At 39.7% G+C, this 72,089-nt stretch overlaps 3 protein-coding genes across 4 annotated transcripts; 1 reads left to right on the top strand and 2 right to left on the bottom strand.

Annotated features, from left to right (window-relative positions):
- Nucleotides 1-7,073: 7,073 nt before the first annotated feature.
- REXO2 (RNA exonuclease 2) lies at nt 7,074-17,559 on the top strand (the record flags this gene model as incomplete). 2 transcript variants are annotated; one of them, XM_079708910.1, is made up of 7 exons in its annotated part: nt 7,074-7,220; nt 8,180-8,263; nt 11,805-11,882; nt 12,399-12,510; nt 13,842-13,950; nt 15,172-15,225; nt 17,131-17,559. In XM_079708910.1, 7 exons carry the CDS (start codon nt 7,074-7,076, stop codon nt 17,258-17,260), a joined length of 714 nt encoding a protein of 237 aa, XP_079565036.1. In that variant the 3' UTR covers nt 17,261-17,559. The 2 variants fall into 2 exon arrangements, with proteins under 2 accessions (XP_079565036.1, XP_079565035.1); XM_079708909.1 differs by lacking the exon at nt 8,180-8,263.
- A 16,533-nt stretch (nt 17,560-34,092) lies between these two features.
- On the bottom strand, nt 34,093-63,270 carry LOC307055668 (NXPE family member 2-like; the record flags this gene model as incomplete). The annotated part of the gene is made up of 2 exons (XM_079707851.1): nt 34,093-34,457; nt 62,697-63,270. The coding sequence occupies 2 exons, from the start codon at nt 63,268-63,270 to the stop codon at nt 34,093-34,095; spliced, it is 939 nt and encodes a 312-aa protein (XP_079563977.1).
- Nucleotides 63,271-69,241: 5,971 nt separating this feature from the next.
- Nucleotides 69,242-71,693, bottom strand: LOC307055667 (NXPE family member 4-like; the record flags this gene model as incomplete). The annotated part of the gene is made up of 2 exons (XM_079707850.1): nt 69,242-69,848; nt 71,680-71,693. 2 exons carry the CDS (start codon nt 71,691-71,693, stop codon nt 69,242-69,244), a joined length of 621 nt encoding a protein of 206 aa, XP_079563976.1.
- Between the last annotated feature and the right edge of the window lie 396 nt (nt 71,694-72,089).

Raw genomic sequence — 72,089 nt, 5'->3', positions numbered from 1 at the left:
TTCCTCTTATTTTGTCAGCTTTTGTGCTGCACTGTGCTCTTTGTTTCTGGTTGCTTTTTCTGTTAGCTGATTTCTCTCCCAGGATACTCCTTACCCTTCCAAGAAACAAACTTCTGGTAGGTTTGCTTCACCAGTTTATTCAATAGGTGCCAACATATACAAATCAAGCTGAGGATCCTCTTTACATGTTAATTAGATTTTTAAATTTGTAAAAACTTAAAATCCTCAAGGTTGGCATGGACCTAAGGTATTTTGCAGACAACTTGCCGTCTCCTCTCCCCTAGCCTTCAGCTACTCCCTCTATGTAGATGACCTCCAAGTGCATGTCTCTATCACTGCCCTTGTCCCAGCAGCCTACTAGATATCTCAACTTAGTTGTGCCCCTTGAATCGCAACTTGAACCTGTCCAAGGTGAAACTTCAACCTTTCCAAAATGGGACTCATCAACTCTTACTTGTTCTTTCTGTAATTTGTTCTCTTCAACTGGTTTCTCTCTCACTATAAAGGCTAACCATTCTAGTTGCTTAGATCCAAGATGTTCTATCTCTCTGGGATTTTCTTACCCATAATATGTGTTGTCAAAATTCTCTTCTTTCAGGATCTAATCCAATTTCCATCCTGCACCTCCTTGGTCAAAATGAATCATTTCCCCCTATATTCCAGTATGACTCTCTAATTCTTTAAAGCATTGGCGGGCTTCCCTGGTGGCGCAGTGGTTGAGAGTCCGCCTGCCGATGCAGGGGACACGGGTTCGTGCTCCGGTCCGGGAAGATCCCACATGCCGCGGAGCGGCTGGGCCCGTGAGCCATGGCCGTTGAGCCTGCGCATCCGGAGCCTGTGCTCCGCAATGGGAGAGGCCACAACAGTGAGAGGCCCACATACCTCAAAAAAAAAAAAAAAAAAAGCATTGGCATGATCTCCCTTGTATTAAATTTTGTATCTCCTGATTTTTGTACAAAAATACATTAAATGAGCACCTACTATATAATGTATTAGATATTCTCTATGTATTTATTTAGTCTTCATACCATCCATTTTACAGATGGAAAAATTAAAGCTGTTTCCTTATCTGCAAAAACAACAACAACAAAAACTAAAAAACAGGGATTTCCTTGGTGGTGCAGTGGTTAAGAATCCACCTGCCAATGCAGGGGACATGGGATCGAGCCCTGGTCCAGGAAGATCCCACATGCTGCGGAGCAACTAAGCCCGTGCACCACAACTACTGAGCCTGTGCTCTAAAGCCCGCAAGCCGCAACTACTGAGCCTGCGTGCCACGACTACTGAAGCCCGCTCACCTGGAGCCCATGCTCCACAACAAGAGAAGCCACCGCAATGAGAAGCCTGCGCACCACAATGAAGAGTAACCCCCGCTCGCTGCAACTAGAGAAAGCCCGTGCACAGGAACGAAGACCCAATGCAGCCAACAATAAATAAATAAATAAATAAATTTATTAAAACAACAACAACAAAAATACAACTCTAAACCTAAAATGAACCATTAATATTTTAAATACTTCTAGTGTCTGGTATAATATCAGCTTAATAAATGTATTTTTCCTTTGGCATTCTAGCACAGTGTTTGATACATACTAAGTAGTCAGTATTAAATATCATGTATCATACAAAATGTTTATTAGGCTACATTGAGATAAGATGAACATCCAAGTTCATGAAAACCTATAGAGTGTCCATTTTGTACAAGGTGTATTTTTTTATTAATTTATTTTTGGCTGCGTTGGGTCTTTGTTGCTGTGCGCGGGCTTTCTCTAGTTGCGGCGAGCGGAGGCTACTCTTCGTTGCGGTGCTTGGGCTTCTCATTGCGGTGGCTTCTCTTGTTGCGGAGCATGGGTTCTAGGCACGCGGGCTTCAGTAGCTGTGGCTAGCGGGCTCTAGAGCACAGGCTCAGTAGTTGTGACGCATGGGCTTAGTTGCTCCGCGGCATGTGGGATCTTCCCGGACTAGGGCTTGAACCCGTGTCCCCTGCATTGGCAGGCGGATTCTTAACCACTGCGCCACCAGGGAAGACCTACAAGGCATATTTTATATTTGGCTTGAACTTTTTACAGTGATAGAGTGTAAAAGGCCAAAGATTTGTCATCCTTTATTCCTCCCCAATATCACTAGAAGGAAGTAAACAACAGTTATCAGTTATCAGCAGTGAACCTGATGTCAACATTTCTCAAGACAAAGTATCACAAAGCAGGAAAAGAAGAGATACTATCACCAAACAGGTATTCATGAGGTATTTACTGCCTATTTAAAAATGCTTTATAGGACATTTAAAAGCTGTAGGACAGTTTACAGGTTTGTTCTTTTTTTTTTTTTTTTAGAGTTCAAGATATCTATGAAAAATCTATTAACTTTTATGGCACTTGGGAGGATGAGGCCAAAACCTCTCAGAAGGTACTTTTCAGGGAGTGTGAGGAAACCCTAGATAACCAGCAAGGATCAGATTACTCATGCTAATCAGGAAGGGCTGGCTCAGGAGCAGGGTAAGGAGACTGGCCTTGGTGGGGGGACCACAGAGCACCCTCTTCGGTACCCAGTTGCACTGCTGCTGGGCAACCAGCCAGGGCTGCCCCAAAGGATACCAGACCTTCCCTCACCAAAGAGTCTCTGTTGTCCAATAGCCTCCAGGACCCACTGCCTACAAAGCTCATGGAGAAAACCAACCCCAAACCTGGAGAAACTGATAACATGAAATAGGAAGGGAGAAAGGCAAAAAGAAATAATGGTGGTGATGGTGGGTTTTGTTTAACCTTTGCTTAGATGCAAAGAGAAACAGTCAGAATGACTACTAACTAGTATTACTACCATTACTATATGGCTCTGTGCTAGTCCTCTACAAGTATAAAAATTATTGTATTCTGGAGATTAAAGTCAAGTTTAATAGGATGGTGATAAAGCATATCAGATAAAGCTCACTGGGGACATGGTTGTAACAACGTTAGGTTTATGAACTTGCTGTAACAATTAACATGAGGAACCAGGGGTCTCTCCTAAGAGGGAGTAGGGAAGGACTTTTAAAAATAGGGCTTGGGGGGCTTCCCTGGTGGTGCAGTGGTTGAGAGTCCGCCTGCCGATTCAGGGGAAACGGGTTCGTGTCCCGGTCCGGGAAGATCCCACATGCCGCGGAGCAGCTGGGCCCGTGAGCCATGGCCGCTGAGCCTGCGCATCCGGAGTCTGTGCTCCACAACGGGAGAGGCCACAACAGTGAGAGGCCCGCGTACAGCAAAAATAAAAAAATAAAGGGCTTGGGGGCTTCCCTGGTGGCGCAGTGGTTAAGAATCCTCCTGCCAATGCAGGGGACACAGGTTCGAGCCCTGGTCTGGGAAGATCCCACATGCCACAGAGCAACTAAGCCCACGCGCCACAACTACTGAGCCCACCGCCACAGCTACCGAAGCCCATGTGCCTAGAGCCCATGCTCCACAACAAGAGAAGCCACATCAATGAGAAGCCCACGCACTGCAATGAAGAGCAGCCCCCGCTCGCCGCAACTAGGAGAAAGCCCGCGCACAGCAACGAAGACCCAACATAGCCAAAAATAAATAAAATAAAATAAAATAAATAAAACTTTAAAATAAATAAATGAAAATAGGGCTTGGATGATTCTAAGGAAGAACCAGGGGAAGTAGGGGTTACCTCTGGTTTGATTATCACAGTAATCTCTGCTCAGGAGGTGAGAGAATCAAAGCGGGGCTGGGGAAGTCCGGATAAGAAAGCAGCAAGAAAAAAATAAAATTAAAATCCATGTAAATAGTCACAGTAGTCAAAGGGTGGAAGCAACTCAAGTGTCCGTTGAGTGATGAGTGGATAAACAAGATGTGGTAAATATATACAATGGAATATTATTTGACCTTAAAAAGGAAGGACATTCTGATACATGCTACAACTTGGATGAATTTTCAGGACATTATGATAAGTGAAATAAGCCAGACACAAAAGGACAAATACTGTATGATTCCACTTATATGAGGTACCTAGAATAGTCAAATTAACAGAGGGAGAAAGTGAAATGGTGGTGGCCTGTGGCTGAGAGGGGCATGGGTGGAAATAGGGAATTAGTATTTAACGGTATGGAATTTTCAGTTTGGGAAGATGAAAAAGTTCTGGAGAATGATGGTGGTGATGGTTGCCCAACAATATGAATGCATTTAATGCCACTGAACTGCAGACTTAAATATGGTTAAAATGGGAAATTTTATGTATGTATATTTTACCACACACACACACACAAAGTAAAACAAACAAACAAACAAAAAAAACACTTAAAAAAGAAGTAGTGATCTTTAAATAAGGGGAGGGTTTGTGTAGCCTTGGTCATGTCTTGTTACAAACAGATCAGAACTGAGTTGTAGGCCCAACTCAGATCCTTTCTAACAGCATGACCTTGAATGAGCTGAATCCTCTCTCTCCCTGGGCCTCAGTTTTCTTCTTTATGGAATGTGGGGTAAGGCTGAATCATCCCCAGAGTCCCGTCTACCTCTAACAACCTGGGGCCCTTGAGGCTGGGCAAGTGGGGGTCTAGCAGAGCTGCTGTGCTCACCTCCACCCTTGTGACCTTAAGCCCAGAGGGACCAGAAACATCACAGTCTGACTACCAGCAGTGTTGAAAAGCTGACTCAGGTCCTGTTTCCTTAGAAACTATAAATTTAAGATAAATGTGGAATGCTGTGTCTGGAAACCTCTTATCTGAATCTCTGCCCCTGGGTTGGAAATTGAGGTAGCTTCTCTGTGTCAAAGTGACACACATGGCCCAGATTCTTTAAGAGGAGCTGTTCTCTCTGAAATGACTTCAAACAGCAAAGTTTCTCATAGTCTATGATTTTAGAGAACAAGATTTATCGGCATTCTACCCTTGTTAATTAACAAAAGCAGTTTTTATAGGTTCATGACAGAATTGAAAAAGCAAAGTCTCTGAGCAGAGTGGTGTGGCTTTAAGATAAATTCTGTTGTGAAAGGAAAAGGGAACGAAATGAGTCCACCGTGGGACAAGGCTGCTTTCAGATTCTAGAGCCCCATGTTCTTCTGTCTGCCCTCCCTCTTTTCCTTTTGGCCACGCGGCTTGCAGGATCTCAGTTCCCTGCCCAGGGATTGAAACAGGGCCATGGCAGTGAGAGCCCAGAATCCTAACCAGGGAACTCCCTGCCCTCCCTCTTATTTACATGGTTTCGATTTGTGAATTTGATGTGTACATTGCTCTGCTTTGGGACAATAACCTTTAAGATTACCAATCAAATGTTACTATACACAAAATCCAATAAACTATAAATCTCCTTACATTACAATACCATTCATTTAAAGTGTGTCTTTATGTTAAAATGAAAGTACATTACTATGAAAACTTGTTTCAAAGAAGTCCAGACATAATTTTAACTCCCCAATATTTTAAAATTACGATCATAAGTTTTCAGGATACAAGTTCTTTCATGTAAATAGCATTTCCTAAATTGTAATTTGTAATAAAACTGATCAATGTTCCAGTAGTAACTTTGAAAACAAAAGGTGTTCTTTGAAAATTTAAAGAAATAATATCAATGCTTCCAGAGGACAAAAAGCACAATTGATAAAAGTTTATAAACTTCAACTGATTCTACTTTCTATGAATCAAGTTTAAAACAAAGAAAAAACTACAGAAGAAATGTAGACTACTTTATTTTGTATTAATTTTTGTTTTTTTTACTTTTTATAGACTATTTCTTATAAAGTAGGCTACAAGTGAGTAAAAAGCTAAAGCAAAACAATGTGACTCATCAGGCAGTGCAGTTAGAATATATACCATTGTGTGTGTGTGTGTGTGTGTGTGTGTGTGTATACATAAAACTGCATACGATTTGATGACACTTAGAAGACATTTCCTCTGTGACCTGGCAGGTGGTGGGTTGGGTATACCAGAGAAGTTGAAGGTGAAATCCGGGACACTGCATTATTCTTACAGCTCTTACTACTAGGCAACAAAGTTTCTCTCTCACAAAACCAGCTCACCAGGTATGAATGGACCACCAGCTCTGTAATTAGTGGCAATATGGCTTTCAGAAAAATACACAGAGGGTATAATTCCAGGCTAAGACCAAATGTTTGTAACAATGTCGCACTCAGCACCCCGACTTGCCACTGAATAGCCAAAGATTTAAGAGACTCAATGCAATCTGATACTCCAGGGTCGAAAGATCTTGTTGGTGGCCATCTCTACTCGTGGAAATAATGGAAACGATAGCTGTTAGTGGAGGAGATTAAAAATACTTTGATCAAAACCAAAGCAGATTGCAGAGCGAGCAAAGCTGTTTTTAGTTCATTTTAATTTAATTTGCTGCATAGATTCGTTATACACGGACGAGATTTAACCTTGAGAACTTGTAAGGGTGAACTAGGAAGTCATTACCACTGACACCTAACAGCTGAACTGAAACACAGGCCACGGCAAGCCCCTGTATAAGGAATAAGAAGCAACCCTTTGCCTATGAAGGAAAGGGACGTTTAGTCAGCACCTACAGCGTGCTAAGTGATCTCTTGGATAAGATCTCATTTAAGGATTTCTAAAGGACTTGTTGATAGTGGAAATGGTCTTCTGGACTGAAAAAAAGCACACCGCCCTGCAGTTTCATGTAAATGAGAAAAATACCCAGTGTGTGGAATTGCAAGTAAGTAAAAAGAAGGGGGAAAAAAAGAAAAAAAGATACATTAAAAAAAAAAAACGGTAACCAGGTCTTTTTCGACTTAACAAACTAAGAGTGTTCTTCCTCAACTAGACGATTTACAACTAATCCAAATTCAGGAAATAACTCCTGGAAACGAATAAACTTAGTTCTGAAAAACATGCGCGTCCAGTAACATCCGAAAACACGTGGCGGGGGCGGGGATATCGGGCGCAACACCAGACAAGACTCTAACTCCCATCATCCCATTCGACAGCTAAGCCGGACTGTTCAGGGCCAGCCGGCGCACTGGATGCTGGAACTTGCGGTTTTTGTTCCTGCACCTCCCCGCGGGTTAGCGACGTTTAGTGACCATCGCGCCTGCGCCAGCGCCGGCTGAGAGGCTGGGGCCGTGGCGGCTTGTGCCGGGTGATGCTGGGCGGCTCCCTGGGTTCCAGGCTGCTGCGAGGTGTGGGTGGGACTCGAGGGCCGTTCGGGGCTTGGGGTGTCCGTGAAGCTGGCGCAGCCATGGCGGCGGGGGAGAGCATGGCTCAGCGGATGGTCTGGGTAGACCTGGAGGTAAGTCAGGGCGGCGGGGCGTGAGGGGAGGCGAATGAGGTTTCGCGCGTGGGACAGAGTAGCCGAACCTGTCCGGGGAGAGTAGCAGTGTCTGGGTCTCAGGTGTGGCAGGTGAGCGCCTCCCGGCTGTGGACGGCGCGGGGCAGGTCGGGGGGGCAGGAGTCCTGCGGGTGTTGGGGACTGTGCCGGACTGTGGGGTTTCTTTTCCAGAGGGTGGAGTCATCCATATGGCTTGCCCTAGCCCCCAATTCCGCCCAGATGTGGACCTCCCTAACCCTCTGATGGGCTCAGGGTCACGGGGGTAGGGGTGCGCACAGCGGTTGTGCTAGACCCCAGTTCCCCAGTCTCTCAGGACCCTAGGTCGTTAGAGCTAGACGGGACTCCGGGGATGACTCAGCCTTACCCCACGTTCCCTAAAGGAGAAAACTGAGGCCCAGAGAGAGGACTCAGCTCATTCAAGGTCGCGCAGTTAGTGAAGGTCGGGGTTGGGACTACAACCCAGTTCTGATCCCTTTAGGTTTTCCATACTCAGCCAAGGACTCCCCTGTCCCTTGAGCCTCAGTTTTCTCATAGATGAAATGGGGATCGTAACACTAGATTGTGATGAAGATCAAGTGGTGCAATTAACATAAAAACTTTGTAAACTCTGCAGAGATGTAGTAATGTCAGTTATCTAACTCTTCCAAAATTGAATGCTGTCAGCACTCAATTTTGCTTACTTTGCATCGGCCCCAGAGTAGGACTGTGATGCCTGGCATGTAGCAGGCCCTTGGTAAATGTTTATTGAATAAATAACTCATAATGAGTGCCTTGAGGACTTGTTCAAGGAGCATTATTGTCTCTTTTATCCTGGCTGAGGGATATAAATTGAATATGCTTGAGGGATGTCCTGTTAAATAAACTTGGATACAGTAGGCCAGAAAGACGGTTTTGTGTGTGTGATGTCTTTTTTATTGCAGATGACAGGATTGGACATTGAGAAGGACCAGATTATTGAGATGGCCTGTCTGATAACTGACTCTGATCTCAACATTTTGGCTGAAGTAGGTTATGCCTTGTAATACAACCATACTGTTTGGAGTGTACTTTGGAAATCTAAAGATTGGTGCACCCCCCCCATCTCTTTATTTTAAAAATAAGAAAACTGAGGTCCCTGTAGATTAAGGTCCAAAATAATGTTCTAGGTCATGGTGGGCTTGGTACTAGAACCAAAGTAATCCATCTCAGAGCCTAGTACTGCCAAAAATTAGGAACTATAAATGCTATCATTTGCTAAGAGCTTACTGTGTGCCAGGCACAGTTCTAAGTGCTTTACATGTATTCACTGTTAATCCTCACAGCACCTATAAGGTCGGTACTGTTATACTCACTATATAGAGAGAGATGCTTTGGCAGACAGTTGTTGGGTAATTTGCCCAAGGCCACCTGGCTAGTTATTGGGAGAGCCAGGAGTTTGACCCAAGCAGTCTGAGTAAAGTGCTCGACTGTGGTCCCACCAGGATTGGTGACTCATGCCAAAGTTGACTTCTTTATATTATAATCTTAGCTTATATATAGCTTAGCTTATAATTCCATATATCCAGTTTCTACCTTTTCAGCTAAGTCATGTGATTCGTCTAGATCTATATTAAGATTTTAGAATTTCTGTTGATACAGAATCATAAAATATCCTCCTGTTGACATATTGGGCATGATTAAGGTTTTAACATGCTGCTTTTAACTGAAACATTAAGCAAAACAAATAAAACACACCTGTTGCCTTTTGGCCACTCACAAAGCATTTAATAAGCGTGTGAGAACGTCTGATTGGTAGAGGGTGAAATTCTGGGCCCTGAATAACTCTGTCAGCAGTATTCGGAGGTAGTGAGAAACTCTAGAATAGGAACACAGTAGGGATGTTTTGGGGAAAGACAGTTTTGTTAAAATAAGTTTCCAGAGGGTCGGATTGATGTGCTACTGGCACTGGATAAATTTCACAAGTCTACGGTTAAGACTTCTGCTTATTTTCCTGGTTAGGTAAGAGAGGGGAGGAACCATTTTAGATGAATTGCTACTTTCATGGAGTACCAGGCACACATCTTGGAGTACCTCCTGATACATCAGCTGGAGGGGAATCATGAGACTTTGTATCTCACTGTAGCAACTACCTCTTTTTTTTTTTCCAAAACAAAACAAACAAAAAAACTTTTATATAAACCTTGAGTTTTAGGTTTGGTTGTTTTTTCCTGTCACTTGGGATTTCCTAGATATGAATAGTGAAGAGAAGTGTGTTTATTTACCAGCCCTACTTACCCTTGTCTGAAGAAGAGTTTTTCCCTTAGACTGTTGATATAATGTTAAATACTGACAGTTTACTGGACCAGTTAGTTGATATGTACCCTGGAGGAAATTTGGGTCTGTAGTCATACAGCTGCCCATGAGGGTGGCATTTGTAAATAGACCCAGTCTGATGAGGATAAGGATTTTTTTTTAAACATCTTTATTGGAGAATAATTGCTTTACAATGGTGTGTTAGTTTCTGCTTTATAACAAAAGTGAAGCAGCTATACATACACATATATCCCCATATCTCCTCCCTCTTGCGTCTCCCTCCCACCCTCCCTATCCCACCCCTCTAGGTGGTCACAAAGCACCGAGCTGATCTCCCTGTGCTATGCGGCTGCTTCCCACTAGCTATCTGTTTTACATTTGGTAATGTATATATGTCAATGCTGCTCTCTCAGTTCATCCCAGCTTCCCCTTCCCCATGTCCTCAAGTCCATTCTCTATGTCTGCATCTTTATTCTTTTGAGGATAAGGATGTTTTTAAAAAAAAATTGCTTAGGGGCAGTTAGCACTGAAGTGTCAGTTCTGTGGAATATATGTTTTATTCTTGTATACGAGTCTCAGGAAAATGTTTTATGCTAGAAGAACAGACATCCCACCTGGAAATTTTTCTGTAAGTAGCTTAGTGTGCCAAACTGGAATCTAGAGTAAGTTAAATAGCCTTAAGTTGATAGTCGTTGGCTTTTTCCATCATGGTTTGTTAGAATTGTGTTTTGCAACATGAGGTTTTCGGTTTTTTAAAAAACGTTATCAAAACAGCAAGGTCCTACTGTATTGCACAGGGAACTATATTCAATATCCTGAGATCAACCAGAACGGGAAAGAATATAAAAAAGAATGTATATGTATGTAAAACTGAATCACTCTGCTGTACAGCAGAAATTAACACAACATTGGAAATCAACTATACTTCAGTAAAAAAAAAAAAACAAAACATAGGTTATCAGAGCAAATTTTTTGCTTCTTCATGGAGATTGCCGTCACCAGTTTTCTTGTTTGGCTAAAACTCCTTGTTAGTTGTAGCTGTCAGGCATATTTTAGTCAAATTCTTGCCATTCCTCTCACTAATTGCAAAGTACTTTTACCGCTTTAGTAGTAATCATACCTTGGATTTAGAGAATCTTTTTTCCCCAGAGAGTTCAAAGAACTTTCATATCTATAATTTCTTTTATCCTGTTAACATCCCTGTGAGGGAAGGGGTTGGGGGGGCTGTTATCTCCATGGTACAGATGGTAAAACTAAGCCGAAGGTGACTTGCTTTAATGCCACAAGTTGAGCTTCTGCTACTGCTGGGATTCTGTCTGACTCACAGTTGAATGTTCTATTAAGTGGAGCTGAGAATTCCAGCATCACTTTTTTTTTTTATTTAATCTTTCACGTGTCACCAATTACTTTTTGAACTTTTTAATGTGAAAATACTGTTAAAAGTAAACAGTATAGTTTTATGCAAAATATTATGTATAGTAAGTTGTTTTTTTGTGCTGTTCTCCTGTCTCATCCCACTCCCACACTTTTTTTTTTTTTTTTTTTTTGGTGGTACGCGGGCCTCTCACTGTTGTGGTGTCTCCCGTTGCGGAGCACAGGCTCCGGATGCGCAGGCTCAGCGGCCATGGCTCACGGGCCCAGCCGCTCCGCAGCATGTGGGATCTTCCCGGACAGGGGCACGAACCTGTGTCCCCTGCATCGGCAGGCGGACTCTCAACCACTGCGCCACCAGGGAAGCCCAATGTGTGTTTTTTTTTAAAACAAGTATAAGTGAACTCATAAACATGCGTACACTGTTCTGCAGTTTGCTTTTTTCACTTGGCAGTATAGACACTTTTCACAGTCGGGTTGGCAAGCCTTTTCTAAAAAACACCAAATATTAAATATTTTAGGCTTAGAGTGCCACGTACCTCTCTGTCCCATATTTGTTTGTTTTACAACCATTTACAAATGTAAAAATCATTCTTAGCTTGCTGGCAATTAAAAGGAAAAAAAGCCACAGGCTGGGGCTATAGTTTGCTGACCCTTGGTGGATACCTGTGTCCTCTGTTGATAGGCATTTCAGTTTTCGGTTGTGTTATGTGTGTGTTTGTTCATTATTTTTTGTTGTCATAAATAGTGCTGGAATGAATGAGCACCACTTTTAGAGTTAACAAAGTCCCTCATCTTTCTTCCCTTTTCTAGTATATATATGTAATTCTTAAAGCAGTTAAACTCAGAAACCAAGCTTATCCCCATTGATTCTGGATGACTAACAGCTTTTCCTATCCACAGGGTCCTAACCTGATTATAAAACAGCCAGATGAGTTACTGGACAGCATGTCTGATTGGTGTAAGGAGCATCATGGGAAGGTAACATTACCATAAAAGGGGTAGAGGAAGATTGCTTGGCAAGCCTGGGAAACTGCTTGCTTGTTCACTTTTCATCTTTGGGACCTCTCGAGACCATCTTCTCCTGAATGTCCTCTTTTTTCCTCTCCTGCATTCAGTCTGTCGCGAGCACATTGCGGATTATCAAGTATTGCTCAAGTCAGTCTTTTGGATAAGGTTAGACATCAACTTTCAGAGAAGGGAGAATGCCGCTCTCCTGTTAAGTTGTTTCTTCCCAGAGGTTATATCCTTGGACTTTGAGCACCATCTTTTCTGACTGTGTGGAAATGCTATTAACAATCAGGAACATAGCTTATTTGACTTGGATTCTTTAAGAAAAAAATCGGTGCCAAGATGGCAGTTTCATTGTGAACTTGAGCTCTGTAAATGGTCCATCTGTGGTTATATTTGCCCATTTTAGAAGTGAAGTTTCATATCTGGATGCCTTTGAAAACTGACTTCATGTATCTTGGTGGGGCTGGGGATTCTCTCTTGCAGTCTGGTCTAACCAAAGCAGTGAAGGAGAGTACAATGACACTGCAGCAGGCAGAGTATGAATTTCTGTCCTTTGTACGACAGCAGACTCCTCCGGGGCTCTGTCCACTTGCAGGTAAAATCCAGTCCTATGTCTGCCTTGTAGATAGTCTTCCATCGTAGCGGTTCAAGAGACTGCGGTTCCAGAACAATCAGCCAGGATCATCGTGCCTTCCACTTAACCCTGATTTGGATTATCCATCTTACTTTTGTTGCTCAAATTTTCCTTGTATAATTTATACATGAATATCGGGGAAAATGCCCCAAAACCTGACATGAGATCTGGGATACCCAGATTAACTCAATAAAAATTTTCCACCTATTTTTATTATGGAAAAATTTCAAATATACAGAAAAGTTGGATCTAGTAGTTGTTCACCTTGTGCCATGTTTATCTGTCTATTTTTTTGGACATTTGAAAGTAAATTGCAGGCATCATGACACTTCATCCCTAAATAGCTCACCCAGCATTTTCTAAGAATAAGGACATTTTCTTAAGTAACCACAATATCATTGTCACACTTAAGATGATTAAAAACAATTCAGTAACATCATCTGGTATCTACTCCACATCCGAAATGTCTATTTGTTTTTTAACCAGGATTCAGTCAAGACTCACGCATTTCATTTGGTTATTATGTCGCTTTAGTCTCTTAATCTAAAATGTGCACCTATCTTTTTTTCCCCTTGTGACATTGACTTTTTAAAGAAACTAGGCCAGCTCTGCTAGGATTTTGAAAGGACTGCCATTGTCAAAGGGAGGCTAATGTCCTGTGGTGGTGTGTTTGTATTTGTATATGTAAGCTGGTATAGTAACTAACATTTTCCTTAAATAGTCATAAAAAAGTTTTGACTTTAAGTACTATAGCATGTATTGTATAAATTTTCCCCCTAGCCAATGCAGCTGGTGTCTGTTTTAAAGTTCTTATTTAAAATTTAGTGTTTTTAATATAAATTACTGTGTGGAAACATGAATGTGGATATGGTTGATTAAAATTGAAATGTAAATAAATGCTTATCTACTTATGAGTTTATCTCCAGTTAAACTTTTAGTGTTAGTGGTGTAGATTTTGTGATACTGGGAGAAAATTTGTGCATGTGGTATTATCTAAAGAAGTTACAGATTTGAGTGCTATTTTAAGTATGTGGAATGATAGATTCATCCTTTTGTCCATAAAGAGGCCATTTACAAATTTATTATGAGCTAAACTGTCTAAATACTCTGAAATCTGCACTTGTAATCTAATCAGATACACTCAAACCTAATTTCGAAGTTTTGAGATGCTTTGAGGAATTGTTTGAATTCTTTTTAAAAATCACCTCCAATTAAATACAGTTTATGAATTTTTATGTCCTTTTGTATACTACTAGAAATACACAGATGCGGTATGCTTCGTGTCTTTCTAGGAAATTCAGTTCATGCAGATAAGAAGTTTCTTGACAAATACATGCCCCAGTTCATGAAACATCTTCATTATAGAATAATTGATGTGAGCACTGTTAAAGAACTGTGCAGGTAAGGGCTGTATTTAGGATCCATTCAACTGCCTCATTTAGCATGTTTTCCTTGTGAATTTGTAGAGTAATTGAATCAAGGTGTAGAACTGAGGGGGCCAGATGGGTGTATAACTTCCTCATCCCATTGTCTCTTGAACTGGTGAGAATTGGGAGAAAGAACATAAAAAATCTTCTGTATAAATTTCACTAATCTGGAAAATTTATTGAGCACCCATTTTCTGTGCCACATATTGCCCTGCGTGCTGGGAACATACAGATGAAAGGCCCTCAAGTGCTTAGAGTCTAGTGAATTGACAGATGTGGAAAAAAGACACCTGAGAAGCATACTGTGTGATGACGTCTGTTAGGGAAAAGTGCGGGTAGAATATTGCAGGCACGAGAGAAGGAGCACCCGACAGCTGGAGTGAGGGGGATAGGGAGTTAGCAAAAACTTCACGGAGAAAATAGCTTTCAAGTTGAGATTTAAGGAAGAGCGGCCGTTTTCCAGGTATTTAGGGTGAGGAGTGAGCTTTCCAGAGAATGGGCAGAGGTATGAAGATAGGCGGGAGCCGGAATGTAAAGGTGATGTGATTAGACCATTCTGATTAGAAGGTGGTAAGAAAAGAGGTGGGAGATGAGCAAGACTCTGGCACCATCTTGGAGAGAGAAGAAGGAGCTCAGGAAATGGCAGTGGGCGGTAGAGAGCAGGAGGTAGAGCATTTGAGAAGGTCAGTAGCATGGCATGGAGTGCCTGAATGGGGGCGTGAGGAAAAGGAGGAGGTATAAAGTGATTCCTCGCGTTGCTAGTTTGGGTGGTTAGGTGGATGATGGAACTGATCAAAGATAAAGGGGAAAATAAGAGGAAGAGTAGATTTGGCCGATGGGGGAAGGGAGACGTTGAGGACGATGAGTATGACCATATGTGTGTGTGGAATTGGAAGTGTCTGGTGGATTTTAGGTGGAGATGTCCCTTCGGCAGTTGGATATCCATGACAGAAGCGCAGGAGAGGGCTGGGCTGGAGTGCGCAGATTTAGTAATCTTATACATTGTTGATCTTGCCCAAAGAGAACCTATAGTATGAAGAGAGGAAAGGGAGGAAGGTGGAGTCCCAGACAGGGAGGTAACTCGATAGTCACAACCCAAATGCCTTTTACAAAATTATTAAACTACTTGAAGGACGTAATTATTCAGTGTATTTGAGACGGTTTCCTTTGAGAGTTCCATTTTTGCTGTATGTAGACGCTGGTATCCAGAAGAATATGAATTTGCACCAAAGAAGGCTGCTTCTCACAGGTAAGCTTGGGTCCTTCCAAGTGCTTGCCCATCTGACACACGCACATAACTCCCGAATTCCTGACTGCTTGAAATAATGTCTCTGTTCCCTTGGGGGAAAAGTAAAGGACAACTACATAAAGATAACCTTCTTTTGCTAAGATTGTCAGGAATTCTGGTCAGTGTTCTAACATTCCATTGTGAGATATGTATGGTCTTAATGTCTTTATTGCTGTTTTGAAACTTGTAGATAACTTAGTTTGTAGGTATGTGAAGTGGTCTAATTTTTCTAGTAATGAGCAGTATAATTTTCTTCCCATAAAGTGTATGGATTTGTAGTCATTTAAAATTAGAACACTTTGTGTACAGTTGTGCAACACAGTTAGCCTAACTTAGACACATTGTAGTTTTTCAGATTGTTTCTTTTTATGTCTGCAACCTTAGGCTGAAGTACACAAGGAATTTAAAGAACTTGTGTATCTAGAGTCCTCTTTTACTTTTTGGTGTTGTCGTCTCTGAGGAAGAACATAAAACCTAGTGGGAGATGTAGCAGCTGGCATTTGTTTCATCCATGTACTGAGCCCCTACCGTGTACCGTGTACAGTTCTAGCCAAACAGGAAGACCAAGTACCTGCTCTAAAGAGCCTGGCATTAATGTTTTTTATTGGGCTTTCATGGCCTACAGCACAATAACACAGGTCTGGGATACCTCTTGTGAAACAGTTGGGGCTTGATGTGTTTTGGATTTCAGGATTTTTCAGGGTTTAGAAAGGTAGTAATACCCCTAACAAGGCCTGAGGAAGCACCTCATAATCGAACACATTGCTGTTTCTACAGTGAAATGTACAGATATTCACACCAAATGGCATAACTAATGACTATAAATAGCCTCACATCAAGATGGGTCAGGTTTTGCCACATAGTGGGCTATAGAAGAACTTTGGGTTTTCAGATCTCTTTTTGGATTTCAGTATTGTGGCTAAGATGTGGTGTACCTTGGTTTAGCCAGAGGCTGTATTTTTGACAGCTTCAGCTCTCCACTGGTTATCCAAGACCTGGGAAGAAAGCAAAATTGTTGCCTTAACCACAGAAATAACTGTCTTAAAGCTCTTGCACTAAAGTTTGTGCAGTTTGTTCTCTAGAAGAGGCCCTTGACAATCAGAGCAGATTGATTTACTTGCACGCTGTTTTAGTAATCTTGGTTACCTGATTTTTCAGACTACGACAGATGAGAAACAGCGTGTTGGAGGAGAAGAAAGGCTGTTAGATGGAGGCAGGTTGCCACTGATTATAGCACAAATCACCACGAGAGAGGAGGTAGATCCTCTTTTGTGGTTAGGTACTGTCTGATAATTGACGTTCATCATGATGATGGAGTCACGAGTTACGTTCGAGTACGTGATTATATTTTGTGCAGGACGTCATTAAGTATTGTGCAGTGTTTCCCAGACTACATGCCATGAGCTGTTAATATGCATTCCACACAGGTGGTCGATTAAGTTTTAGAAATACTGTGTATATAGTACAACCTCCTCTGGGGAATTCACAACACATCAGTACATTAAATGCTTTGCAAAAAACTTCAAAAGAAGAAATGTTTAATCTAGGTTTTTCTAAATTTATTTGACCCCGGAATTCTTTTTTTTTTTTTTTCCCCTGTGGAACACCTCACTATCTTATGGAACAGTTTGGTAAACTTTAATCTGTTATAGTTTAGAATTGTTTTTTTTTAGATCATTTTTTAAAAAACAAAGCACTTAAGTTTGCTATGCTGAAATGTTCCACTTCTTGACGATGTCAGATAGTTTCATTTACAGTAGTACTTGTTGTTCTTAAGTTATTTATAAAAAGTTACGCTTTGCAAAATGGTGATCATCTCCTCTGGGTTTCGGACATTTCAACTCAGCGTGGTATGTTTACTTGTAGGGCACTTGATGACATTAGTGAAAGCATCAAAGAACTTCAGTTTTACCGAAATAACATCTTCAAGAAAAAAACAGATGAGAAGAAGAGGAAAATTATAGAAAATGGGGAAAATGAGAAGACTGTGAGTTGATGCCAGTTCTCATGCTGCCACCACGTAGTTCTCTGGAAGGACCTCTGGTGGTTTTTCTTTTTCTTCCCCTGGGCTCACGCTGACTGCTTTGGCAGAGCACCTTCAGTGCACTCGCATCTCCCGATTATTCAAGCACACAGCACCTGGAAATTATTTTTCTCCTAACATGCTGTTTTCATTTATGACACAGCAGCTCCTTTGTAAGTACCAGGTCACATCCATCCCTTGGTACATATCTGTATTTGCTTTTAGACCATTTCTTTTGTTTAAAAAAAATAATAAAGCTAGTTCTATTGAAATGCAACCCTTTTTGTACCATCTGTTCTTTAGTAGTTTAATGACTGGAAGATGATTTTTTTTTTTTTCTTTTTTAGGTGGTATGCCTAATGTTTAAATGCTCATAATGCCATTAGGAGTGGGTTAAGTTTCTTATGTTAAATAGGAAGTGAACTTATTCTGTTTTGCTTTACAAGTCAAGAATAGAAGAACTGGAGACAGGCTCAGAGAAGCAAGTTGGGCTTATTGTTAGTTATAGTTACTGAACTATCAGAGCTCTGGAATAGCTGCTCTTTTCTATATTCAAGAAATTCAAGTAAGCCACCAGACAGTGATTCTGTAGTAATAACTAAGGCTTATTGAATAGATATTATCTGCAAGGCAGCCACGGTGCTAGGTTTGTAGAATGTAAATAGTTGGCTGCCCTAGGCCTAATGGTCAGCAAGTGTTTGAGAAAGGATTTTGGTTTGAATATCTTAACTCCTAAGTTTATGTACTTTAGAGCACAGTAGATAGTTTAGTCCTCAGCCAGAGGGTGCATTAGGATCATCTGTCTCTACAACAAATCTCCTTCAGAGATGCCCCCTGAAACAAAGAATCAGAATGGGGAAAGGCCTGCAGGTGACCCACGTCTCCTAGAGAACCACTGGACTAAAAGACTTCTGTGCTGATCTCAGATTCCATCCTAACTCGATTATATGGCCATTATATCAACATAGCAGTGTGATCCTAATGTGAGAGTTACAGACAGAAATCGCTGGACTATAGATTAGAATTACCTCATAATTTCGTTGACTAAGTTGTTTAACCTTATACAACAACCTATGAGTGGAGAGAGGTTCAGTGGTACTTCTCTAAATGAGTAAATGAAGGCTCAAATTCACAAGTGTAGCAAGTGTGAGTTGATGAAAAAGTTAAGTCTGTTGACTTTTCTGACCAGTGCTTTTTCGACTTCTCAGAGTGGCATGGGTTTTAGCTCATGTACCAACTACAGCGGGTTGGAAGACAGGATTTTATAGTAGTTAAGAACAGGGCTCTTGAGTCAAACTCTGGATCCATATCTGAGCTCTGTGACGAACTGAGTGACTTTGGCAAATTCACTTTTCGAAGCCTCGCTTTCCTCATCTATAAAGTGAGAATGGCACTACCTAACTCAAAGAATTGTCAGGATTAAATTACATACTACACATAGTTCTGAGCTCAGTGCTTGGTACACAGTGGGTACCTTGTCGTGATGGTGATGGATTGACTCAGGCCAGGATCTCTGGGAAGGGCTGCTCTGATCCATAGCTATGGTGCCTGGGCCTTTATCTTAAATCAGTGTTCACTTAATGCCCATGACTGTGATGCTGAGGACTGTTACAAACCTCACTAACAGGGTGACTTTGACCTGGCTTAGTGCCTCTAACTAGAATTTGACAAGATGGTCTCTGTCCTTACTTGGCTCTGAGGAATGTTATCAATTCTAATGCAAGAAGAGATATGAAAACTCTAGGCTTGAGAAAGCAGTTCAGAGGAAGCAGATACTACTATTAATGTCATGGGATTTCTCCCACCCAGCTGGCCTCTTTATTCACCAGGTTCACTGTTTGAGCCCTACCATTTCATTTTCTCGAGCATCTTAACTCCTGGTGTTCATTTTGAATCTTGTGTCACAGGAATGGCCAGCTTGCTGTTTTAATCCTCTGTTCTGTAGCTTCATTATGTAGCAGAATTCTCTGTTATCCCCTAATGGGGCATGTGTTAATTTTTAGTAAAATAATTGGCAACCTGTGAGATAAGCCAGTCTGGTTTGATGTAGGTCTGTGTGAAGAGGTGATGGTTCAGTGATTAGTTCATTATTTATTGGTCTGCTTCAAAATAAGAAATTTAAATTTGTAGTGCTGGTAACTATTTCACAGGGGATTCCTGAGTCTAGGAAGTAATTTCTGTGAAATGAACTGTAATGCAAATCGGTTTAAATGTAACTACAGCCTTAAAAATGATCAGTATGTTTGTTTAGCAGAGCTTGCTACTCGCCGTGCTGCTGGGGCTCTTCATTTGGTGGTTCTTCTGTCTGTGCTGTAATTATCCTGCAAGCTGTATTCTTAGGATCATCCAGATGTACTTCCCCTGCATTAAACTCAGGAGGTGAATGAACCAGTACCGCGATGATAATCTCCAGTCAGTAGTCCTTGAGTGTTCATGATAATCTAGCCATTGTACTGAGCGTGTGGGTAAGAGAGACCCTATTTTCTTCCGCAGCTTAGCCATAGGAGATAAGAATGGAACTTGAGACACCTGTGTTTCCTCATTTACAAAACAATATATCCCTTTATTAATAAACCAGCTGACAAGTTCATGGGGAAATTGATAGTTTCCTTTGGCACAACTGGTGTTCTTAACATGTATAGGCCTTAAAGAAAAAATAAGGAATAGCTAGTTATAGTGGTCAAGTGCAGCTTTGTCATTAAATAAGTTTTGACATATTGATTGCCTTTTGATAGTCTATGAAGGTCCTAGGTACACTCGGATGCCTATCTTGAAAAATTAGTAAGTGGCAAGGATGGTGGAAAGTTGGTGGTTGCAAGGATAAGTTGTATGTAGCACGTTCATGCAAAAGCTGTTATGTTCTGTATCTATTGATGAAGCAAAAGCTATTATGCTATATATCTATTGATAGATGCTGTATATCTACTGTGAAAATTAATTGAGTTTTAGTTATTTGAGCGAAGTCTTTAATTTTATATGGCTCCTTTTTTTTTTCTTTTTACCTTTTGAGCCCTCCTTCCCCCCGCCTTGTATGGCTACCGATAGAACCATAGCGATGGTGGTGATATAAATGAAGAGTTCCTCCCTGGTTGAGTATTTTCTATTGAGTAGAGGAGTACTTGAAATTTTCTAAGAGAATAGGTCTTAAATCAACATACATACACACAAGGGTAACTATGTAGAGGTATGTAGAGGTGATGGATAAGTTACTTCGTCTGATGGTGATTTTTCCACTATATATATATGTATAAACATGAAGTTGTACACTTTAAATATTTCTGTATGTCAGCAGTATCTCAATAAAGTTAATATATACGTTAAAAAGTCTGCAGAAAAGAAGGGATTTTAAGTCTTCGTTCCACTAGAAGGCAGGCAGATGCAATAGTTGCTTTCAGCTTGCCAAGTTGAATGCATAGGCCCTGAGACTTAACTTGGTCTTCAAGGATAATTTAATCGGTTAAGTTTTGCACCCGGGTTATAATGGAATTCACTGGCATTCTATGGTATGGAAAATAAGCGTCTCTCATTAGGAATGAGCCCTAGAAAATGGGAAGGTTGTGGAGTGTGGAGCAAAACTATATTCTTGTGCAAATGAAAACATACAGCCTGCAGAATCCTTGGGGACCCCGAATAAGTTGCAGAATTTGGGTTGCACAATGATGTGAATGTACTTAATGCCACGGAACTATACACTTAAAAATGGCAAAAATGGTACGTTTTATGTAATGTATATTTTACCACAAAAAAGGACGTGTAATTGACCATGACTCATTTTCAGAATGATCCTGTCTTAGGACGAAGGAGTAACGGGAGCCGGCTTGGAGGAGCTGAATCTAGGACCCTTGCTTGTGCCCTTGGGAGGAGTGAGTTCCCTCTGTTTCCCTGATTTGGAATAGCAGGAAGCCGGTAATTTAGGGTGGTGTTTTCTGTTATGTCCGCATCGGAGTGGTATGAGGAATTGCTGGTTTTGTTTACAGACAAGGGAAATTTAACAAATTAATATCACTGAGGAGCTCTAGCCGCCTGCTGCTTCTCTCCAAATTTAGCCATGTGGGTTGGGGGAGACATGTTTCTGAATTCTGAGTTAAGTGTAGTTCTTGGTTAATCTAGGTTAAGGGCCAATCTAGGCTGTCCTGGAACCCAGTCCTATTTAGTTTTTGTGGAAGAACTTTTTCCACTTTGCATTCCGTCTCACCAGCTCACAATTCATATTGAGCAGTGGAATTCATTACTAGAGACTATGTATAGTTTTATATTTTCACTCATCTTTGTTGTGTTCTCTCTGTTCAAATCATTCATTTATTTTTCCTATACACACTGTCATCTCTACTATTCTAAGAGTTCTAAAGTACCTTGTTATATCCTTCTGCCTTCTTATTCTTTTACAGTCTTCTGTGAAATAGGTTGACTTGATAGCCCAGTCATTTTTTTTTTTTTTTTCTTTTGCGGTAAGTGGGCCTCTCACTGTTGTGGCCTCTCCTGCTGTGGAGCACAGGCTCTGGATGCGCAGGCTCAGCGGCCATGGCTCACGGGCCCAGCTGCTCCGCGGCATGTGGGATCTTCCCGGACCAGGCCACGAACCTGTGTCCCCTGTATTGGCAGGCAGACTCTCAACCACTGCGCCACCAGGGAAGCCCCTTGTATTTTTTAATAATGTGAGAAAAGCAGTCAGAATGCAAATAAGTCAAATGGAGATACAAAGTAATCTGTTTAATAATGTAAATGGTTCTCATTGAGGGAGGGTACATCTCAGCAGAAATGTATTTAGATGTTTTATAAAAAATTTAAGACAAAGTACAAGTTAAAAGACTAGTATAGTGAACCCCCATAGACTTTCATCCAGCTTGAACAGTTTGCTCTCCTCTTATGTCGTCTGTACCCCCATCTGGTCTCTTCCCTCACAGATTATTCTGTAGTAGTCCCCAAACAGCTTGTCATTTCTTTTGTAAATATTTCAGTATGTAGCTCTGTAAGGACTCTGAAAAAAATTAAAACAATAACCATGATATGATTACTATACCTAAAAATTTCAACAGTGATTTCTTAATATCATATAGCAAGTGTATGCTTCCCCATCTGTATTTCCCATTTAATTTGCATTTGTATCTATTAAAAAAATTAAAACAATAACCATGATATGATTACTATACCTAAAAATTTCAACAGTGATTTCTTAATATCATATAGCAAGTGTATACTTCCCCATCTGTGTTTCCCATTTAATTTTGCATTTGTATCTAGTGGGTGCATGAGACTTAGGTTTGAGTTTTTACTCTTTCCCTTTCCATACTCAGAATTCTTTGAAGATAGTTGCTGAGTGCAGCCCACATTCCAGGAGGGAGAGGATGAAGCTCTACCTTCTGGAGAAGGGGGGTGGGATTCAGAGAATTATTTTGAAGTCAAATAATATTTTTTTTCCTGGTAGTCTCCTTGGGTCTGGTAAAGAGTAGAAGACAAAAGAAAGGACTCAGCTGAATAGATATTCCGGGAGAATGTAAGGGGAAAAAAAATGGCCAAAGGGAGCTCCCTTGGCTGATGAACTGAAGGAGCTCTGATGATGAATCTATAATTTTAGGTTTTCTTTTTGTGTGTTGTAATTTATACTTTCCGTGAAATTTGTTAAATGCCTTCTGTCTGGCATGAACATTAATTAGCAAAGGAACATTGAGAGAAGTGAGTGGGTAAAGCTGTAGTAATAGCTGGTCAGTGGTTCTCAGAGAGCAGCTGTAGAACAGCAATCACCAGTGAAAGGTGACACGTGACAATAACCAAAACATAGAAGTCCCTCACGGGAATCCTCAAACATACAGGAGAGACTTGAATTTCCTATCATAAAAGAAGGGGCTTGATTTCCTTTCATTAGATCTTAAGGAAAATATGACCCCAGAAGGCTAGAAGGTTACTCATGATACATATATGTTTTCATAAAGCAAAATGGATATAACATGATGAATTGATTAGGGATTACAGTGTGAAAGTCTTATTACATGGACCTCTCTTTGTTACAGAGTGATAGCGTTTTGGATATAACATAGAGCCTAATAGGAAAATAGCTGTTGAGTAACTCATAGGAACACATTACTGTTTATTTGAATGGCTGACCACTTAGGTTTTTTTAAATTAAATTTAATTTTTTATTCTTCTTTTGCTTATTCTTAGTGGCAGTGAATTGCTACCAAAATTGCTAGTTCAAGGCCAATAGTAATAGAATTTTATTTTATTTATTTTCTTAAATTTTAATTTAATTTTTATTTATTTATTTATTTTTGGCTGCTTTGGGTCTTTATTGCTGCGCGTGGGCTTTCTCTAGTTGGCGGTGAGCAGAGGCTGCTCTTTGTTGTGGTGCGCTGACTTCTCATTGCGGTGGCTTCTCTTGTTGTGGAGTATGGGCTCTTGGCACGTGGGCTTCAGTAGTTGTGGCACATGGGCTCAGTAGTGGTGGCTCGCGGGCTCTAGAATGCAGGCTCAGTAGTTGTGGTGCACGGGCTTAGTTGCTCTGCGGCATGTGGGATCTTCCCGGACCGGGGCTCGAACCCGTGTCCCCTGCATTGGCAGGAGGATTCTTAACCACTGCGCCACCAGGGAAGCCCCTGGCCCACTCTTGAAGAAGAATGATAAGGTGGGGGAGTTAGCCCTCTTAGATATAATGACTGATAAAGCTACTGAATTTAGTTGAGTGTGGTATTGTTGTAAGGATAGACAAAGAGACCAAAAGAGCAGAATAGAGAATCCAGAAGCAGAACCACACTTTAAAAGACCCTTGATATATAACAAGATGGTTTTCAAATCAGTTTGAAAGGATAGTTTTTTTCCTTCAATAAATATTAATGGGACAATTGGGTGCCCATATTCTAATAAATGGAACAGGACCCCTACTTTATACCATATACAAATGAATTCCAGAAAAAATATCTTTGTATTTTCCACATAAGGAAGAATTTCCTAAATAAGACTACCTTCACGCATGCATGCCAAAAGCAAAATAAAATAAAGTGCAATCGTGTGTGTGTGCGCAGAAACACACATACATATAGCGTAAAAGAAAAGATTGTTAAAATGAATTTCTTTTTGTGAAAGCTACCATAAAGACGGTAAAGACACGAGTTGCAAACTGGGTGAAGATAATTACAAATCATATAATTGACAAAAACTGATATCCAGTATATATAGAGAATTCCTACCAAATAAACAAAAATGAAAGAATCTAATAGAAAAATGAGAAAAACATGAGAAAAGGTACTTCACAAAAGAGGAAATCTGAATGTCAATAAACATGATAATATGTTCAACCTCCTTATTAATTAGGAAATTCAAATTAAAAGTACAATAAAAAACATTCCTATGAGATTGGTAGTATTATAAAGTCTGATAATACCTGGGATTAAGAATGTGGTGCAGCTGTAGGGATGTATACATGAAACATAATGTTATAAACCAATGTTACTGCAATAAAAATGCATTTTATTATTTTTTAAAATTTTATTTTATTTTTTGGCTGCACCGCACGGCATTCGGCATTCAGAACTTCCTAGACCAGGGATTGAACCCGTGCCACCTGCAGTGGAAACATGGAGTCTTAACCAGTGGACCACCAGGGAAGTCCCAAAAATGCATTTTAAATAAATAAAACTGGGAAAAAAAGAATATGGTGCAATGGGAACTCTCAGGCACTACTGGTGAGAATGTAAATTGGTTCAACTACTTTGGAGACTAATTTGACATTACTTTGTAAATTCAAATATGTGCAAATCCTAAAATCCAGTGGTTCTACTTCTAGATTTTTAACCTAGAGAAAATCTTGCACGTATACACCAGAAGACAAGTATAAGTGGTGTTCATAAAAGCCCTAAAGTGGAAACGATCCAAGTATTTATCATCAGTAGAATGTATAATTAATTGAGGTGTGTTTATATGATACTGCAGTGAAAATAAGATCTATAGCTACATGCAGCAATATGGATGGGCTGAAAGACAGTGATGAGCAAAATATTCAGGCTACAAAAGAATACATGCAGCATGATTCCATTTAGGTAAAGTTAAAGGAACAGCCAAAATTAAGCAGTGTAATATATACATACGTGGAACAACTATGAAGTCGGACTCAAGACAGTGGGCTACTTTCACAGGGGAGGGAGAGGATGTGATTGGAAGAGGGGCACACAGGAAGCTTCTAAGGTTTTGGCAATATTTTCTTTCTATAAGATGTGCTTTTGCCTAGGTGTTTGCTTTCTAAAAATGAATATTCTTTGAAAAATATGTATATTTTATTTTCACCAGTATATATTTTACAATAAAAATACAATTAGAAAGTTAAATAGGAAAACTTTAACAAATGCATCGTGTATAGAAAGTACTCTACATTTTTAATTTATTATTGCTTTATTAGTTATTAATATCAAAATGTTTCCTTCTAAATATAGCTATAGTTGCATCTCACAAATTTTTCATATAGTGCTTTTATCTAGCTTAAAGTCTTTTTAAAATTTGCTCATAATGTTCTCTTTAAAACAAATATTATTTAGTAGACTATAGTTTTTGGGTACATTGGATTGTTCAATTTCTCAGTGCTGCATTATAGAAAACAGTCTATGAAGGTAGTTTTTATTTTATTTTTTGACATTTATTGAATAAATTTATTTGTAGCTTGAAATAACAAATTGTACTTGGGTGAATAAAAATATCTTTTGAAGTTTCATGCAGTGAAAATAATTTTGGTATTGCAGTTCTGAAACTCTCTAGTCCATTCCCCTCTTTCCCCATTATAGCCTTGATTTTATTATCTCTATTTTTGTTAGGCTGAGGTTTCTTAGTACCGTAACCATAGTGATATTACAGAATAGACTATGATATTTTGTGTTTTAACTTATTGTTTAGTGTCAATTTAGACTACCTTCAGCAATGTATGGGAGTGCCCATTTCCCTGTCCCTTGGTGAGTGGTATTGAATAATATCTTTCAAAAATAATTTTTGGCAATTTGAAATATAGATATCTTTCACTTATATTTTATTCTTTTTTTTTTTTTTTTTTTTTTGCGGTACGCAGGCCTCTCACTGTTGTGGCCTCTCCCGTTGTGGAGCACAGGCTCCAGACGCACAGGCTCAGCGGCCATGGCTCACGGGCCCAGCCGCTCCGCAGCATGTGAGATCCTCCTGGACCGGGGCACGAACCCGTGTCCCCTGCATTGGCAGGCAGACTCTCAACCACTGCCCCACCAGGGAAGCCCTATTTTATTCTTTATATATCTTTCATTTATATTTTATTCTTTATAATTAAGGTTTAACTTTTTTATCCATACATTATCCAATTGTCACTCTGTGTGAATTGTTCATGTAATTTCGTATTGTAGAAGCAATGTTTTTCTTTTAATTAATTTTAAAAACCTATTTATGTATTTAGGATGATATCATCCCTTGTTGCAATCCCCCCCACCCCGTTTGCTATTTACTTTTTAATTTCAGCTTATTCTTTTTACCTTTCTTTTCTTCCTCTTCTTCAGGAAAAAAATATCCCCACATTTTTCATCTTATTTCATTTAGAGAAGTTTAGTCTTTTATTGCAGGGAGAAGATGATCATTTGGCAGAGATAATGTAGCCCAGATTGCAGAATTGAGTTGAAGGTTAAAGAATGTGAGCACTGATCCTCTCCAATTCTGTAAGTCAGTGAATATCACATCTATTCAGACAGCTTTCAGATAATAGATAACTGAAATATAATCTTCCTTATGATACAGTAGTGACCTCATATTTAAGCATGTCAAGAAAATATGACCTTCTGACTCCTTGACAAAATTTTATCTTAGGTGACTTCATAAATACACTGTGCACACTTTATCAAACAATCCCAGGGAAAACATCTCTGCTATCTATAGTGAAAGAATAACATTGACATTTGGCAAAGGTCAGAGCTTCAGAAATTTAACTTATTAATAAATCTGTGAACTGCTAGTATTTTTATATTGTTGTAAAAGAAAACGGCAGGATTTTTTTTTAAACATGTTTAATTCCTACCAAGAGTTTCTAAGCACATTGTTTTTCTACTAAAATCCAATCTGTTCCACATTTTTGACTGAGAAAAGCTAAATCTTTTCTCTTTGGAAAATAAAAAAGAGGCTTTTTTTTGGGGGGGGGGAGATCTATGTAGGATAGAGGTCTAGGAAATATGTAAACTCTGCCACAGGCTTCCCCACATTCCCAAAACTGACTTAAGATGACCCCAAAAGAGGACAAATCCGAGAGAGCCCTGGAAGTAGGGAAGAAAGCCACATGCCCCGATACTAAGAGACCATCTACTGTAATACAGGAGGAACTATGTTGAAAGAAAACATTAGAACTGGCCTGCAGTATTGCTTTTTAAAAAATCATCAGTATCACATGAAGTGAAGGGAGATTATGGGAGAACCCTACTGAGAGCCCTCATTTAGAGGGGTGAGAGCTAGAGGTGAGGGCTGTGGGACAAAAAGTAAACACTGTGATATGAATCAACAGCATCTAAAGCAGTTAAACCAAGGGGCCCCAGGATAAACATGGCAACATCAACATAGTAGTATGTGGGCAATGGGCTGCTTATTGATACAGCTGGGCTTTTCCATAGTGTAGTGGCCCATGGCCTTAGAAAGGAGGAAGGCCACAGCCAAAGCCACAGAACAATTATGTAACAAATACTTACATAGCCTTTATTATATTCCAGGCATTGTTTTAAATTAGTGGTTCTCAGCTGGGGGTGATTTTGTCCCCTAGGGGACAAAACATGTCTTATCACTCCAAGTTTTCTTGGAGTGTAATCCTTCCTTCCACTCACTTTCTGGTCTTTCCTCCAATCCTTATCTACCTTTGATCTGCTTTCTGTCACTATAGATTAGTTTGCATATTCTGGAGTTTTATGTAAATGAACTCATACAATATATACTTTTTGGGGAGTTATGTTTTCTTTCACTCAGGATGTTTATTTTGTGACTTATCCATGTCATTGCATGTATCAACAGTTCATTCTTTTTACTGATAGATGGTATTCCATTGTGTGGATATAATACAATTTGTTTATCCCATTCACCTTTTGATGGACATTTGGTTGTTTCCAGTTTTTGGCTATTACAAATAAAGTTGCTATAAACATTCATGAACAAGTCTTTGTATGGACAGATGTTTTTGTTTCTCTTGGGTAAATATCTGAGAGTGAAATGGCTGGATCATATGGTAAGGATATGTTTAATATTCAAGAAACTGCCAAGCTGTTTTTCAAAGTTATTGTTCCATATAACATTCCCACCAGCTGTGTAAGAGAGTTCCAGTTGCTCCACATCCTCTTCAATATTTGTTATGGTGAGTCTTTATAATTTTAGACATTCTAATAGGTGTGTTTGGGCTGCTATACAAAATACCATAGACGGGGTAGCTTATAAACGAAAGAAACTTACTTCTCACAGTTCTGGAGGCTGGAAAGTCTAAGATCAAGTCTCCAGCAACGTTGGGTTCCAGTGAGGACTTGCTTCCTGGTTCATAGATGACGGTATTTTCACTGTAATTTCACATGGTGGAAGGGGCAAGGGAATTCTCTGGGGTCTCAGAGCCCTATTCCCATTCATGAAAACGTTACCCTTATGACCTGAGCATCTCCCAAAGGCCCTACCTTCTAATACCATCACCTGGGGGTTAGGATTTCAATATATGAATATTGAGGGGACACAAACATTCAGAGCATAGCAGTACTAGTATCTTGTATTCTCTAATGTAAGTAATTAATGATGTTGAATATCTTTCCCTGTGCTTATTTATCATCCATATATCTTCTTTTATGAAATGTCTGTTCAAATCTTTTATTGATGATATATATGAGAGATTGAGATTGATATAAGGAACTGGCTCAAGCAATTATGGAGAATGAGAAATCCTGTGAGTGAAAGCTGGAGACCCAGGAAAGCCTGTGGTGTAGTTCCAGTCCAGACCCAAAGTCTTGAGAACCAGGGAGCCAGTGTTGTTAAGTCCCAGTCAGCGTTTGTAAGCCCAAGAACCAGGGAGGCGATGATGTAAGTCCCAGTAAATTCTGAGTGCAGAGAAGACCAATGTCCCAGCTCAACAGTCAGGCAGAGAGCGAATTGTATCTTCCTATGACTTTTCATTTTATACAGGTCCTCAATGGATTGGATGATGCCTGCCCACATTGGAGAGGGCAACTTGCTTTACTCAGGCTGCCAATTCAAATGCTAATCTCATCTAGGGACACCCAGAAATAATGGGACAGTGATTAAATCAGATTAGATTAGATCAAGTGTTTCTAGTTTTCTTGCCTCCTTACTGAGCAATTTTAGCTTTCCATTTTCTCAATATTTCCTTTTCCAGAATAGGGTCTTTGCCCCATCCTTGCAAAACCAAAGAGTGTTTTTATCAAAACAGTCAGTGTGTTAAAAGTGAAATAATCCTCTATTTCTGGAGAAATGGAAAAAGTTCTTATAGTTTTAAAATGGCAGATTTTCTTATTCCTCCTAGTCCTTAGGGTTCCCTAAAAAATTGAAGTTTAATTTTATTGAGGGCACTCTATTACAGTGGGTAAAACATTATGATACATTTGAATTAAAAAAAACAAATTTAAAAAACAAAAAAAATTCCAATTTTTAAAAATTGTGTATACAAACACAAAGTTTAGAAAACTGAAAGGGAAATTTCGTTACAGACCGTTGGAGCTATGTTTTGGTTTACAAAGCTTTGTTTTGTGTTAGGTGTACATTTCCTTTCTAGTTGTACATTCCTTTCCTAGTCTAGTTGGAAGAAACTGTTAGAAAATGATTATTTTTGTCTTTATCGAAAGCACTCTTGAAATTAGACCTGTTTTTTGGGAAACCTTGATATCTAGAATTGAGGAAATTTCCCATTTAAAAACTCGTAAAGCTGGTCTACCTGGGTACAAATCCCATTTCTGCAACTAATTAATTGCATGACTTTGGACAAGTGCATAATTTCCTGTGGCTCAGTTTCTTCATCTATAAACTGGGGATAATTCTAATGACGAGAAGGTACCAGCTTGACAGAATATGCTGATGACTTTGTTAAGGAGTGTGTGTGTGTGTGTGTGTGAGAGAGAGAGAGAGAGAGAGAGAGAGAGAGGAAAAAAAACACTAGCAAAGGAAATTGAAAAGGGTCAGCCTACATGGTAGGAGGAAACCAGGAAAGTGTCTTTAGAAACCAAAGTAGTTTGTGATTAATTGAATTAAATTCTGCTGTCTAGTATATTAAGTAAGATTTACAGCTACTGTTGGATTTAGCCATTCAGCAGTGATTGGTGACTTTGAGGGGAGCAGTTTTGGTGGAGGAGTGGACAAAAGCTTGACTGGAATGGTTTCAAGAGAGAATGGAAGGAGAGAAATAGGAGCAAGAAGTATAGACATTAAAAAAAATAAAGTTTTACATTAAAAGTGGTAAACAGTATGTAACGTCTTTGAAATAATAGGTGACATTTATTGAGCACTTACTGTGTGACAGACACTGTTTTAGGCACTTGTATTGTTTAATGAGGAATAAGAAATACAGCTGGTCCTTGGTTTGTATGACAGTGTAAGACCACATGCACTAAAACCATGGAAAGCAATCTTGAAAATCAGTGAGAAAGATTAAGATGTGACCTTTAACATTTTTGTCAAAACATTCTGTATTTTTTTTTTTTTTTTTTTTTTTGCAGTACGTGGGCCTCTCACTGTTGTGGCCTCTCCCGTTGCGGAGCACAGGCTCTGGACATGCAGGCTCAGCAGCCACGGCTCACAGGCCCAGCCGCTCCGCGGCATGTGGGATCTTCCCGGACTGGGGCACGAACCCGTGTCTCCTGCATCGGCAGGCGGACTCTCAACCACTGCGCCACCAGGGAAGCCCAAAACATTCTGTATTTTAACTAGCTTTAACTGTTGTTTATTAATGTATTGGGAAGTGAAAAAAGTTAGTAAAACTAATACTTATAGTACATTGTAATTTAAAACATTAAAAACATTAAAGACAAAAGTGTTTGTTTCACTGTAACATACCAAGATTAGTTTGAACAGTGCTTGCCTTCTCATCTGTGTTTGTAAATCAGCTTCCAAAATTTTAGCTTTTCCTCTTTCAGTGTTGTGAAATATTTCTGAGGGTCGATTTAATGTGAAGTTTTGTGGGTATTACTCCCTCTGGGATGTCTCATCATTTTCATCATAACCACTTCCTCATTTATGTTTATAAATCCTCCTTCACTAAGTCCCTCAGGCTGCATATCTGCCCTTCTGTGGGTCTGGGTCAGAGTGTGCCCTGCCTGAGCTTTCTATTGCTAATATGCCAAAGTTAAAATATTTATATATATATATATATATATATATATATATATATACACACATACATATATATATATATATATATATATATATATATATACTGAGACCAGGAGGGAGAAGTCAGTGGAGACAGGGGTACAGTGGGCAAGTATCGTACAAGTGGAAAAGACTGTTGTTTTTTTTTTTAAATTTTATTTATTTATTTATATTTGGCTGTGTTGGGTCTTCGTTGCTGCGTGTAGGCTTTCTCTAGCTGCGGTGAGCGGGGGCTGCTCTTCGTTGCGGTGTGCGGGCTTCTCACTGCGGTGGCTTCTCTTGTTGTGGAGCCTGGGCTCTAGGCACACGGGCTTCAGTAGTTGTGGCATGTGGTCTCAGTCACTGTGGCTCATAGGCTCTAGAGCGCAGGCTCAGTAGTTGTGGTGCACGGGCTTAGTTGCTCCGTGGCACGTGGGATCTTCCCGGCCCAGGGCTCGAACCCGTGTGCCCTGCACTGGCAGGTGGATTCTTACCCACTGCGCTATCAGGGAAGACCAAAAGGTTTTTAAGGGCAGGATATCTCACCCAAACTCAGCTGTGCAGGGTCCTTCAGGTGCATAGGATCTGATGAAATGTTCAAGCAGCTTTAGCTTGCTTTCTCTGCTGGTAAACAACTTTTTGGACACAAATTCCCCACCTTTCATTTGGTCAGTCTTGCTGGTGATCGGTGCTGTTGGGGAAATAGAATTGAAAACAGCATCTCTTGACACCTCAGGAAACTGCTCCATAAAGGTTGAAGACCAAAGAGTTTGATTACTGAATGAGGGTTTGAGCAGAACGGGATGCACATCACAGGCAGTCAGCTAAAGAGAATGTTAAAGGCAGAAGGAAATCTCACCCTCTCATATAGCCAGGCAGATAAAAAAAACATACCTCTACACCATGTTCTCAAGATAAATGGTAACCAGTCCTCAGGTAAGAGGACATGACAGCACCATTTGTCACAAATATTCCCTCATAGATTCACTTGGTAATTGGGGTGACCCTCTGTGTTTGTTAACGGTCTTCATCTGGAAGGATAATGAAGCTTCGCTTCTCTCTATGAGAGTAGGTAGTTAGAATTTGGAGCCAGAGGACTAAGTTAAACACTCACGGAGACTTCGAGACTGGGCTGTTCTTTCCCTTGATGTTTACATTTCAAAGATGTGGCTCCTAGGTCCTCGAGAAAGACATTCCGGAGTTGTAAACCTGGCAAGAAGCTTATTTAGCTTTTAAAAAGATTTACATACCTCTCAAAAGGACAGAGAAAGAATTTATAATTACAAGTTTTCTAAGGGGAAATGGAGGGGGGAGGTGTCTTTCCCTATGTGCCGTTACAGTACTTAGGATCAGAAAGTCTTTGAACATAGTCCAAAGCTTATTTCTGTTCATATGATCTCATTGGAGACAGAGGAAGAGCTTGTTGTTAGCCTCCAAATAATTACTTTGATTTTGAAGATTATCCTCTCTCCTTTAGGCCACTAATTAATTACTCCAGTCATTGTTATCTGAGCCCTTTCTTTTCTTGGCCTGTGAACTATATCAACAAATGAAGATGTTTTCAGGCATGTTCAACTAACCATGCTAAAGAGAAAGTCCTTTACATTAAATTCTCTTTGATTTTGAATGGCAATGAATATTAAACAGCAGATGTTGTGCCCCACTGTCCTGTGCGCTAGGGATAAGTGCTAAACATGGTGGCTGCGGTGCTTTCCCTCCTGGATCTTACTCTCTGGCAGGGAATCAGTTTAACACATAGGAATCAATGCCCTGAGTACAACTCCAGGGGAAGTACAGGGTGGATAGTGAATAAAGTGCTTGCCTTAGCCCGGGATCTCAAGAAGTCAGATTATGGAGGTCCTGTAAACTTTAGTGAGGATTTGGGGTTAAGAATTCAGTGTCTTGGGCCTATCCCTAGAGGTTTTGATTCTTTGGGTTTGGTGCAACTCAAGAGCCAATGGTTTTAAGGAGCTCTTCTGTAGGACTCTGGGGCAGTTAGTCCCAACATATCCCTTTGAGAGTCTCTGGACTTCATGGCCTTTGAAAATTTTAAAAGGCAGAGATTGACATAATTGGATTTGAATGGATTGGTGGAGGGAGGGGACAAGAATGGTAGGATAGTTAGGTGGCTACTGCAGTAGTCAAGGAAGGGATGATGGTGGCCAGGATTAGTGGGCATTTAGAGAAGTGACAGTTTTGAGACATTGAGGAGGTAGAATAGGATTTTGTGATTGTTTAAATGTGAAAGGAGATTCTGAAGGACAGGGAGGTATCAAGGGTGACTCCCAGATTTCATATTCGAGAAATGGGCAGGATGGTGATGTCATTTCCTGAGATAATGAACATGGGAGGAAGAGCATTGGGACTGAGGGGTAGGGATGAGAAGTTCATTTTTTAGACACAGGGACAGCCACAGGGAGATGTTTAGGAGGCAGCTGAATGCAGCAGTCTGGAGCTCAGGAGCTCTGGGCGGTTCTATACTAGAGAAGGGGATTTGAGAGCAGTCAGCCTTTAGATGGTAATTGAATGGAACGGATGAAATCCCCCAAAGAAAGGCTGTAGATGAGAAGGGAAGAAGGTCTGCAGCAAAGCGTGAGCAATATCAGGATATATTTTGGTAGGAAGAGGATCCAGCAGTCGATGTTGAAAGGAATGGCTAAAGTGATGGGAGGGAAACTGGGAGAGTGTGGTATCCATGTGGATATCTGTGGAGAGTGGCCCTTGGTGATTTTTCTATATTTGTAATTTGGCAAAAGCAAGTTAAAAAACATTTCAGTCTCATTTCCAATCACACGATCCGGAAGGTGGATATTCTCAGTGCCACATGCAATGGTTTTATCCCAGGCATCAATCACTTTCACAATGAGATCTTAAAACATACCTTTCAGGATAAGTGAGTTAATACAGCCACAAAAGTCACAAGTCTCTCTCCTTCCATATGCACATCATTGATGTTTTCCATCTCACTTTGGTGTCTGGACTTCTCAGGAGCAGACATTCAATGGCTTTTTTTTTCCAATAAATTAATTTTATTTATTTTTTGCTGCATTGGGTCTTCGTTGCTGCACATGGGCTTTCTCTAGCTGCGGCGAGTGGGGGCTACTCTTCGGTGCGGTGCATGGGCTTCTCAGTGCAGTGGATTCTCTTGTTGCGGAGCATGGGCTCTAGGCGTGCGGGCTCAGTAGTTGTGGCTCGTGGGCTCTGGGGCGCAGGCTCAATAGTTTTGGCACATGTGTGCTCCATGGCATGTGGGATCTTTGCAGACCAGGGCTCGAACCCGTGTGCCCTGCATTGGCAGGCGGATTCTTAACCACTGTGCCACCAGGGAAGCCCTCAATGGCTTTTTGACCCTGTGAATGAAAACACTGATAAGAAATGATCTGAAGTTCCAGTCAACGGGGATGAGGATGACTGTATTGTTTGCTGCTCTCAGGTCAGTTTCTGGGCGATGTGTTTATCTTTTACTGAGAAAAAATTCAGCGTGATAAAATCCTTATCTTTTCCACTGAATGTGAATATTTTTTCTGCATCTAGTAGTACATATTTCTCTTCTTTTTTAAAAAAAATATTTTTTTTAAGTCTGCCTGACCCAAAGCTCTCAACCAGGCCCACCACTTGCTCTGGTACAGCCCACCAGCCAGGAATGGTTTTTAAATTTTTGAATTGTTTTGTTTTAAGGGATTACATAAATACCTACATAACCTTGATTTTGCCTCTTGGCCCACAAAACCTAAAATGTTAACTGTTCAGCCTTTTATGGAAACATTTTGCAATCCCTGATCTTAACTACCAAAGACTGAAAAAAAATCTTTTCACTCAAATGGGAAAGGCAACTAGGCCAGTGGTTCTCAAACTTCAGCATAGGTCAGAAGCACCTGGAAGGCTTGTTCCGGTACAGATGGCTGGGCTCCATCCCCGGTGTCTGGAGTGGGACCAGAGACATGGCATTTCTTTCTTTCTTTTTTAAATTAATTTTTAAATTGTGTTATATTTGACATATAACATTATATTAGTTTTAGGTGTGCAGTGGAATGATTTGATATTTGTATGTATGGCAAAATGATCACTACAATAAGTCTAGTTAACATCTGTACCGATACACAGTCACAAAATTCTTTTTCTTATGATGAGAACGTTTCAGATCTATTCTCTTAGCAACGTTCAAATGTGCAATGTATCCATAGTATTACTGTTACCTATAGTCACTGTGGTATGCATCATACCCCCACGACTTATTTACTGTATAACTGGAAGCTTGTACCTTTTGCCCTCTTCACCCATTTTTCCCAACCCCTCCTCTCTCCTCCCACTTCTGGCAACTACCAATCTTCTCTCTGTATCTATAAATGAGCTCAGGTGTTTTTTTTTTTCTTGTTTCACTTTTGTATTATACATATAAGTGAGATCATACAGTATTTGTCTTTCTCTGTCTCACTTATTTCACTTAGCCTAATACCCTCAGGATCCACCTATGTTGTCACAAATGGCAAGATTTCATTCTTTTTTATGGCTGAAAAATATTCCATTATATATATATATATACCACATCTTCTTTATCCATTCATTTGTTGGTGGACACTTAGGTTGTTTCCATGTCTTGGCTATTGTAAATAATGCTGCAGTGAACATAGAGGTGCATACATCTCCTCGAATTAGTGTTTTTGTTTTCTTTGGATAAATACCTGGAAGTGGAATTGCTGGATGATATGGTAGTTCTACTGTTTTTTTTTTTCTTTTTTTTGGCTGCACCATGCGGCATGTGGGACCTTAGTTCCCTGACCAGGGATTGAACAGGGATCGGACCCAGGCCGCCTGCAGTGGAAGTACAGAGTCTTAACAGCTGGACCACCAGGGAAGTACCCTGTAGTTCTATTTTTAATTTTTTTTTTTTTTTTTTTTGGCCACGTTGCACGGCTTGTGGGATCTTAGTTCCCCTACCAGGGATTGAACCCATGCCCTTGACAGTGAAAGAGCAGAGTCCTAACCACTGGACTGCCAGGGAATTCCCCATTTTTAATTTTTTGAGGAACCTCCAGTTACATTCCCACCAACAGTGCACAAGTGTTCCCTTTTCTCCACATCCTTGCCAATGCTTGTTATTTCTTGTCTTCTTGATAATAGCTATTCTGATAGGTGTGAGGTGGTATCTTATGGTGGTTTTGATTTGCATTTTCCTGATCATTAGTGCTGTTCAGCACCTGTAGGCCATTTCTGAGTTGTCTCTGGGAAAATGTCTATTCAGATTCTCTGCCCATTTTCTAACCAGGTTGTTTCTTTTTTTCTTTTTCTTTTCTTTTTTCTTTTTTTCTTTTTGCTGTTGAGTTGTATGAGTTCTTTATGTATTTTGGTATTAACCCCTTATCAGAAGTACACGCTTCTTTTATTTTTTTTTAATAAATTTATTTACTTATTTTTGGCTGCGATGGGTCTTCGTTGCTGCACATGGGCTTTCTCTAGTTGCAGTGAGTGGGAGCTACTCTTCCTTGCGGTGCATGGGCTTCTCATTGTGGTGGCTTCTCTTGTTGCAGAGCACAGGCTCTAGGCGCGTGGGCTTCAGTAGTTATGGCACACGGGCTTCAGTAGTTGTGACACACAGGTTTAGTTGCTCTGTGGCATGTGAGATCTTCCCGTACCAGGGCTCAAACCCATGTCCCCTGCATTGGCAGGCGGATTCTTAACCACTGCACCACCAGGGAAGTCCGTACACGTTTCTTAAGTAATCCGCTTCCATGACGGTAGAAACACACACACACACACCTGTTACTGATGGTAAATAAACCATAGTTTTTTTTTTATTTTAAAGAAAAGAATAGAATTTGTCACTTTAAAACGTTTGACTGTAGTAGCCATATATCTGCCAAGTCTAACTTTCTCGAGCAACTAGTCCCCCCGCCTCATCCCACCAGGTGAGCTGTCATTCTGTCAACCTGTCAGGACTGGTGCCCTGTCTTTCCACCACATGGGTTGTGGACACATGGCTAGGGGTCCCCTGGGCCAAGTGATTGGTTTAGGGATAGGCACATGGCCCATACAGATTTCTGCCCAGAATAGGTACCTGGATGTTAGGGGCGGAAAATCCTTTGTTCCTGTTGCGGTGGCTGAGCTAGAAGGATGTGCCTCTGGGTCTTTGGGCAGCCGCCTTTCTTTCTTCATGGTGAAGGGCTTCTCTGAAGAAGGAAACCAGCCCATAACCAGAAGCAAAGTTGAGAGATGAGCTCCGGTGACAGTGTGAGTGGTGGATCCAGCTCTCACTTTGAATCCTTGTATCCCACTTAACGTGATAATACCCTTTCTTACTTAAACTGATTGGCGGTAGACTGTAGTCATCAACAACTGAGAGAGTCTTAATTAATCCAATGACCCAGTGGTTAAAGTATTCACTCTAATGTTTTCAGAGGTATTTATTAAACATCATTTATGGGCCTGAAGCCCACTACCCTATTCCTCTATACTTACCATAACAACAACAAAAAAGGGGTCATCAAATTGTGACTTGTTGGGCTTCCCTGGTGGTGCAGTGGTTGAGAGTCCGCCTGCCGATGCAGGGGACACGGGTTCGTGCCCCGGTCCGGGAAGATCCCACATGCCGCAGAGCGGCTGGGTCCGTGAGTCATGGCCGCCGAGCCTGCGCGTCTGGAGCCTGTGCTCCGCAACGGGAGAGGCGACAACAGTGAGAGGCCCGCGTACCACAAAAAAAAAAAAAAAAAAAATTGTGACTTGTTAATTTTAAGTCAGTTAAGAACAGTATTCTCCCTTTCAGGGAAATAAATGATATTTATTACAACAAGAGAAGAGAATATACAATAGTTGCTAATTTTTTTGAGAAATCTCTCTCTCTAGAAATGATGCTTGCTTGCTGTTTAAATGTTTAAGTAGAGAATCAGAGAGGGACTCTGCCCACTGAACTTACCTCAAACAAGGTTCTGGAGTTATGATTGGATTCACCAAGGACCATTTATTTCTACCCCAGGGCGTAAGCAAAAATAGTCAGAAACTTCGCCCTGTTGTGTGCACAGAACTTGGTTGTCCAACCCTTGGTACTAAGTGAGTTCCCAGTGGAGGAAGAGTGGAGGTGGGATGATGGTGTCACACTGTGGCGGATGGCTGAAAACTGCAAAGTAATATTTAATGTTGCTTAGTCCTGCCTTGGAAATGAGTGAACAGAGACCTTTGATTGGTGTCCTGAAATTTCCATCTCATTGCTTAACAAATGTCAAAGTTAGCCCAGCACAGAAAAGGAACTCATGCCAGATTTTGGTAAGGTTTTAAAACACATGACAAGATAATCAGATTTTGAGCATGTTGCCTAAAAAGGGCAGATCTCTAGCTCGGATGAATTGAAACTGCAATGACAGAACTTTTTATTAGGACATGTGAAGAGGAAGAATATTTTTAATATTCCTTGTGACAGGAGAAGTGAAATTTTAAAAGTTAACTCACAAGTCGAAAAGGCGGATGAGCCCAAATAAGACTATTAGCATAGGAAGATCACATTTAAAGAGATTCAAAAAATGATGCTTGAATTTTAAAATTAAGATAGAAGAAACGTACTTTCAGAAACTGTTGGAAAGTAGTCAATCCTGTGGTGTAGAGGTATAAGTCAGTTTTCCTTTCAAAGAGTCATTGATGACATTTAATTTTCTGTTAGCAAATTTCTGCAATCCGTCCTCCTTCCAAAGGGCAACCACTGGGAGGTGAGAACTTATCTCAATCTTTTGTTTCTCCCCATCTTTTCACTCTCTGGTAAAACAAATACCCCTCATAAGCAATGTTCAGCCCTGCTGGTTTTTTTTTTTTTTTTTTTTTTTTTTGCGGTACGCGGGCCTCTCACTGTTGCGGCCTCTCCCGTTGTGGAGCACAGGCTCCGGACGCGCAGGCTCAGCGGCCATGGCTCACAGGCCCAGCCGCTCCGCGGCATGTGGGATCTTCCCGGACCGGGACACGAACCCGCGTCCCCTGCATTGGCAGGCGGACTCTCAACCACTGCGCCACCAGGGAAGCCAAGCCTTGCTGTTTTTGTTACAGACCTTCCTGTACACTTGCAAGTATCAGAAACATCAGCCATATATTTCTCCTACCTCGGCACGTGGAGGAACGTAGCACAGCTACTGTGTTAAGGATGGCTATGTGCAGGTTTCAGCTGAAAGACATTAAAGAATCTCTCAATTTGTGCTCATTGGCAAGTGGTGGTTGCATGCCTGCTCTTTCCTCACCCATTTATCAAGTGCCTGCACCATAGCTCTGCAAGGCTCAGGAGACACAGATGAAAAAATATCTCCTGCTCTTAAGTAGCCTACAGCCTAGTGTGACTCCAAATATGAAAGGCAATACTATACAGCCTCTTCACCATTGACTCTGAGGTTAGGAGAGCAGCTTTTAGCTCTGAAACAAGGCAGTTAACTGACCTGGACACTCAAGACACTTGCCTTGTCAATATTGTGATTTAATGAACTGAGTTAAGCAACTAGAGTTGTCTCTGAAGTGTAGACATTACCTAAGTTCTAATGAAAAGATTTCAGACAGTAACTCCCAGGAAATCTCCTCCTTACAAACAAAGGAATCAACACATGCTGATTATTTGGGACGTTGGCGCATTTTCCAATAGTTTTAACTGTACTTTGAACATTTACAAATCTTCTTTCTCCCTTCCATCCTCCCTACATAACAGCAAATTACATTTCTTTAGTTATTCATCCCTGTTGAAAGCAGGTGCAAGGTGCCTTAGTTAACAGTCTACAACTACAAAGGTCTTGCACAACTACCTTCCCCCCATAATGCACACCAAATACTCTCACGTTGTCCAGTCTGTCATTCCCATACCTTCCACCCTTGTACTTTGAATCCTTGTACACTTAGACATGGGCTGTCCAGCACTCCTCTGCATGTGTGTCATTTTTTAAGAAGCTTCTTTCAGATGTGGTACATATATACAGTGGAATACTACTCAGCCATAAAAATGAATGAAATAACGCCATTTGCGGCAACATGGATGGAACTAGAGATTATCATACTAAGTAAAGTAAGTCAGAAAGAGAAGACAAATACCATATGATATCACTTATATGTGGAATCTAAAATATGACACAAATGAACTTTTATGAAATAGAAGCAGACTCACAGACATAGACAATAGACTTGTTGCCAAGGGGAAGGGTTGGGGAAGGGATGGAGTGGGAGTTTGGGATTAGCAGATGCAAACTACTATATATAGAATGGATAAACAGCAAGGTCCTACTGTATTGCCCAGGGAACTATTAATATATTCAATATCCTGTGATAAACCATAATGGAAAAGAATATAAAAAATGTGTATATATGTATAACCAAATCACTTTGCTGTACAGCAGAAGTTAACACAACATTTTAAGTCAACTATATTTCAATAAAAAAAGTAAATAAGAAGCTTCTTTCCAATAGGAAGTGTGGTTGTCTTATGAGAACTGAGCATGTACAATCCACAAGGATTTTTCAGCATTCTTTCTTGGGCTCCTACCCATTCACTGAGCCAGTTGTTAGTTGTAATCTCGCATTGCTAGATTATAATAGTTTGGTTCCTCTCACTGTTCCTAATGTCCAGCTACCAATAATTTTACTCCTTCCTAAAGTTTGTCTTTCTTTCACCAAGTTTCTTTTCATAAAACCTTGCTGAACTTATTTATATTCTGTTACCTTTTTATTCTTTCATTTCCCACTACCCTAATCTATGTATTCCCTAATTGGTATATTCCCTGTTTTCCATAGTAATACAAGCAAGAGTAAGGTTTACATTTTCAATAAGTAGATTTGTTAAAATGGTTTGAAAATTATTCAAGAAATAGAAACTGGCGTATCTTGAGGCAGATTGCCTTGGTTCAAACCCCAGTTCTGCCTCTTGCTGGTTGGGTTAGTCATTTATTCTGTTTCTTTAAACATCCAAAGAGTGAGTGTAATAGTGGTACACAGATTGTATTGAGAGGGTTCTGGCATTGGGTTCAAATCTTTACTGTCACTTATTTGCCATCTAATGTTGGTCAAATTTACTTAACCTTTCTAAGTCACAATGTGCTCTTCTGCAGTTCAAGGATAATGATAGCACCTGCCTCTTGGGATTATTGTATGGAATATGATATGCATGTAAAGCATTTAGCACAGTGCCTGGCACACTTTAAGTGCAGAAAAACATGTTAGATATTCTTAGGAAAAACACACAGCAGGGCCAAAGCTGATAAACTAAAAGTCAGATATGTAAAATAGTATATAGCTTTCTAACTTTTTTTGTGACTGGATGAATATTGTTTCTGCTGTTGAGGGGACAAAAGTGAAATTTCCCTTCACAGGTCAATGTCTCTTCTAGTATCTTTCAGATAAATGGTATCTTTCAGGTTATTTCCCCATTTTGTTGGTAAATGGACAATCTTGGAGGGTTCCTCTCCCTGCCATATTCCTCTTGATTGCCCTGTCTTGCTCATTCTTTACCTCCATCTGGGCACAGAGACACTTACATGACCTGGTAGAAGGAAAGATTTCTATCCTAAGAAAGGGCTTTCTCTGCTGGTTCCCACTGAACTCTGATCCATGCGTAACTTGTGCCACTTCATCTCTGAGAGTCTGCTTCTGTCTTTTCTGCAGCTGTTGTTGATGCCTTTGTGGCCAATGTAGCTTGTGTTTTCTAGTCAAGGGAAATGCAAGATGACCCACTGATTCCTGAGCTCCCACTTGACTCCTACTGATGCTGATGCCCTTATGTGACCCAGCAACATTGCTCCCTTCTCCCCTCCCCTTTCATTTTCACTCTATTATATGTTGGCACAAGGTACCTGCCAGCCATTCTTTTATCAAAGTTCCAAATGGAAAAGGAAATTCAAGTCTCCTCTTTGCTTTTGGCGTGACCTCAAACTATCTGGAGTATTTTTATTGCAAACCTTACCCAAGGTTTGACAGTGGGAGATATGGGAGGCAGGGGGACAGAATTGAGGAGTCTCCTTGATAACTTCTCTCTCTCTCCTCTCCCAGCTTCTTTTCCCAGTGGCCAAAGGGCTTTCTACTTTTCCTCTCTACGTGATGAGAATGCCATATCTTCTTTCTTGCCTGTTCTGTGGATTTTGTAAGACTCTGATCAAGTTGGCCAGACTTGACTCTCTTGATATATGAAAGATATTAAATACACTTTTGAGGTATTGTCCCCTCAAAAAACAAACAACCAGACCTAGCTTTCAGATCTTTTCTTGTTCCTATGTGCTAGGCTTCTGGTTTGAAGATCAAACCTGAGCAATACTTCTCTGTCTCCCCAAAATGTTGAATGGACGCTGTTGCTTAGGCAGGATAACACAACATATGGGAAATGAAACTTACATCAGTTTAATATTTCAAAAATATCATGCTTATTATTTCTGTTTGTTATAGAAAGGGATCATCACAAAGTAGGAAAAAAATCATTTGTAATCCCATCTCCAGGAAATAATCACAGTTAATAATGTTTTCTAGCTGGGTGCTAACTGGGTGACTTAGAGCAAGTTACTTTACTATCTGATGCTCAGTTTTCTCCTTTGCTAGATGGGAATAACACCTTCTCTTCCTCCCAAGTGGGTTGTTTTGATTCAAGATGGCATTTTTATCACAGAGGGAAATTATTATATACAATTGGTTCTGATTCTTTCTTTCTGTTCCTGTTGTAATACTCTATTATTGTAATTTATGTATCTTTATAGTACATTTTAACACTTGGTAAAACAAATATTATACATCTTTTATTATCTTATTACACATCTTTTAAAATAATTTCTGCCAATTATAACTTGTTTATTCTTTTAAATGAACATTGGAATTATTGTGTTAACTTCTTAAACACTTTATTGGTATTTTCATTAAGATTACCTTAATGTTTATGATATTAAACATTCAAATAAACAGATTTTCTTTTCTGGACCTTGGTAAAGTTTGGTAGTTTTCGTCATATAAGGTGTTTCACATTTCTTTTTTTTTTTTTTTTTTTTTGCAGTACGCGGGCCTCTCACTGTTGTGGCCTCTCCCGTTGCGGAGCACAGGCTCTGGACGCGCAGGTTCAGCAGCCATGGCCCACAGGCCCAGCCGCTCCGCGGCATGTGGGATCCTCCCGGACAGGGGCATGAACCCGTGTCCCCTGCATCGGCAGGCGGACTCTCAACCACTGCTCCACCAGGGAAGCCCCACATTATTATTATTTTTTTTTTTTTCTTTTTTGCGGTATGTGGGCCTCTCACTGCTGTGGCCTCTCCGGTTGCAGAGCACAGGCTCCGGACGCGCAGGCTCCGGACGCACAGGCTCAGCGGCCGTGGCTCACGGGCCCAGCCGCCCCGCGGCATGTGGGATCTTCCCGGACCGGGGCACGAACCCGTGTCCCCTGCATCGGCAGGCAGACTCCCAACCACTGCGCCACCAGGGAAGCCCCCCACATTTCTTATTAGAAGTTTCCTAGGCCTTTTATATTTCTGATGGTTGTTTAAAATGAGACTTTTTTCTTGTTAAATTTCTTAACTGATTACTGGTGGTATATAGAAAAAAATAATCTTGACTTTTGTATATATGTATATATTTTTAACATCTTTATTGGAGTATAATTGCTTTACAATACTGTGTTAGTTTCTGCTGTATAAGAAAGTGAATCAGCTCTACATATACATATGTCCCCATTTCTCCTCCCTCTTGCGTCTCCCTCCCACCCTCCCTATCCCACCCCTCTAGGTGGACACAAAGCACCGAGCTGAACTCCCTGTGCTATGCGGCTGCTTCCCACTAGCTATCTGTTTTACATTTGGTAGTGTATATATGTCCATGCCACTCCCTCACTTCGTCCCAGCTTACCCTTCCCCCTCCCTGTGTCCTCAAGTCCATTCTCTACATTTGCATCTTTATTCCCGTCCTGCACCTAAGTTCACCAGAACCTTTTTTTGTTTTTATAAGATTCCATATATATGTGTTGGTATATGGTATTTGTTTTTCTCTTTCTGACTTATTTCACTCTGTCTCTAGGTCCATCCACCTCACTACAAATAACTCAATTTCATTTCTTTCTTTGGCTGAGTAATATTCCATTGTACATATGTGCCACATCTTCTTTATCCATTCATCTGTCGATGGACACTTAGGTTGCTTCCATGTCCTGGCTATTGTAAATAGTGCAATGAACATTGTGGTACATGACTCTTTTTGAATTATGATTTTCTCAGGGTTCATGCCCAGTAGTGGGATTGCTGAGTCATATGGTAGTTCTATTTTTAGTTTTTTAAGGAACCTCCATACTGTTCTCCATAGTGGCTGTATCAATTTACATTCCCACCAACAGTGCAAGAGGGTTCCCTTTTCTCCACACCTTCTCCAGCATTTATTGTTTGTAGATTTTTTGATGATGGCCATTCTGACTGGTGTGAGGTGATATCTCATTGTAGATTTGATTTGCATGTCTCTAATGATTAGTGATGTTGAGCAAATTTTCATGTGCCTCTTGGCCATGAAATGTCTTCTGTATGTCTTCTTGGGAGAAATGTCTATTTAGGTCTTCTGCCCATTTTTGGATTGGCTTGTTTTTTTAATATTGAGCTGCATGAGCTGCTTGTATATTTTGGAGATTAATCCTTTGTCAGTTGCTTCCTTTGCAAATACTTTCTCCCATTCTCAGGGTTGTCTTTTTGTCTTGTTTATGGTTTCCTTTGCAGTGCAAAAGCTTTTAAGTTCCATTAGGTCCCATTTGTTTACTCTTGATTTTATTTCTATTACTCTGGGAGGTGGGTCAAAAAGGATCTTGCTGTGATTTATGTCATAGAGTGTTCTGCCTATGTTTTCCTCTAAGAGTTTGATAGTGTCTGGCCTTACATTTAGGTCTTCGATCCATTTTGAGTTTATTTTTGTGTATGGTGTTAGGGAGTGTTCTAATTTCATTCTTTTACATGTAGCTGGCCAGTTCTCCCAGCACCACTTATTGAAGAGTCTGTCTTTTCTCCATTGTGTACTCTTGCCTCTTTATCAAAGATAAGGTGACCACATGTGTGTGGGTTTATCTCTGGGCTTTCTATCCTGTTCCATTGATCTATATTTCTGTTTGTGTGCCAGTATCATACTGTCTTGATTACTGTAGCTTTGTAGTATAATCTGAAGTCAGGGAGCCTGATACCTCCAGCTCTGTTTTTCTTTCTCAAGATTGCTTTGCCTATTCAGGGTGTTTTGTGTTTCCATACAAATTGTGAAATTTTTTGTTTTAGTTCTGTGAAAAATGCCATTGGTAGTTTGATAGGGATTGCATTGAATCTGTAGATTGCTTTGGGTAATATAGTCATTTTCAGAATGTTGATTCTTCCAATCCAAGAACATGGTATATCTCTCCATCTGTTTGTATCATCTTTAATTTCTTTCATCAGTGTGTTATAGTTTTCTGCATACAGGTGTTTTGTCTCCTTAGGTAGGTTTATTCCTAGGTATTTTATTCTTTTTGTTGCATTGGTAAATGGGAGTGTTTCCTTAATTTCTCTTTCATATTTTTCATCATTAGTGTGTAGGAATGTAAGAGATTTCTGTGCGTTAATTTTGTATCCTGCTACTTTACCAAATTCATTGATCACCTGTAGTAGTTTTTTGGTAGCATCTTTAGGATTCTCTATGTATAGTATCATGTCATCTGCAAACAGTGACAGTTTTACTTCTTTTCTGATTTGGACTCCTTTTATTTCTTTTTCTTCTCTGATTGCTGTGGCTAAAACTTCCAAAACTATGTTGAATAATAGTGGTGAGAGTGGGCAACCTTGTCTTGTTCCTGATCTTAGTGGAAATGGTTTCATTTTTTCACCATTGAGAACGATGTTGGCTGTGGGTTTGTCATATATGGGTTTTATTATGTTGAGGTAAGTTCCCTCTATGCCTACTTTCTGGAGGGTGTTGAACTTTGTCTAAAGCTTTTTCAGAATCTATTAAGATGATCATATGGTTTTTATCGTTCAGTTTGTTAATATGGTGTTTCACATTGATGGATTTGTGTGTGTTGAATAATCCTTGCATTCCTGGGATAAACCCCACTTGATCATGGTGTGTGATTCCTTTAATGTGTTGTTGGATTCTGTTTGCTAGTATTTTGTTGAGGATTTTTGCATCTATATTCATCAGTGATATTGGCCTGTAGCTTTCTTTTTCTGTGACATCTTTGTCTGGTTTTGGTATCAGGGTGATGGTGCCTCGTAGAATGAGTTTGGGAGTGTTCCTCCCTCTGCTATATTTTGGAAGAGTTTGAGAAGGATAGGTGTTAGCTCTTCTCTAAATGTTTGCTAGAATTCACCTGTGTATCCATCTGGTTCTGGGCTTTTGTTTGCTGGAAAATTTTTAATCACAGTTTCAATTTCAGTGCTTGTGATAGGTCTGTTTATATTTTCTATTTCTTCCTGGTTCAGTCTTGGTAGGTTGTGCTTTTCTAAGAATTTGTCCATTGCTTCCAGGTTGTCCATTTTATTGGCATAGAGTTGCTTGTAGTAATCTCTCATGAGTCTTTGTATTTCTGCCATGTCAATTGTTACTTCTCCTTTTTCATTTCTAATTCTATTGATTTGAGTCCTCTCCCTTTTTTTCTTTATGTGCCTGGCTAATGGTTTATCAGTTTTGTTTGTATTCTCAAAGAACCAGCTTTTAGTTCTACTCGTCTTTGCTCTCGTTTCCTTCATTGCTTTTTCATTTATTTCTGATCTGATCTTTATGATTTCTTTCCTTCTGCTAACTTTGGGGTTTTTTTCTTCTTCTTTCTCTGACTGCTTTAGGTGTAAGGTTAGGTTGTTTATTTGAGGTGTTTCTTTCTTCTTGACTTAGGATTGTATTGCTATAAACTTCCCTCTTAGAGCTGCTTTTGCTGCATCCTAAAGGTTTGGGGTCATTGTGTTTTCATTGTTATTTGTTTCTAGGTATTTTTTGATTTCCTCTTTGACTTCTTCAGTGATCTCTTGGTAATTTAGTAGTGTGTTGTTTAGCCTCCATGTGTTTGTATTTTTTACAGATTTTTTCCTGTAATCGATATCTAGTCTCATAGCGTTGTGGTTGGAAAAGATACTTGAAACGATTTCAATTTTCTTAAATTTACCAAGGCTTGATTTGTGACCCAAGATATGATCTATCCTGGAGAATGTTCCATGAGCACTTGAGAAGAAAGTGTATTCTGTTGTTTTTGGATGGAATGTCCTATAAATATCAGTTAAGTCCATCTTGTTTAATGTATCATTTAAAGCTTGTGTTTCCTTATTTATTTTCATTTTGGATGATCTGTCCATTGGTGAAAGTGGGGTGTTAAAGTACCCTAGTATGATTGTGTTACTGTCAATTTCCCCTTTTATGGCTGTTAGCATTTGCCTTATGTATTGCTCCTATGTTGGTGCATAAATATTTACAATGTTATATCTTCTTCTTGGATAGATCCCTTGATCATTATGTAGTGTCCTTCTTTGTCTCTTGTAATAGTCTTTATTTTAAGATCTATTTTGTCTGATATGAGAATTGCTACTCCAGCTTTCTTTTGATTTCCATTTGCATGGAATATCTTTTTCCATCCCCTCACTTTCAGTCTGTATGTGTCCCTAGGTCTGAATTGGGTCTCTTGTAGACAGCATATATATGGGTCTTGTTTTTGTATCCATTCAGCCAGTCTCTATGTCGTTTGATTGGAGCATTTAATCCATTTACATTTAAGGTAATTATCAATATGTATGTTCCTATTACCATTTTCTTAATTGTTTTTGGTTTGTTGTTTTAGGTCTGTTCCTCCTCTTGTGTTTCCTGACTAGAAGAAGTTCCTTTAGCATTTGTTGTAAAGCTGGTTTGGTGGTGCTGAATTCTCTTATCTTTTGCTTGTCTGTAAACGTTTTAATTTCTCCATCGAATCTGAATGAGGTCCTTGCTGGGTAGAGTAATCTTGATTGTAGGTTTACCCTTTCATCACTTTAAATATGTCATGCCACTCCCTTCTGGCTTGCAGATTTTGTGCTGAAAGATCAGCTGATAACCTTATGGGGATTCCCTTGTATGTTATTTGTTGCTTTTCCCTTGCTGCTTTTAATATTTTTTCTTTGAATTTAATTTTTGAAAGTTTGGTTAATATGTATCTTGGCATGTTTCTCCTTGGATTTATCCTGTATGGGACTCTCTATGCTTCCTGGGCTTGATTGAATACTTCCTTTCCCATATTAGGGATGTTTTCAACTATAATCTCATCAAATATTTTCTCAGTCTCTTTCTTTTTCTCTTCTTCTTCTGGGACCCCTATAATTCGAATGTTGGTGCATTTAATGTTGTCCCAGAGGTCTCTGTGACTGTCCTCAAATCTTTTCATTCTTTTTTCTTTATTCTGCTCTGTGGTATTTATTTCCACTATTTTGTCTTCCAGGTCACTTCTGTGTTCTTCTGCCTCAGTTATTCTGCTATTGATTCCTTCTGGAGAGTTTTTAATTTCATTTATTGTGTTGTTCATCATTGTTTGCTTGCTCTTTAGTTCTTCTAGGTCCTTGTTAAACGTTTCTTGTATTTTCTGTATTCTATTTCCTAGATTTTGGATCATCTTTACTATCATGACTCTGAATTCTTTTTCAGGTAGACTGCCTATTACCTGTTCATTTGTTTGGTCTGGTGGATTTTTACCTTGCTCCTTCATCTGCTGTGTGTTTCTCTGTCTTCTCATTTTGCTTAACTTACTGTGTTTGGGGTCTCCTTTGGGCAGCCTGCAGGTTCTTAGTTCCTATTGTTTTTGGTGTCTGTCCCCAGTGGCTAAGGTTGGTTCAGTGGGGTGTGTAGGCTTCCTGGTGGAGGGGACTACTGCCTGTGTTCTGGTGGATGAGGCTGGATCTTCTCTTTCTGGTGGGCAGGACCGTGTTCAGTGGTGTGTTTTGGGGTGTTTGTGACCTTATTATGAATTTTGGTAGCCTCTCTGCTAATGGGTGGGGTTGTGTTCGTGTCTTGCTAGTTGTTTGGCATAGGGTGTCCAGCACTGTAGCTTGCTGGTTGTTGAGTAGAGCTGGGTCTTAGCGTTGAGATGGAGATCTCTGGGAGAGCTTTTGCTGTTTGATATTACATGGAGCCACGAGGTCTCTCGTGGACGAGTGTTCTGTACTCAGCTCTCCCACCTTGGAGGCTCAGGCCTGACACCTGGCTAGAGCACCAAGACCCTGTCAGCCACTCAGCCAGGTACGTGGAGAGTTTCTTGCCTTTTGGGAAGTCTGAGGTTTTCTGCCAGTGTTCAGTAGGAGTTGTTCCACATGTAGATGTATTTCTGATGTATTTGTGGGGAGGAAGGTGATCTCCACGTCTTACTCCTCCACTATCTTGAAGATCTCTAGACTTTTGTATATTTTAAAACTAATTACCTTAATGACTTCTACTAGTTAATTTTCATTTGATTTACTTAGGTTTTCCATTTAAAGAAGGATGATCTAAAAATAGAGACTAATTTGTCCCCATGTTTCTAAAATTTACCAATTAAAAGAATTCTTCTGTCCTTTATTGCATTGGCTAGAACTTCCAGGAAAGTGCTAAATAATAATCAGCACACTGCTCTTGTTGCTAAATTTAATGGGAATGGGCTCTAGTATTTCATCATTAACTCTAATATGGGCTATCTCTATGTAATAACTATTCTCTAATTGATTAAGGAGGTTTTCCTCTATTGTCAGGAAGCTTTTGTATTTATTTAATATTTCATGTATTTTGTAATCTTTGCATTTATTAAAATAACTATTTTCTAATCTTCTGAGGTACTGAAGTGACTAATTAAATGACTGGTATTTTACATGCTACTGGATTAGCATGTTATATAGGGAGATTAGTTTGTGATTTACATTTTTGTGCTCTATTTGTTGGACTTGGGGATTAGAGTATTGCTGGTTTGGGAAAATGAATTGGGCAGTGTGCCATCTTTTTCTGTACTCTGGAACACTTTAAGTGATATGTGAATTATCTTTCCTTGAAGATCTGCTAGAACTCACTAGTAAAATTGTCTAGACACGGTACAGCATTTGGAGTTATTCCTTAGGCAAAAATTTCCATTTCTTCCATGGTTGTTGGTATCCACATGGACTACTTTCTCAAATCATTTCTGGAAGTTTACGTGTTTTTTAGAAAATCATGTGTTTCATCCTTATTTTTGGAATTTTTAGCTTAGAGTGGTGCATTTAAATTTCTTATAGCATTACAGGGTACTTGTATATCTGTGAATAAAACCTGATTCTCATTTTTAATGATTTGAATATATTTTCTGTTGTCTAAATCTGTAAGCTTTGTCTATTTTATTGATATTTTCAAAGAAATTATTTCTCGGATTTATTTATCATATCTATTTTTGTTTTCTAATAATTTCTACATCATTATTTTTATTTTTATTTTTATTTTGGCAGTATGTGGGCCTCTCGCTGTTGTGGCCTCTCCCGTTGCAGAGCACAGGCTCCGGACCTGCAGGCTCAACGGCCATGGCTCACGGGACCAGCCGCTCCGCGGCATGTGGGATCTTCCCGGTCCGGGGCACGAATCCGTGTCCCCTGCATCAGCAGGCGGACTCTCAACCACTGCACCACCAGGGAAGCCCTACATCATTATTTTTACATCATTATTAATTCATTTCTCCTTATCTCTCAGGTTTCTCTTCTTTTTTGACATTTTTTCAAATTTATTTTCATTTTCTGTTTTTAAAAATAAATATATTTAAGGCTGTGAGATTTCTTCTGAATGTAGTTGGCCTCATCATATCAATTTTGATTTGTAGATGTTGTTGCTTTTATAGGTGTAATGTTCTACAGCTGCACGTATTTTTAACTTTTGTAAACATTGAGTATAATTTACAAACATTGAAATGCACATATTTGAATAGTACGCTTTGATAAGTTTTTTATTGAAGTAAAATTTATGTACAGTGAAATGCATTTCTTAATTGTACAGTTTGTAGAGTTTCGACAAGTCTGTGTAACCAACACACCAAGCAAGATGCAGAACCCCTCCCTTGAGCTTTCCTTCTGCCCCCACCGGGCAACCACTGTTTGGATTTCTATCACCAGAGTCATTTTGTTGATTCTTGAGCTTCATATGAATGAAATCATACAGTAGTGCTCTCTGTGTCTGAGTTCTTTCCCTCAGCATAATGATTTTTAGGTTAATCCATATTGTTGCTTGTATCAGTGGCACTTTTTTTTTTTAAACTGCTGAGTTTTAAAATTACTGAGTTTTAAAAATTGTATCATTTGACTGTACCACAGTTTATCCTATGTCCTCTGGCTGGACTTTTGTGGTATTTCCAATGTTGGACTATAATGAATAAAGCTGCCTGGACATTCCTGTAAAAGTCTTTTTGTGGATATGTTTTCATTTCTTTTGGGTAAATACTTAATGGTGTTACTGGGCCAAGGGGTAGATGTATGCTTAATTTTAAAGAAAGTGCCAATCTTTTTCCAGTAGTTGTACCATTACAGACTCCTTCCAGAAATGCATGAGACTCCAGTTGTTCACATCCTTACTAACAATTGGTATTGTCTGTCTTTCATTTTAGTCATTTTGGGGGGTATAAAATAGAATCTCATTGTGGTTTTAATTTGTATTTCTCTGTTGTCTAATGATATTAGGCATCTTTTTGTGTGCTTCTTCTTGGCTATTTATATAGCTTCTTTTGTCAAATGTTCAAGCCTTTTGACTATTTTTAAATTGGGTTGTCTTTTTGTTATTTGAGTTGTAGGAATTCTTTATATTAATATGTTCTGGATATAAGTTCTTTGTCAGATTTATGATTCTAAATATTTTCTTCTAGTCTGTGGTTTATCTTTTCTTTGCAGTGTCTTCTGAAGAATAGGAGGTTTTAATTTAATGAATTCCTTTCTTGTAATTTTTTTCTTTTATGGTTATTGTTTTTTGTGTTTCATTTAAGAAATTTTTACCTACCTGAATATTGCAAATATATTCTATATTTTCATGTAGAAGCTTTCCAGTTTTAGCTTTTTTTGATCCTATCATTCATTCCCAATTAACTTTTGGGATGAAGTGTAGCGGTCAGGATTCATTATTTTTTACCCAGTAGCTCTTTGGTTGTTCCAACACCATTTGTAGAAAAAACTATCCACTTCCTATTGAATTATCTTGGTGCCTTTGTTGAAAATCAGTTGAGGGCTTCCCTGGTGGTGCAGTGGTTAAGAATCCGCCTGCCAATGCAGGGGACATGGGTTCGAGCCCTGGTCTGGGAAGATCCCACATGCCACGGAGCAACTAAGCCCGTGCGCCACAACTACTGAGCCTGCACTCTAGAGCCCGCGAGCCATAACTACTGAGCCCGTGAGCCAAAACTACTGAAGCCCATGTACCTAGAGCCTGAGCTCCGCAACAAGAGAAGCCACCTCAGTGAGAAGCCCGCGCACCGCAACGAAGAGAAGCCCCACTCGCTGCAACTAGACAAAGCCTGTGAGCAGCAATGAAGAACCCATGCAGCTAAAAATAAATAAAATAAATTTTAAAAAAAGAAAGAAAATAAGTTGAATGTATCTTGTAGGTCTATTTCTAGACTTTCTAGACTGTTTCTGTAGTTGCAGGTTTGGTATTCTCTTTGACCCATGAATTGCTTAGGAATATGCTGCCATCTTTAACAACAACTCTAACTTATGACCCTGAAGACCATTATGTTGGAGCCAGATCAGGAATGAGGCCGAGTAAGAATGTCATCCTCTAAAGCAGTAGTTCTAAAATTTAGCAGTGTTACACAGGGAGTTAACAAACAAGAATAGATTTTGGGACCCTATTCCAGACCTAATTTTCAGTGTAAAAACTGGGGAATTTCTCTTTTTAAAAAGCCCTCCAGGTGACTCTTAAGACATCCAGTCAATTTGAGAACCATTGCCCTAAGCATCACCTCTTACAGCAAAGAGCAGACTTATAGCTACACGCTGAGATCTCAGTGGGTTCAATCCGTTCCATTATTTCAGTGTATAGACTAGACCTTCAAAAAAGGGAAACAGAAAATTAGCCTGTTACTTCTTCAGGCAGGCATTGAAATGAACATGAACCTCACGTCATCTTTGAATGACCTTCTTTTTAATTTGGGAGGACGTAATATCTATTATTGTTGTGGTGTAGTTAAGAGATTTTTTATGTAGGAAACAATTGGATTCTGGATGACTGTTTTGCTGTTCAAGTATCGTGACTTAAAGTTTTAGGGAGAACTCTTCGGGGCATGGAGGCAGGTGCCTTATCTATTCCATGGCTAATGGATCAGGGAAGCTCCAAGAAAGCCAAGAGAGCTGTCAAATGAAGTGCATTACAGTTCAGGACCAGAGGGAAGGCTTTTGGAGAGACTTATGACCTTATTATATTGGTGAGAATATTAAAAAAGGAACCCAGCTTCCGTGCTCCTTAGTTGTGGCATGTGAACTCTTAGCTGCAGCATGCATGTAGGATCTAGTTCCCTGACCAGGGATCGAACCTGGGTCCTCTGCATCGGGAGTACAGAGTCTTAACCACTGCGCCACCAGGGAAGTCCCCTAGATGGTTTTCTTGTTGTAAATCTGGATTGTGAATCATATTATGGTTGGTGAGATTTACCATGGGAATTCTGTGTGGTTTGGTTTGAGTGTGTGAATTCAGAAGGAGTTTGTATTTGTTTCTGTCAAGTTCCCCTAGGGAATTAGCCCCAGCTTACTTGCTTATTTATTCACTTAGTTACTGGATTGAGGTTTCCTGAATTGAACAGGTAGTATGGATTAGAATTTCAGATCTTTATCAAGGCAGGTCTGTGCTTACTAACTCATAAAGGGAGACTTCCCCTTTTCTATCAGAATCTAGGACAAGACAGACAAACTTCTTTGTCATCTTTCATGGGTGTATTTTTTTCCAGTTCTCCCTTTCTCTGAGAGTAGTCCTTTGAAGGTTTAGGCTTATGCAGGGATTTCAGGCCCCTTGCCTCCTGTCTGAGTGAAAATAAGAAAGCCAGTGAGGCTGGAGGGTAATTAATGAGGGGCAATGATGGCAGGATATGAAGCCAGAGAGGTAATGAGAGGCAAGAACATGTAAGGCCTTGTGAGTCAAGACAAGATTTTTTGCTTATACTCTCAGTGAGATGAAAAATCATTGGAGGGTTTTGAGCAAAGATATGACATGCACGAATGTGATCTGATTTGTATTTTAAATGGATTTGCTGGTTGCAGTTAGAAAATAGACTATGGGACCCAAGGATGGAAGTAGGGAGACAAAGTTGAAGGCTATTGCAGTATTGTGGGTGAGAGGTGATGATGGTGTACACTTAGGTGGTTATGGCGGAGGTGGTGAGAAGTGGTAAAATTCTGGGTATGGTTTGAAGGTGGAGAAAATAGGATTTGATAATAAACTGAATATTGAATATATGGGAGAGACTTCAAGGTTTTTAGACTTAGACAACTGGCAAGAAATATATTGCTATTTGCTGAGATGAGGAAGACTGGATAGACCAGTTTGGTGGAGGAAAATCAAGAATTTGGTTTTGGACACTTAGATTATAAGCTTGAGATGTCTGTTAAGCCATACAAATGGAGATGTAGATTGACAGTTGAATTTATGATGCTGGGAGACATGAGAGGAAATATCCACATTATATATATAAATTTGGTAATTGCCAGGTTATATATGATATGAAATTCTATGGAATTTTATAAGATTATTCATTTAAAAAAGATGTCATAGGGCTTCCCTGGTGGCGCAGTGGTTGAGAGTCCGCCTGCCGATGCAGGGGACACGGGTTCGTGCCCCGGTCCGGGAAGATCCCACATGCCGCGGAGCGGCTGGGCCCGTGGGCCATGGCCGCTGAGCCTGCGCGTCCGGAGGCTGTGCTCCGCAACGGGAGAGGCCACAACAGTGAGAGGCCCGCATACCGCAAAAAAAAAAAAAAAAAAAAAAAAAAAGATGTCATAAATCACCTAGAATTTCTGGGTATTTTGTAGCAGATGTATTTTTAATTAGTTAATTAGTTAATTAATTAATTAGGCTGCCTTGGGTCTTCATTGCTGCACACAGGCTTTCTCTAGTTGCGGCAAGTGGGGGCTCCTCTTCGTTGCGGTGCGCGGGCTTCTCACTGAAGTGGCTTCTCTTGTGGCGGAGCACCAGCTCTAGCTGTGTAGGCTTCAGTAGTTATGGCTCACGGGCTCTAGAGCACAGGCTCAGTAGTCATGGCGCACATATGCTCCACGGCATGTGGGATCTTCCTGGACCAGGGCTTGAACCTACGTCCCTTGCATTGGCAGGCGGATTCTTAACCACTGCGCCACCAGGGAAGTCCTAGCAGACGTATTTTTAGATTACATTGTCTCTACTGTGTTAGAAGAAATAAAAGTATATATATATTTTAAAATGCAGTAAAATACATATAAACATAAAATTTATCATCTTAACTGTTTTTAAGTGTACAGTTTAATAATGTTAAGTATATTCACATTGTTGTGCAACCAATCTTCAGAACTTTTTCATCTTGCAAAACTGAAACTCTATGTGCATTAATAACTATTCTCCATTCTTCTATTCCTCCCAGCCCCTGGCAACTACCATTCCACTTTCTGTTTATATGAGTTTGATTACTCTGGATACTTCATATAAGTGAAATCATACAACATTTGTCTTTTTGTGACTGGCTTATTTTACTTAGCATAATGTCTTCAAGGTTCATACATGTTATAGCATGTGTCAGAATTTCCTTCCTTTTCAAGACTGAATAATATTCCTCTGTGTGTGTGTGTGTGTGTGTGTGTGTGTGTGTGTGTATCAATCACATTTTGTTTATCCATTCATCTGTTGATTGACATTTGGTTTGCTTTCACCTCTTGGCTGATATGAGTAAAGCTATTATGACCATGGGTGTGCAAATTCTCTTTGACACTCTGCTTTCAATTATTTTGGGGATATATACTTAGAAGTGGTATTGCTAGGTCATTTGGTGATTCTATTTTTAATTTTTTGAGGAGCTGCCGTACTGTTTTCTATGGTGGCCACACCATTTTTCATTCCCACCAATGGTGCACAAGGGTTCCAATTTTTCCACCTCCTTGTGAACATTTGTTATTTTCTGTTTTTAAATTTTTTCCTATAGCAGCCACCCTAATGGATGTGAGATGATATCTCATTGTGGTTTTGATTTACATTTCTTTAAATGATTAGTCATTTAAATCATTTAAATCATTTCTTTAATGATTAGTGATATTGAGCATCTTTTCTTTGCTTGTTGGCCATTTGTATATCTTTTTTGGAGAGATGTCTTTTCAAGTCCTTTGCCCATTTAAAAAATCAGGTTATTTGGATTTGTGTTGTTGAGTTGTAGAAGTTCTTTAATACATTCTGGATATTAGCTCCTTATCAGGTATTTAACTTGCAATTATTTTCTTCCATTCCATAGGTTGCTTTTTCACTCTGTTGATTGTGTCTTTTGATGCACAGAAGTTTTAAATTCTGATGTAGTCAAATTTACCTATTTTTGCTTTTGTTGCCTGTGCTTTGGGTGTTATATCCAAGACATCATTGCCAAATCCAATGTCGTAAAGCTTTCCTTGTTTTCTTCTAAGAGTTTTATAGTTTTAGGTCTTAAATTTAGGCCTTTGGTCCACTTTGAGTTAATTATTTTCTGTGGTCTAAGGTAAGGATCAAACTTCATTCTTTTTGCATATGGAAACCAGTTTTTCCAATACTTTTTGTTAAAAAGACTGTCCTTTATCCATTAAATTGTCTTGGCACCCTTGTCAAAAATCATTTGACCGTATATGTGAGGGTTAGAAATATATTCTTGTCATCTCCTCTCTGTGGATGAAAAATGTTGCCTGCCATATCAGTAAACAAAGGATGTTGCCGCCATCAAGCCCTAGGCCACTGCAGCCACCCCCTACTGTGCACCCTGAGGGAAGTCAGGATGGAAAGCTGGGCACTGACCCTACCTAGATGGTTAAGGTGCATATAAAAGGAATGATTTCAATAGCCCAGACTCTTGCATCTTCCCATACACAAAAAAGCTCACTAAATTCATTAACTTGAGATATCTGGTTTTCTTTAATCAACAGTAATCTTTTGATATTCCAACTACCTGGTTTTTGTTGCAAAAAACCCTATATATCCTCGCTCCTCCCTTACCTCTTTGGAGCTGTCCCTCAGAGCTATCTGAGAGACTGTCTTCCAAGCTTCATTCCTCAGTTTTGTCCATCAAATAAAACATAATTCTCAACTTTTAGGTTGTGCATATTTTTTCAGTCAACATCTCCATTAAACAAGTCCATTTTTATTTTGCCTACTAAATATCTTCTGAATCTCCCTACTTCTCTTTATTTCTGCCAGTGTCACCCTGGCTTATATTATCATCCTATCATCCAGGTTACAGGAATAGCCTGAAAACTTGTTTCCTCACATTTACTTAAAAAAAAATACCCCAACAAACCAGCTTTATTGTGATATAATTCACATAGCATAAATTTACCCATTTAAAATGTACAATTCAGTAGTTTTTAGTATATGCAGCCATCTCTAAAACCTAATTGTAGAACATTTTTCTTCTATCCCAAATCACAAATACTCTTGACCCACTCTAACCTGTTATCCAATTTGCAGCTAGATTGATCTTTTTTTTTAAAGCTAATCTGATTATGTTCCCCTCCCCCATTTCCCTACACAACAATCCCTTCAATGGTCTACTGTCTCCTTACAATAGACCAAAATCTTTGGTGTGGCTTTCATTCCACACGGCTGCCTGCCCTCCCCCTCCCCCACCCCAATATCTCCAGCTCCATTTCACATCACTCTCTCCCATAATACGGCACTATGATATGGCCACACCATGCTTTTCCCTTCCTCATGGATTTTCAGATGCTTTTCTTTTTCTCTGCCCCATCCCCATCTCTATCACCTTCCCAACTTTTATATCTCAGCTCAAATACTGCTTTCTCAAGGAAGGCTTCCATGACTGCCCTTCCCCTTACCACACACCCAGATGAGCTTAGGGTCCCTCTGTTAGCCTCAGATTCCTCCTCTAGAATATAGGCTCCATGAGACCAGGTGCTGGCACAATCACTGTATCCTCAGTGCCTAGCACGGTGCCTGCCACTTTGCAGACATTTCATTTGTTCAACTAATATTGGGTGCTCACTCTTTGTCAGGCACCTTTCTAAGTGAAGATATGCAAAAGAGCATGGCTGGAAGTCTGAGTCCTTGACTGTAACTACCTCCAGAAAATGCCAAACACTGGCTGTGCACTAGGTCTGGTATGGGAAGTGGGACAGCTTTCCCCATGAGACCTGTCAGATACAGCCTTTGCAGTTACCTACGGTCAGGCCTGAAAGATCATATATAGGATTTTGGACAGGAGCTGGACTCCTCAGAGATTAGGGGATGTTTTTCTCTTGAGAAATTGGATGGGCCAAGAGAAAAGCTTCCAGGTACTGGTATTTGTGTGTGTGTGTGTGTGTGTGTGTGTGTGTGTGTGTGTGTGTGTAGTCCACTGAATAGGCCTTTTGCCACCTTATCACTGCACAATCAGATGTTCCTGTTGACCACCCCCATCCATGTACATAGAGCATCCATGTTGATTTTCAAGTGCCCAATGAAAAGATGTGAGCAGACATCTAAGGATTTCAGGTATTTGATGAATACCTCCTACTTGAAAGAGATACTAAATAATCACACAGATAAAAGAAACTCAGAAGCAACAGGGACAATGTAAAGAATAAAATAAAATTTCAAAAAATTTATCACATCATAATAATAATCTGAATGTTTTCATCATGTAAGAGAAAATATTCATCCAGGAAATAATGGGATGCTGTGAAAAAGAATAACCAGAGAACAATTAGGAGCTCTAAAATGAAAAAAAATATAGTGACTGAAAAAAAAAATCAACAAAAGTGCCAAAAGATAAGATCAAGAAAATCTGGTAGAAAATATAGCAAAAGATAGAGTGGTATACAGTAGAAAACTTAAGTTTACAAGGTAAATTCAGGAGATATAATAGACTATTAGGAACTCCAGAAGGAGAAAATAGAGAAAATACCAGGAAAATACAATATTTCTGAAATTAAGAACACTAGCCTCCAGTTTGCCAAGATCCAGGGTGTGCCCAGCACAATAAATGAAAAAAAATCCCTACTCCTGCCCACCTAAAATTGAATAATCACAACACCAGGGTATAGAGATGATTTGAAGAAAAGAGATGAGGAGAGAAACAGATGACATAGCAAGTATTAGGGATCATAATGGCACCAAACTCTGTAGTTAGAGAAAACTGAAAAATAATGGACTTTAAAATTCTGAAGGAGAATCATTAATCAACTCAGAATTCTAAACCCAACCAAACTTTCCAAAAAGTGCCAAGGTAGAATAAAGATATTTTTAGATAAGCAAGAAGTAAAAATTAAATTTTTCTTTTCTAAGAAAGTTTTTGAAAGATATGCTTAAGCCAAATGAGCAGTAAACTCAGGAGACTGGAGATGCTGTACAGGGAAGTGGTGAGGAGTTCCTAGGTCATTTTCTTCCTTGTATAGCAGGTGGAAAGCAGTCGTTCCCAACCAGAATAGGTGGCAAAGCGCTCTGGGCAAGAGTTCTGCAGGGATAAAGATAGACTTGAAACCTTATCTGATGCCGTCAATGTTTTGGAAAATAAGAATGGAAGAATTTTGACAGTTATGATGGAGGATGTGGACAAATTAAAGATAAATACATAGAAAACGAAGCAAATGAAATTCCAGTAAAACCAAAAAAATTGTATTTTTTTGCAGGGGGGAAGGAAGGTGTACTACTTGGCTCAGCAGATAGCAAAATTTAATTAGCAATGCAAAACACTACTAAGTTAACTTAGTAAAGCCCTTGTGTATAGTTAGAGAAAGTAGTAAAGGAAAATGTGGTGCAAGTGTGATGTGAGAGAATGAAATCTTTTACAACCAACCTAGGGAATTGATATAAAATGCCAAAATGGAAAAAGGAAGACATAGCAGTGTTACAAACACTGCTAGAGACCTACCTGGGGTCCATTCTTCTCTTTCCCTTCCTAACAGAACATACGGTAGCAACATGCTTAGCAAAAAAATTTTATTTCTTTGCCTTTCTTGTCAGTAAGAGTGGTCATTTTATATCAATCTGGCCAGTGATACATGTGACACATGATCAGAAGTCATTGGGTGGCAGATGCAGCTGAAATGTGTCCTCTGCCCTTCCTCTTCTTGCCTGGAATACAGTTGAGTTGCTGGAGGTGCAGCATCCATCTTGAGATACTGAGGTGACAAGGATGAGAGAGAAAGTCATGTGCTAATGAGGGGAGTTAGAGCAGAAAGGTCTCAGATGGGTCTTGATGGCGTATTGGGTCGTGTGCCATCCCTGCTTTGCCTCTGGGCTTCTTTTACCTGAGAAATTCCCTGATTTGTTCAGAAAATTGAGATTTATTCAGAAAATTTAGTCAATTGTTCATAAAATTGAGATTTGGTTAGAAAATTGAGTTGATCAAGCTGCATAAGCATAATAGCTAAAAAATATGGTGGTAAATAGTGTTTAAAACAGTTAAAATAATTCAAAGTGATTGTATGGGGGGATGGGGAGAGTGGTAGAAATTGCTGGGTTTTGGTACAATTGATGCTGTACTGAGCTCAATTTGATATTTTGGACAATGCATATGTATTAGTTTAATAAAATACAGATTAATAAGAAAGAAGACTATCTTCCTGCATGGAACACTTTGATATCTTCCTATTTTACTTGAAATAAAATCCAAACTCCTTTAACAGATTCTTCATGATATGGCTGGCCCTGGCCACCTTCCTTCCTCATCTTTCATCATCTTCCTCCTTGTCTAACCCCCAGCCACATTACCTTCTTTCAATTTTGTAAACACCCTTTTTTAGTAAATTTGCACATGAAGTTTCCTCTGGCTCATTTAGGAGCCCAGGAGGAAACATGACAGGTGCAAACTTGGTGACCCAGGAGAGTTTAATAAAGGCGAGATTTAAGGAAACCAACAAGGGATGATGCAGTACTTTGGGGCCTACAAGAGCAGGGAACCATCCATCCCCAGGCCTGAACCACCTGTAAGGAGAAAATCACCTGATAGGACTGTGACCTTTAGGAGAATAAAGCTGATAACCCATAGGTATTTGAACATTGAGAGTGCAGTGCTCACTGTTAATTAAAATGATTGGAGTGGTTGCTATAGGAAAATGTCTCAATGCACATTAGTTTGAAAGCTTGCTTGCGCTATGTAAAAGTCTCTACCCTTCTTGACTGAGTCTCTGGTGGTCACATGATCAGGGCCTCACAGAGCATGTGTTGAGGCCTCACATAGTAAGGCCTCTTTTTTAACAAAATTTTGTTGAAGTATAGTTGATTTACAATGTTGTGTTAATTTCTGCTATACAGCAAGGTGATTCAGTTATACATATACATATATATTCTTTTTCATATTCTTTTCCATTATGGTTTATCACAGGATATTGGATATAGTTCCCTGTGCTATTCAGTAGGACCTTATTGTTTATCCATTCCATATATAATAGTTTGTATCTGCTAATCCCAGACTCCCACTCCATCCCTTCCCCAACCCCTCCCCTTGGCAACCACAAGTCTATTGTCTATGTCTGTGAGTCTGTTTCTGTTTCATAAAAGTTCATTTGTGTCATATTTTAGATTCCACATATAAGTGATATCATATGGTGTTTGTCTTTCTCTTTCTGACTTACTTCACTTAGTATGATAATCTCTAGTTCCATCCATGTTGCTGCAAATGGAATTATTTTGTTCTTTTTTGTGGCTAATATTCCATTGTGTGTGTGTGTGTATGTGTGTGTGTGTGTGTGTGTGTGTGTGTGTGTGTGTATATTACATCTTCTTTAGCCATTCATCTGTTGATGGACATTTAGATGGTTTCCATGTCTTGGCTATCGTAAATAGTGCTGCTATGAACATTGAGATGCATGTATCTTTTTGAATTATAGTTTTGTCTGGGTGTATGCCCAGGAGTGGGATTCCTGTGTCATATGGCAACTCTGGGGAACCTCCAAACTGTTTTCCATAGTAGCTGTACCAATTTACATTCCCACCAACAGTGCAGGAGTGTTCCCTTTTCTCCACACCCTCTCTAACAGTCATTATTTGTAGACTTTAGTAAAAGGCTTCTTGGTCACGAGTATCCAGGTACATAGTTCAGCACTTGAATTTAAAATGAGGGCACAATCAGTATTGACATGGGAGGTGCCACTGGCAAACTGGCCTGTGAAGATCACCCTGTCATAGCCTTGGTTCCTTGCCCTCCAGAGAGCCGACACCCCTTCACTGGGGAGGATGAGCAGGAGAGACAGAGACACCCGGCCCTCCCAGAACAGGGTGAAGCTGACAAGGTAGGTGCCATTGTTGAAGTCTGTCACCTTTCCCGAAGCGCCTGCCTTCAGGGCTGGGGAGGACATCCTGGCCCTCAGGAAATCCCCGCCATATTCCTTCCTGCGTCCCAAGTGGTCCCTCACCTCCAGCAGGACGTCTAGCTGATCCCCCCTGCAGTATGTGTCTTGAGGGCTGAGGAGGGTGGCTTTGCTGTGTGTGGCGCTGTTGGTGGAGCTCACGTGGGTGAAGGGTCTGGGTGGGATCAGCTGGTCTAGTTTCTCCATGATCCCCTTTATTCTCCGCTCAGTCTCTGTTGGTGAAGCTGCTGGATCCAGTAGTACTTCATGGTGTAAGACCATTCTGAAGGTATTTCTCTGATGCATAAAGGGAGGCATCTCTTATTCACACCAAACTTGAAATGACAAAGACTGAGACATATTCTCTGTACACAGCTGAGCCTGTCTCTGTTAACCTTAAAGTTGGATTTATATCTTTATTAATATATTACCACCAAAGAGTCCAGTCCAGGAATTTCCATAATTAAAGTGCAGAAAGCTTTTGGTAAAACCTATGTGTCAGTTGTTCCATTACTACTTCACTACTATTCCATAGGCTATTAAAGCCCATTAAAAAATGTTTAAAGACATTAAAAAATATTAAAAGAATTCTTTTGATTAAGAAGTGGTTACAACAGTACATTGAAAGAATTAAATATTAAGAAATATTTCACTATGTCTTGTCCTAATAAAATGAAAGGAAAAATCATAATAAAAAAATAAACATTTTTAACAGTGAAATGTCAAGTTTTTTTGGTAGGTACCACATAAGGTACAGAATTAAAAAGATACAAAATGGAAAGAAGTATGAAAGGAGCCTCCTTCTTTCATTCCTGTCTCCTGCCACACAGTTTTCCTCCCAGGATTAATCACTCTTATCTCTTTTATAAGTATCTTTCCAGAGCCTATGTATATATACACATGTGTGTGCACATACACACACACTACATATATTCTCTTTTCTTTTTACATAAATGGTAACATTATATGCATTGTTCTGTGCCTTGCTTTTTAATGTAAGGATGTATTCTGAATTTCTCTTCATTTTAGCACATACTGAGCTGCTTTAGTCATCCATTAAGATGGACACAAAGTATTTCATTGAATGGATGTATCATTCTTTAACAGTCACCTGTTGGTGGACATACAGATTTTCCCCATTTTCTGTTAATACGGAAATTAATAATCTTGTACATTTACTTAACTAGCTGAAAGAAGGCTGTGGCCTTTAGTCTGTGACAATGGACCCAACTAAAATTATGGTGTTCAATTACTAAAGAGGGAGAGGGGAACGGATACTGGGAGACCACCTGCTTCACTTTCCGTGCTTAGCCCCGTGTAGGCCTTGTGGTCTCTGGTTGTCAATGTCCACATAATAGTCATCAACATGGTTGTTCTGTGCATGTAACCTTTAGACAAATGACAAAATGGTGCTGATTGCAGAACTAGAGAAGTTCTGGATTAGCTATTCCATGATGACCTGGAGGAGTTGTTAAGTCCTGGTGATTTTGGCCTGCTAAAGAGAGTTTTCATAATCCTATGAAATTCCTGTGTTGGAATTTCCATGTGACATGTTTGACCTTCTATGATGTTTGAGAGCATCACATCCTGGATGGCTGAATATCATAACCCTGGAAACTTAACATTGCTATACCCATCCTAATAATGCACTGGCATACTTTGGTGAGAAAGATAGCCTTTGAGTTTATTATTATAAACCATATCTTGTATAATGTCTCAGGGTATTCGTTTTTGCCAAGTGTCAAACTAAGCGCTCTGCAGGACTATTTCAAATATATGGCAAATTCTCTTATGATCAGTCTTACATGTTTATTTTACTTGATAATTTTAGAATAGGCTTGAATATTTTTAAGAGTATGTTAGTAATAGTTTTAAGATTCCATTGTATTTATTGATTAGTTTAGAGATTGTGGCAGGCAGACTAATGGCCCTCCAAAAATATCTACTTTATAATCCCTGAGACCTGTGAATATGTTACCTTCCATGGCAAGTGGGACTTTCCAGATATGATTAAGGGTATGGGTTTTGAGCTGGGAGATTATCCTGGAGTATCTGGGTGGGACCAATCTGAATCGCCTTAGTTCTCAGAAGTGGAAGAGGGAGGCAGAAAAATGGGTCAGAAAGATGTGGTGTGAGGACTTGACCCACCATTGTAGCTTTGAAAAAAGGAGGAAGGGGGCTGCGAGGAATGTGGGCAGCCTCCAGAAGCCTGAAATGACAAGGAAACTGATTCTGCCCTAGAGCCTCCAGAAAGGAATGCAGCCCTGCTACACCTTAATTTTAGCCCAGTGAGACTGATGTTGAACTACTGAACTACAGAACTGCAAGATGATACATTTTTGTTGTTCAAGATACTTTGTTACAGCAACAATAAGAAAATAATGCAGAGATGATCGACATTTTTTTCAGTATCAAGTCATCCCACCCAGAAACAAATAGTAGTTTTTCATCTATTTATATACATTTTATTTTATATCACTTAGTAGCAATTTAAATTGTCTTTCTGTAGGTCATGCACATTTTGTTAAATTGTGAATTAGCTCTTTACAGCACAAAGCAGATTGCATCACTCTCTTCCTTAATTTTTTTTTTGTGGCTTTCAAAAACTTACTGAATAAACACTAAAATCCTCAGCTTTGTACTTGAGAGCCTTCCATGATTCAGTTTCTTCCTTTTTTTAGCCTCATGCTTCACTACATTCCACCAAATGCTCTCACTCCTTTGGGCTGTTGACCAAAGTTCATGATGATTTTGCTCCTGAGTAGAGTTAATCAGATTTAAAAAATACAGAATACTAAATGGAATTTGAATTATTTTTAACAAGCAATAATTTTTTAGTGTCAGTATTTCTCATGCAATATTTTCCCTTTATCTCATGTCATATGCATAAGAAATTAGGAATTACTGAAATTGAACTGATACTTTGTATTATTATTTGCTAAACCTGGCAACCTTACTCATGATCTTTATGAGTTTTCTCTTTCACCTCATTCCCTGTCTACAGATATCCTGTGGGGCTAAGTCAAATACCACCTTATCATAAGCCCTTCTGCCTTTTTACTTCCTTCATAGAATTGGTAGGTTAAATGTCTTTCAGATTGCAGCCTTGCTGAACATTTATTTTTCTCCATTTGCCCATAATGCCTCATATCTGTTAGAATCTCAATAAACATTTGCTGAATAAATGAATAAATATTAGGCAATAAATCAGTTGAGGTACATCTCAAAATGATTGTTATTGGTAAACTCTTAGGCTTTAAAGAAAGTTATTTTAAAGCTAAGTATAAACATTGTTCTTTCATAAGTAACATGGCTTTGTGTTTAACACTAAAACACATTTAATGAAATGGAAAACTCCATATAAAACTGCTAAGTGCATCCACTAAAGGTTAGGAAGGTATGCCCACAGAGAATTCAGCTAACTAAACCAAAATGTTCCTACTCTGAAGCTGTGGTATCCATCAGAGATTTGTACAGAATGTCCCTCAGACAGAATCACTGACTCTAGGAGATGCATTCCTGGGTTTAAATATGGATGTAGGATATGAATACTTTCCCCTTTGGGATAAATTGAGATGAAATCTGTTATAAAAAAAGTTTGAAATAATTTCCTTGAATTGATTTCTCTCTTTAAAATCCAAGGTGATTGACACCACAGACCCCTGCTAGGAATGGTGTTCCCAGAAAATCGTGATTGCTAGGGTTGATTCTGATAAAGTTTCCTCTGTGTCAGAATGTCTCTTAGAAGATCCGTGCCAAGCACCACCTACCACAGGACAAAGCAAACTTACTGTTATATCAGGAGACATCAATATGGTTAAGATGTTTCATCATTTCAGCTCCTATACTGGACCTTCAGAAAAATAAGACAACAAATTACCCTGCTGTCTGTTGACACAATACAAGTAATAGAAGCTTGTGAGTGAAGGATAATTTAAAATTTGCTACAACTGCAAGCTATTATGGTTGTTGTAAATATTGTATCTATTGGGCATTGTATATGAATTGGGATTTTTTATTGTATATCCATTGTATAAGCATTAGGAAAACTATTTACCTTTCTGGGAGCACCTTGAAGTCCAGGGCAGCTCTGCTCTTCTGTCACATGCAATCAGTGTGTCCTGGAATTTTAGTTTCAAAGTATTTATCTAATCTGAAAGTCCTCCTCTCTCTCTACTTACACATCACTTATTCAAGTTCATACAATATTTTTCTTAGATTACTGTCAGCCTCTAGCCAGGCCATCTCAATTTTGTCCCATCTAAATTCTTCAACACAATTGCCAGAGCATCCTTTCTAATTGCAAATGCAACTGCATTACTGCTTAAAATCCTTTATTTTAAGGTTGTTTATTTAAAATCCCCATCACTTACCTAAGGAGTTCAGGCTTCTTAGCCTGGCATGAAGACCTCTTCTCACAGGGTTCCTGCTTCCCTCTTTATGTATGTTTTCTGCCATGTTTACCTTCCATTTTTCCTAGAAACTTGCTTTCTGAGGGTTGTAAGCTTTATGAAGGAAGGTAATACATTTGCCTGGTCCACTGCTGTGTCCCTAATACCTCACAAAGTGACTGGCAGAAAGTCATGTTCAGTCTGATGCATGAATAAATACACACTGTGTTTCTTTCCTCCAGTTGATGAAAGACTGACTATCTGACTCTCCTACTTCAAAGCTCTTACCCTCCCTTTGATTCACTCTTTGTTCCAATCCTGTGTACATGTGTAGGTAAGCGGTAGCAGGCAGAAAGGGGACACGGGTAAATGGGGACCCAGGTGCCAGGTAGTACAACAGATATAAGTGGTACCTGATTCACTGCTATGGATGTCTCTTCAGGTTCAATCCAGAGAAAGGAAGGGATCAACACATTTTCATCCTTACTGGGACTTAAGCATAAGGACACTTAGTGGGTAGGAGGAGATTTGGTGAGGGGTACCATCAGAGATCAAAGGGAAAGAACAGAAACCCAACTGTGCTTTTACTTGTTTCAGAAGGGAATCAAAGACTATTGATCAGGAGCCAACACATGGATAACTATGTAAGATCTGAAATGCATGTTATTTTTCCATGTTTGCTATCCATACTTTACTTCCTCTTAGCATATTTTTTGGGAGCTTAAGGGGAAAAGACTGTAAGCTTACTTAGAAAACTGCTAAGAAAGGGGTTGCTGAGAACCTAGCATTCCACTCTATGGCCAAGCTTAGGGAAAGTGAATTCCCAGGGGAAAAAATGGATCCCTAGGGGAAAGAAAAAGAATGGAAAGGGAAAAGGAAATGGACTGAGCCCCTGAGACTTACAGAAAGTTAGCAAAGTAGCCAAAGAATCTGAAACTGATAGGTTGTCTCAGGGATTGGCCCATAGGTTCTGGGATTTGTGGTGGCATCTAAGTTATCCTTTGTAAATTCCCAAAGTGACTCATGAAGTGTTTTGAAGCTTATGGTAGAGCTGGCAGACCAGGAAGTGAGTATGTTTGTGAGGAATGGGAGAAAATCTTGGCATTGACACTGCCATGATTGATATGAGAAACATGCTTACACCCCAGTTTATGGAGGTCTGTTCAACTGGAGACTTCCGAGAATCACTAGATCACAACTCAGGGAGTATGAAGGACTCCTCCAACCTGATATCTGAGAATATCTGAGAATACTTGATCTTGAGATCAATTGGAGATGACCAGTGGGAAGGAGTTGGATTGTTGGAAAGATGACTCAGGCTGCAGTGTGGACAATGGATTAGAGAGGGTAGGCTAGGCAGCAAGAAATCTGTGAAAATTAATCTAGATGAGATGATGATGATCTGAACTCAGGTAAGAGCACTAGTCATGGAGAGAAATGGATAAATGCAAAAGATACTTAAGAGGTAGAATCTACAGAATATGATATGGGGGATGAAGAAGCATGGATGTTATCATACATTTATCAAGGAATCCTTTTCTGGTGTAACATTTATTAACTGACTGAATCTGAGAATACCGGTCATCATGGAGAAGGACAGGCATATGTAATATAGTTCACCTTGGGCAGCCCTCTTTTATTGAACATCTGAGTGAGAATGCCAACCCTGGTGGTAGGAGTCATGAACAGGGGGCTCAGGAAGATGCTGCGTACCTGATCAGACCTTAAAGAGGCATCTGAGAGGGTCATGCTCAATATTAATTGAGGTAGGCAATGTAGCTCTGCCTGTGCGTACCTCTCAGGGTATCTAAAAGTATACTTAGCTGTGAAAAAAAGCTTCTTCCTTGACAGTAAGATAAGAAATTTCTCCATTTCTGGTGGTCATGTCAGTCAGGGCCTCACAGAGTATGTGTTGAGGTCAGAAAGTAGAATTCTTGGACACGAGTATCCAGGTTCTCACACAGTTCAGCACTTGAATTTAAAACCAGGGCACGATCAGTATTGACATGGGAGGTGCCACTGGCAAACTGGCCTGTGAAGATCACCCTGTCATAGCCTTGGTTCCTTGCCCTCCAGAGAGCCGACACCCCTTCACTGGGGAGGATGAGCAGGAGAGACAGAGACACCCGGCCCTCCCAGAACAGGGTGAAGCTGACAAGGTAGGTGCCATTGTTGAAGTCTGTCACCTTTCCCAAAGCGCCTGCCTTCAGGGCTGGGGAGGACATCCTGGCCCTCAGGAAATCCCCACCATATTCCTTCCTGCGTCCCAAGTGGTCCCTCACCTCCAGCAGGACGTCTAGCTGATCCCCCCTGCAGTATGTGTCTTGAGGGCTGAGGAGGGTGGCTTTGCTGTGTGTGGCGCTGTTGGTGGAGCTCACGTGGGTGAAGGGTCTGGGTGGGATCAGCTGGTCTAGTTTCTCCATGATCCCCTTTATTCTCAGCTCAGTCTCTGTTGGTGACTTTAACAGGCTCGGTGATGTTTTAGGGTATGGGGACTTTGTGGAGCTGTTCCAGTGGCAGAGGGAAATGGGTAAGTTAGAGTGAACCAAACTGAAGGGGCAAGGAATGTGACATACTATGAAATGAACCTGTCCAAATAATTTTTACTTATTCTGTGTTTGAATATTTATTTACATATTATCATCAATTTTATTTAAACTCTGACAATTTTGAATAAAATGTATACTACACATTTATCTTTAACCTCAGTGTTTTTGATAATGCCTGAACAGTTGTAGATAAATATATTAAATCCAAAATATAGAGCTCAGAGAATACTTATGAGTAATAAACTGATTCCAATGCATTTACTCTTCCTTTTCTTATACATCTTATAACCAGTCATCATTACTTTCTGGTAGTTCTACTTATGTGTATCTTTTACCCTTATCTAATAGTCTTTTCTTCCCCAACTGTATTATAGTTCAAGTCACCATTGTTTATTTCCTGAATTGTAGAAGTCATCCCAAGGGTCAAAGCTTCAGTCCCGCTTTCTCTCCAATTTTCTCCATTGTTGCTAAATCAGTCCTTCTTAAGCAAAATTCTCTTCACGTCCCTCCCTGCTTAAATCCCTTCAATGGCTTCTCATTACCCTGGGGGTAAAGTCTAATTTTAATATGGCTTTATGCTATGCCCTCTTTTTTTTTTTTTTTTTTTTTTTTTTTTTTTTTTTTTTTGTGGTATGCGGGCCTCTCACTGTTGTGGCCTCTCCCGTTGCGGAGCACAGGCTCCCGACGCGCAGGCTCAGCGGCCATGGCCCACAGGCCCAGCCGCTCCGTGGGATCTTCCCGGACCAGGGCACGAACCCGTGGCCCCTGCATCGGCAGGTGGACTCTCAACCACTGCGCCACCAGGGAAGCCCTATGCCCTCTTTTTTAACTCTCTCGTTCCTGCCACTCCTTTTTTGCATTCTATTGATACATTTTAATGAGTAACTGTTTTTATTTTCTGGAGCTGACCTTCCTTTCCTTCAGCTCTCACTCTTTATTAATACACCTCTTCCAGGATGGCTGGCCACCTCCACATTTTCCCCCAAACCACCTAAATATCTGTTAACTTCTTACTGAAAAATCGTTAGAACCTTAGAGGTTCCTTTTTATCCTTTTAGCACTAGATCATGTTTTTATAGGTTCTCAAATTCAGTAATTTCCAAATCTTATTGATAGTCAGAGGTGCCTGCAAATTTTTCTAAAAATATGGATTCTCAAGCTGCAGCCCAGATCAGCTGAATCATAATCACTAAATGCCTTGCCCAAGAGTTTATGTTTTTCAAAAGCCTCACATGCAATCAAGTCAGGTAATTGTGAGAACAATGGTTATAGACTGGTGGCTGTCAACCCTTTTGTACTTTAGAACACACATAAAGCTTAAACAAAAAAATAGGTCCACTGCACCCCAGCCATAAAATCAATAAGACCCAGGTGGTTGGTACAAAGCAATAGAGTAAATCAAGAGGGACAAGAAACAAGAAAATGAGATATAATTAAAAATAAAAATTAACAGAACCCAAGTTCCTTTCAAGGTCAGGAATAAGACAAAAATATTATCTACTTTAGAAGTCCTGAACAATAAAACAAAAGAAAACAAAACAAACAAACAAGTGTATGAGAATTGTAAGGGAAGAAGCAAACTGTCTTATTTTTCATTTTTCTTTTCTTTTTTAATTTTATGTTTTGCAGATGTTGTTATTGTCCACCAAAAAACCCCCACCAGAGTTAGCAAATTGTTAGCATTAACAGAGTCAGCAAGGAGCTGGATACAAAATAAACTTGTAAAAATAGCATTTATCTTTACCAGTAATAATCACCAGAAAATACAATAGAAGATAATCTCTGACCTCGTTGGAGGCATTTTGAAAACTCTTTTGAAGAACATTTTTAAAAGACCTTGAACGAAAAGCTTTAACATTTTTAAAAGTAGTAGAGCCTAATATTATAAATTTGTTAATTTTTACTCAAATAATTTAAAAATTCTATGTATTTTTTTTTAATTGAAGTATAGTTGATTTACAATATTGTGTCAGTTTCAGGTATACAGCAAAGTGATTAAGTTATAGCTATCTATCTACCTACATATTTCCAATTATTTTCCATTATAGGTTATCACAATGTATCAAATATTGTTTCCTATGGTATATAGTAAGTCTTTATTGCTTAGCTGTTTGATGTACAGTAGTCTGTATCTGTTAATCCCATACTCCTAATTTATACCTCCCCTGCCTCTTTTTCCCTTTTGGTAACCATAAGT

This window comes from Hyperoodon ampullatus, assembly GCF_949752795.1.
Source record: "Hyperoodon ampullatus genome assembly, chromosome: 7".
In the NCBI taxonomy this organism is placed as follows: Eukaryota; Metazoa; Chordata; class Mammalia; order Artiodactyla; family Ziphiidae; genus Hyperoodon; species Hyperoodon ampullatus.
The sequence above is the reverse complement of the archived record's forward strand: the minus strand, read 5'-3'. Positions and strand labels throughout refer to the sequence as shown.